Raw genomic sequence first — 72,089 nt, 5'->3', positions numbered from 1 at the left:
ATATATAAAACATGAAAGAAAGGCCGCACCGGAATACGTTGGAACGTTACAATACAATCTCTTTAGTAGATATTACTAAGAAATTGATAGCAAAAACACGAGTTACGAAGAACGGAAACGCTCGATAAATGTTCAAGCTTGCCAACTAATTGCCGTTATAATGAGGTTATATATTACTAGCTGTTTACCCGCGACTTCGTCCGTATTAACCAGTGGAACTATATTAGCTGGTGTTTCAATGCTATATGCATAAAAATAAAACAATAATTTATCTCTCATCGTTAAGACAGCGTTCATAAAATACGTTTTCAGACGATCATTTTTTCATGATACTTAATCCGATTTCTAAAAAGTCTTTTCATTTTTCGGGTTAATATATAGCCTATGACACTTTTATATTTATGTATTTCTTATTAACAAATAAATGGTTAAACTCATTCGAGTTTAACCATGTACAAAAGGTCGTCGGAATAGGTACATAACATTATTTAAATTTATCTACATATTATGTAAAAATATTAATTAAGTAAAAAAAAAACAAAAGCATAAACATTTAGGTGCTAAGACATTATTAACAACATTACAAGCTAAAGAATTTACGAATACCCTCAATATTATACAATAGAAGTATTGTAGCTTTTTATACAAAGTGATTATTTTATTGACTAACAATATAACGCTACAAGACGAGCAGGATGAAAAATATATATTTTATATCTTAGATATGAATTAAAACATTGATTGAGTTGGTAACAGAATTTTCAAAATCGGTTCTATAGATCATTAATGTTAATACATATAAAACCAGAGTTTGTTTGTTTCCTGTGAACTCCTGAACAAATGAACAGTTTTAAAGGAAATTACTTCATGGATTGCAGTTTCGTCTAACTTGAGAGAAACGATGTATAGTTTTTATCCGACTCAAAACCCATAATTATTTATGAATATTTCAATCAGATAAATTTTTGACGCACGGTTTGACAATTCTGCTGTGACATTACATTATAAGAATAGGGAAAAATAAAATAATTATTGTAATTATTGGCTAGTATAAATTAAGTTTGTATACACGGACTAGGAAAAAAATAAGGACTCCATGTCACCTAAAATAACAGTGTAGCACCAAAACAAGCCGATTAACGTGTAAATACATAGCCCTACGCACACACTTACACTACTACAGGCCGATAGGTGGCCATTATGAGAATAGTCATCGTCTGTGACAGATCAGTTTGGGTCTCAATAAAATATTTTTAAAATGCCATCATGCGTTGTGAAAATGTGTAAAAACGATACTATATAAGTATTTGTGGCCATAAATCAGGTAGACACCATTTATACTGATTTTGAAAAGGCCTTCGATCGTGTTGACCATTTAATCTTACTTATAAAGTTAGAATCTTTAGGCATACACGGTGACCTTCTTCGATGGTTCAGCTCATATATTTCCAATAGAAATCAAGCTGTGGTTTTGAATGGATTATGATCAGATTTTGTTGCGATACCTTCTGGGGTACCACAAGGCTCGTTGCTTGTACCTTTATTATATGTTGCGTACATCTACGACATGGCCGACTGCTTTCAAAATGCAAAGTATCTACTTTATGCTGACGATAAAAAAATCTACATAACAATAAAGACTGTTGAGGATTGTAGATTGCTGCAAGATGACCTGAATAGACTTGCAAATTATTACAGGGATAATAGAATTACTATTAACATTAAAAAATACAACCAAACCACATTTTCAAGAAAAGAGAATACAATTAAATATAACTATAACCTTAACAATTCTGCTATTCCCAGGACAAACACTGTTAAAGATCTAGGGGTACTCCTTGATACTAAACTGGCATACATACAACACATAAATGCTTCAGTCAACAAAGCGTATAAAAGTCTTGGTTTTGTTATCCGTACAAGTCAGCCTTTTTCAGATACTGCATGCATCAAACTATTATATAACGCATATGTTCGCAGTCACCTTGAATACTGTTCAATTTGGAACCCGCATTTTGTGGTACACCAGAAAAATGTTGAACGAATACAAGAAAAATTCATACATCACCTTGAATATCGCTCGCAGTATAAAGGCAAAGACTACTTAGGCTCGTGTAGGCATTTCAAACTATCAGCTCATAAAGATAGAAGGATAATATCAGATATATCCTTACTATACGATATCTGTCACGGCACCATAGATTGTCCTGATCTATTAAATACTATCCTCAAACTAAGAGCGCCAACACGCCGCACCCGCCATACGCCCATGTTTTTTGTACCACAGTCTCACACGAGATACTCTCAAAATCGACTAACGAGCCGCATTCCCAACATCTATAATATGTCCTTCACAGGCTGAGATATTTTCCATCTTACCAAAAATAAATTTATTTTGAATGTTAAAAATATATTGCTAAACAAAGATGACATCAGTCAAACCTAAATTATTAAAAAACACCGATAATAACAACACACTACACACCCAAACACACACATACACAGAAAACACGATATTATGCGTACATTTATTTTTTCTTCCTTGCTCGCTTCGCTATATTTGTTTTATCTCGAGTAGATTATTTATGAATTTAAGATTACTTTTTAGTATTTGCCTATATAATATAAAATCACTGTTGGCCAATGATCTGTACTTTATTACCTAGCTAATAAGAGATGTAATGTGCTGTAGACTTCATAAATAATAATAAAAAAAAATGATTATTTAAGTGAGAAAAAATTGTGTAACTAGTATCCCCCGTAAGCGCACACACACTAGTATAACGGTGCTTCACTTGCTAATATCACGGCGCCGGAATCTTTTTTTTTATTCGTCCGTGTTTGTATAAGTTAATAAATGAATTATTTTCAGCGTTACCCTCGCATATCTGTGTCTATATTGTGACCTACCAGGGATGGAAAATCATAAGATTTAGTACCGACACTTTCTATCGAGGAGATGATATTAGATGCAAGTTTGCTACGTAAATAGTAGGAACCTTTGTAAAATATTAATTTAAAAATGTATATGAATATATCACACATGTTACACACTGTTAGTTTTTTAAATTGAGTTCCCGGGACAGGGCTTGTCATGCCCGCTCAATGAGAAGAAGTGGTCAAGAAACCATTTGCAATTCTTTCAAATCAACATTTACGGCTTCTTTGTTTGACAAATTAATTTAATTGCAATGTTAGTGATCTGGATTCGCAATATATATTATTATATTAGGTACTGGTTAAATCTCAACATATTATTTCTCAAAGGTGTTTTTTGGATTATTACTTCTATAATTCTTGATCGAATTCAATGATTCAAACACCATTCAAATTATGTTCATCTTGCTGTGACGAAAAATAGACAAGTGAAAAAAAATGTTTAGGAATTACACATATGGACAATTTTATGATGTAATAAGAAGTAATTTTAGTCTCAAAGAAGAATAGCATAGTTTTATCGATAATACATACAATAGCAATGACCTTGCCCTTGATTGGGCTAAAGGGAGTGCGGGTTTTAATTCTGTAATACTTGTAGGTACAATAAGACGGTATTACTAGCCATTTTTATAGTTCTAGATCAACTGTATATACACTATAATTTTTTATTCCCTTTGAGTGTCGAAATAAACATTTTTGCGACATAAATGGCCGAACGTTTTTTAATGTTAACTTAGAAGTTTAATTATATCACAGCTTCAACAGACTGTAAATTTAATTATTCAAATTTTTTGAGTTTTCTTTAGTGTTAATTCCGCCAATATTTGTCTTTAAACAATTCGACATGTGTTTCGCCTCTACACGAGGCATCCTCAGGACATGTTGAGTCGCAAAAATCTGGCACGAGACTCATTGCAGAATTTGAGTCTCATCATTTGAATAATTATGGATTTCCGCAAAGTAACGCCTACTTCAATAAATTTTCTTGTAAACTTGATTATATCATTTTAATTTGAACTCGATAATTTCACACGTTCCCGAGATAAGGGGTCTTGACAGGCAGATGGACGGACAGCAAAGTGATCGTATAAGGATTCCGTTTTTTCCTGTTGAGGTACAGAACCCTTAAAAGAGCAGAAAGAGAGATTTATTGTTTATTGATGTTAATTTTGATACCGTGATTATATTTGTAGTTGCTAATAAAAACTCATCTAAAACTACACTAGAATTTTCACGCCATGGTGATCCGCTAATAGCAAGCTGTCCATACAGAGAGTTAATTGAAACTACGGATATTGATGCAGTCAGTAGCTGTTGTTAACAAGCCGTGCAGTTGAATCAGGGTTGTCAAATGGAAATTGCGCATAAAACGGGCGCATTAGAATAAACATATTATAAATTATAATCTTAATATACCTGTATACCTATGAGTGGGAGAACGCATAATGCCTTTATTTTATTTACGGTACCTGTAGATTGATGCATCTACTGTATTGTACAGTACATATGTACTACTTACTATGTGTATGCACTCTTAATATAACTCTTTTGTTTTTACTTATAATTTAGGTAAAATATTTTTGATTTCATTCGAACAGATCTAGCACCATTTCGGCAGTAACTGTGATCCTCATTCGCACGTGGCTAACTAACGAGGCACTGGCGTCCGAGTAGTAGCAGTATACCCTGAACCAGTGGCTGGTTAGAAGAGGCTAGAGCAACCTTGGACCTTCAATATCATCAGAACAGTCTGGTGCAGAAGCCAAGAAAGAAAGGAAAATCATTTATTCACTTCACTTCGAAACAGTTGAGATTTAATGAGACGAAAAATTAAAGTAAAGTATAAATGGGTAAACTCATTTTTATCATCATCATATCACCTTGAAGACGTCCACTGCTGGACAAAGACATCCCCCAAAGATCGTTACGATGATCGGTCCTGCGCTACCTTCATCCAATGTATTCCAGACCAGCGATCTTGACCAGATCATCGCTCTGGGGCTACCAACACTATTTCTTCCGGTACGTGGTTGCCATTTGCGAACTTTGCTGGCCCACCGGCCATCTGTCCGCTACTTCTGTTTCGCAATCATTTGGGATAATATGTCGGTGACTTTGGTTCTCCTACGGATGTCCTCATTTTTGATTCAATCTCTGAGAAACTTCAAGCATAGCCCTCTCGATTTCTCGACACTAACCTTTGCGAAAACGTGCTACTAATCCAGTCAAGTTTGGCACGGAGCTCTCCCACAATGAGACGGCATTCACGGTATTCCAGCTGTTGTGTTTTCCACCGCATTTTGTGTCGTCTCCTGCATGGGCTTAAGAATCCTTAGCGGTAATGGTAGGACGTCTCACATACCATTACGTCGTCTTCTTCATCTCGCCACATTTTCATATAAAAAATCAAAAACTTCAAATACTTATATTTATAATCTATACATTCAAAAGCTGGAGTTGTAAAAATTTCACAAACAAATGTTCGTCTTCCATATCGTTAATCGTAAAAACATCGTAACCATAGACTAATATTATGATTTTTTTACGATGTTAGAGAGAATGAATTATGCGCAAAACGTTTAAAAACTAAATATTATCGGTGCTATGTTGTGTCAAAAGTCAAAACATAGTTTAGGCTCTAAGACCATGCCAGACTGCATCATTTACACAAAATGTAAATATTCCAAAATTATGTAATGAATATAATATGACCATTTAAAATTGAATAAATAATACAAAACTTGCGGATAATAAAATGTAAAAAAGACCCTTCTCGTCGACTTCCTATTTCTCAGGCGGCCATTTGCATCACTTTCTACGCATAAACGATCAACAAAAATACTTAAATTACTTGGTAGTAAAAAAATCCTGTTGAATAGTAAATCTCATATCACTATTTTAATGATATTTATTATGTTTGTATATTATATGGCAAAAATATCGATACAACTTTAAACGATAATAGCAACAACAGCCTAGAAGGTGTCGTTGAGATTATCGTAATGACAAATAATCAAACGTCACTTGTTTGATTATTTGTCAAATTCGAATATTCGTGTCTGACATTTTTAATTAAGAGTAGGACTGATATATTATCAGTCCTACTCTACGAAAAATGTTTTGTTTGTTCAATCATCGTTTCGACATTGAATACGATGTAACTAAGAGGATTCGACACGACTAATGCCACGATATATCGATTTTAGGAGTAGGCCCCCAGATATCTAGGAAATGTCTTATCACAAGCCTGTGTGTGGCAACCCTGAGTTACATGTACATATAAGTAGATACGGTGAGACAGTGATAAGTATGATAACGTTCACTTAGCACCGCAATATCACGCTTCCCTGAGCTCCAATCATTACTGAAAAACTCAAATCATGCTTAATGGCACCTATTTGCTCTTTATATTACAAATATATGTTAATTTGTGTATGTAATGTGTACGTTACATTGCGGCTAAACGGCTAGACGGTAACTGAACTGCTCTATGTTAAACGGAGGTTACACGTTCAGTTTGGCATTAGCTCAGTCAATCAGTCTAGTGATATTGAGGCAACACTGATTTGATGGATGCATGGAGTGATGGTATTATATTCAGATTCTTAAAATTTATTATACTTTTTCTTATAATCGCTTATAAAATACTCGCAAAATACTTTTTTTTATTTACGGTGTGTGTGGATGATGCAGCTACTGTACTCAATAACTTTTATTTTGTATTATATTTACTTTTTTGACTTACTCGTGTAAGGCGTTGACTAATGACGTTTGAGTATGTTTGTTGTATCACTTTACATTAATTGTAATTGAAATGACTTGTAAAACGATGAAAATGTAAATCTTGATTTAAAAGAGTGGCAATGGGTTTCTTGCTACTTCTTCTAATTAGCTCAACTCTTTATGAAGTAGCGGTTAAAAATTATTTTTTTTGACAGCCGTGAAGTGTTTTTGAAGGGTTTAGATTTTGATATTTGTTTGATTTGATTTAAATGATGATTATTTAAATAAAGCATATTGACTGACAGACGGACTATATGTGTATTTAACAAACTGTTAATCTGTTGGCAGTCACTGCTAAGAAAGTGATGTAAAAGTGTGCTAGAACCATCACTTTAAAATAATCATATTAATTTAATACGCCTCTTAAAACCCAATCACAACATATAAATATATCTTTTTTTATGCCAATTAGGAAAGAAACAAGATGGACGTTCAGCTGATAGTAATTGATACGCCTTGCCTATTACAATACAGTGCCTTTCACGATTCTTGATAAACCCAAAATTTCTGAGCGGCAATACGATAGTGTTCGTCATCTTAAGACATAAGATGTTAATTCTCATTTGCTCAGTAATTTCACTAGCTACGGCGCCCTGCAGACCGAAACACAATAATGCTTACACATAACTGCTTCACGGCAGAAATAGACGACGTTACCCATAATCTAGCCGGCATCCTGTGCAAAGGCGCCTCTCACTGGTAAATATCTACTGGATAGCTGACGTGACATTGGTAACCCATGAATAATGTAGGACTAGAAGTAAAAGTTTAGGACGGGGGTGATCGCCGGGGCGCTCTTGTAGGTGGGCGCTGAGAGCTATATACAGCCTTCAATCCGCCAGTGGTGAATAAAAATAGCAAAAAAATGTGATAGTCGACCCACCACCATCATTACTAGAATCATGATTCAGTGTAACATTAAGGTTTTTTTTGTCGTTTTAAATATATTTGATTAGTTGGAATCTATATTTTTGCTGCTACGAAACAACAGGTAAGAGTTCTCTATGAAATTCCTTTTGATGGGCTTAAATTTGTCGAACACTTACCATAGTAATGTATATTTTTCTTTCACACCATCAAAAAGAATAGATTTCAACGAACAAAAATCCCATCGACTTTTTTTAAAAGGTTGACGGGAGAATTTTTGATTGAAAATTGGGTTCTATTTTTTTTTTTATGGGACAAACGAGCGTACGGGTCACCTGTTGTTAAGTGATCACCACCGCCCACAATCTCTTGCAACACCAGGGGAATCACAGGAGCGTTGCCGGCCTTTAAGGAAGGTGTACGCGCTTTTTTTGAAGGTATCCATGTCGTATCGTCCCTGAAACACCGCACAAGGAAGCTCATTCCACAGCTTTGTAGTACGTGGAAGAAAGCTCCTAGAAAACCGCACGGAGGACCGCCACACATCCAGATGGTGAGGATGATATCCTAACTTGTGGCGTGTCGTGCGAAGGTGGAATTCGGCAGCAGGAATCAGGTTAAACAGCTCTTTAGTAAATTAAAATTCTTTTTCTTTCTATTTCGATATTTGAATCAAAATAAGGTGAAAAAATAAATATTTCCAATCAAAAAAAAAATACAACGTATTTGAGATATTAAAAGCTAACTTTTCACCAAATTTCATGGAATAACAATATATTGTAAAAGATAAAAATAAAAAGCCAAAAACTTGATTATTTTAAGTTTTCACATAAATTTTAAGGTTATGTGAAAATATAAGTTGAAGATATTTTTATTACCTAAAACTTTACATAAAAACAATATTATGTGTAAACAATTTGTTATGTTTTAAAAGTGATAACCCTCATTTCTGGGATTAATACACAAATAAAATTTGAAAACAAAATATTGTGAGCGATGCGGGACTCGGACCCACGAACTCTCGCGTTCCGTGCCAGTGCTCCCAACTGAGCTAACCGTTCGAGTGACGTATCGTCATAAAATCTTGTATGCTTTATTTAACTCTCAGATTGTGGCTTTATCTACAGGATCGACTTTACAGTTGATTTAACCTACTCAACGCCAATATTTGCATATTAGGAAATTGACTTGAGATGTCGCTATTATAAATATAAACAATTTGTTATGTTTTTAAAGCATTTCAACCTTTTTTCTTTTCAAATTCTATTTGAATATTATGTGTAAAATTTAACAAAATTATAGTAAAAAATACATAAATGCCCAATTCATAATTTATATGCAAAAATTTCGCCAACGTTAACTCTTTTTTATACATTCAATTTAAGTATTTTAATAATAACAATATTTAATATATTATAGTACGTCTATAAAAAATATTGAACAATAAAATCTATCTTCTTTCAATATCTGAAATGGGAAAAAGTTATTTAAATAAAAATGTATGTTTTCGGAATAGCAATAAATATTAACTAGACTAGACTAATATAGACTCTACATTTAGTTTCTATTAAGTATTGACACAAACTTATATTTTTTATGAGTTTTATCCTTCGCTTGTATTTATTACTGTTATAGTAAGCACAGCAACATGTCAAAACTATGTCTGCATTTAGTGTGACAATGTTATAGCCAAAGTTGATGTAAATACTCCGTAATAAGAGGCAGGACTGCCTAAGTAAGAGTTTAAATATAGTTTAATATGAAACGTGCAGTCATACCAGATTATAACGTGGGCTTCCTACTAACTAAAAAAAACCGTGTGGTGTCGTGGGACACCGGATAGGAACGAAGTTCCTTATTATAAAAATATTAATTTTACTGATTTTCTAAAAAAAAATGGGCAGTTTCCACTAAATTCTACTGTCTAAAATAAAAAAAAGTGTGTAGGTGTGTCCTATATACTTATGTATGCACGCAAGAAGTTATACTTGTTTGGCGTAACAAAACAAATCCTTAAAATTATTTATTCGTCGTGCTATTCTACGTTTGTAGAAAGAACTATATTGTAAAAATCGTGAAATAAATTATTGAATATTGAGGAATACAGCTATATTGGCTTGAACCCATTGCCTGTCCTAATAATGGACGAAGAAACCAAAAAAAAATAATTAATGTCGCAAACGTCAGAAAATTTCTGAAAACTTTTATGTTTAAGTAGATGTGGTTGTGCGCACGCAACGTAGTCAAAGAAGTTTATCTTTAATAACATCAAAATGGTAAAGGTAATTGTAAAAGTCATTATGTTTTGTTTTCAACTATGATTTGATGATGACCTATTCAAATATGATTTAAATATTCGTTTATTCTTACCAATGCTCTAAATAAATAAAATCAACAATCAATATAATTTGTCAGAAATGTGTCAAATGTCAGTAATTGTTACTTGTCAATTATCTTATATATAAAGTAGTGTCGTTACAACTTCCAATAAAAATAAGTAAATACTTTTTAGGATCCCGTACTATTTATAGAACACACAGCAAGTATTCTATTAAAAATATTAAATGTCCCTACACTTTTATTGTGTTAGAATTTTATTATATTTATAGATATAGATTATTGATTTTATCAAATAACATTGGACACTCAAAGCTAAATAAAATTAAGTTATCTCACACCTAGTTTATAGATATACATATATATTTACAATCATTAACATAATAATATATTATAGGTATTTGACGTTTGAGCATCATTTTACATATTATAGATATTATATATTGTAATTGAAATGATTTGCAAATCGAAGATAATGTAAATCATGATATAAAAGAGTTGCAATGAGTTTCTTGCTACTTCTTCTAATTAGCTCAACACTTTGCGAAGTAGCGGTAGATTCAATAAGAAAAAATATTTTTTGACTTTCATAAGTGTCTTTTCCGTGACCTACATGAATAAAGTGATTTTGAAATTATTTGATTTGAAATTATTTGGCCCCAAACTAGGCATAGTCTGTAATAGTACCTACAAGACAACGATATATTTAATACAATCCATGACTCATAAACAAACATCCATATTCATCACACAAATATTTGCACCTACCGGGATTCGAACCCGGGACCATTAGCTCAGTAGGCAGGGTCACTAACCACTTGGCTATAATGCTCGCAAAATACCTTTATATAATATTTACAGTGTGTTTGGATTGATGTGTCTATCTATGTATCTACTCTGGGTAGGTAGGTACTCAATAACTCTTGTATTTTCATATTAATTCACATTTATTTTTCAACACACTTATCATATTTGCTGTTATAGTTAAGGTTTTATTTACCAGTGGGAGGCTCCTTTGCACAGGATGTCAGCCCGATTATGGGTACTATAACGGCGCGTATTTCTGCCGTGAAGCAGTAATGTGTAAGCATTATTGTGTTTTTGTCTGAAAGGCGCCGTAGCTAGTGAGATTACTGGGCAAATGACATAATAATACAATACCTCGAGACATAACATCTTATGTCTCGAGGTGACGAGCGCTATTGTATTGCCGTTCAGAATTTTTCTGTTTTTCAAGAATCCTGAGCGGCACTGCATTTTAATGGGCAGGGCGTAACAATTATCATTAACCGAACGTCTTGCTCGTCTCGTCCCTAAATTTCATAAAAAAAGGTTTAAAGTAAAATTTTACGGTAACAGTAACGCTGACCTTAACGTGCGGAATGTGTTGCACAATTGTATTTCTTGATATGGTTAAAGTTAAAAATTAATATATCAATTCAATATTTAATATTTATTTGAAAATTTTGACAGATCGCTATTTAGCTATTTTAAATAAACTATAGCTTTAACCGGTGAAGATTGGACCGTTACGGTTAACAGTTAAAGTTTGGACGTCGTCTAGAAATTGTCAAATAGTGTAACATAGAGTTGCAAGATAGCAATCGAATATAATGATTATTGCAGTACGATATATTTGGTAGGTCTGAGAATCGGTCGTCATCTATTTTTTATACCCCAAAAATTTTATATTACGAATTTTTATATTACTTTATATGGCAACACAACGTTGCTGGGTCAGCTATTATTGATATAAATGACGTTTGAGTTTGAACTTTAGTTCCTAATTTTATGACCTAATTATTTTGATTTTTTGGTTTGCTACGTATCTACTATCAATGGTACAAAGATTTAAAAGAGCGCAAAAAAGTGTATTAAGAGCATTAAGAGAGAGGTGTCGTTTCTTTAATTCCATATCACCATTTTTATTTAAAACTTTCAACAGGTCGCTATTTACCTATTTAACATTAACAATAGCTTTAACAGGTGAAGATTGGACGGTTACTGTTAAAAGTTAAAGTTATGAAGTCATCTAAAAATCGTCAAATTTTGAGGGCACGCTGGAGGTTAGGTTTAATTATTTTTATATGTTAACATTCACATATAAATAACTACTCGTATGCATACATGTTTAAGTATCGTATTAAATATAGTTGTCTTGCACACATAGTAGGTACATACTACAGGCTATGTCTAGTTTGGAGCAAGATAATTTGTGTTAAATTATGTCAATATTATTATTATTTTCCGAAGCTTAAGTTGTTATTCATCGGTTTAACATCAAATCCTAAAGCAATCGAATTAAAAAAAATGAATGACCTTTTTATATTTTACGGGAATAAAAATGATAAAATTACGAATTGCAAAATTTGATATATATATATATATTTTATAAGTATATCTATCATTATTATCATCAGCCGGAAGACGTCGACTGCTTGACAAAGGCCTCCCCCAAAGATTTTCACGTCGATCGGTCCTGTGAATTCCGGCAATCTTGAAGATCATATTTATTTATAAAGCTATAAGCATTAGTTTATAGTTATATAAATAAATATGATCTATGATATAGAGTGGCCGCCGCCCGGCTTCGCTGGAGAAGCTTTTGAGCTACCAGCATAGAGGTTTTTAATGTGGTAGTTAACTAGGTACTAGCTTAATACGAAAAAGTTATACTCGTCCCGAAAAAAATATTGATTTTATAGAACAGTCGACAAACAAAAATGAAAGTTTAATGAGCCTGTAACAAAATTCACCAAAACGTTACATATGAACGACTCACAAAACTAGCAGCACGTCCCTACCCTCTATTCAGCGAACGCAAGCCAATTACGTATGTATAGTGTCGCCAAGTTTCAGTAAAATGGCATCGTAAAGCGCGATATCCCGCTGCGAGAACACTTTATTTCCTATAAAAGCGTTTTATCCACGTATAAAAGCTTAAATCCGCGCGGAGCTTTCGGAGCGAGTGCAAAAAGAGCATTAGCGCAGCCCTACGAGAAACATGGACACAGAAACGGTGACACGCCCCCGAACAGCAGACTGCCGTTGGTTACGTTCGGGCTGCGCCCATTGGCCGGCGCCGCCTCCCGGCCAGAGCACCTAACTCGCTCAGTCGTCAACCAACCTCTGAACTGTACGCACGTGTCTACCCGACAGAATCCGATTGACATCGCGAGCGTTCGGAAACTTCAAACATTCGTGAACAAGTGACTCGAATTTGGATAATCTGTGTTGTTTTGAGCTTCTGTGTGGACGTCTGGATAAACATTGTGTTGTGATGTGCTGGAGTCGGTGAGGGCACCCTGGAGGTTATTGGTGAGACTGGCTGGTGGGCGGGACGCGCGCTGGATGCAGCAGGGTTTGGTCTAGGCGGAGCTGGTCCCGCCGGAGCCGTGGCGATGACCGTGCAGAGAGATGAGCGGGACGCCCGCGCGCCCCGGACCAGGTTCATGATCACTGACATCCTGGACGCGACACCCAGAGACCTCAGCGCGCATCGAGACTCCGATTCCGATAGATCCGCTACTGACTCACCAGGTGTGTAATATCTCACTTTGTACTCATTACTTCTATTTCCCGAGTCAAAGTCTAATCTTATTTGAGTTTTTTAATATCACCATTTTAGTGCGAATCGCGATCTCGAGAATTGATCTCCTACTGACTCAACAGGTTCATAATAACTCACGTTGTACTAAAAACTCTTATTTCCTGAGTCAAATTCGTAATTTATTGGAGTAATAATATCGTCATTTCAGCGGGAGCTGCAATCCCGATTTTAATTGATCCGCTATTGACTCACAACATGTTCATAAAAACTCACTTTGTACTTATAACTCATATTTCCCGAGTCATAGTCTTATTTGAGTTTTAATATTGTCATCTCAGCGTGAATCGCGATCCTGTTAATTGGTCCGCTAATGATATTCACCAGGTTTATAATTACTCACTTTGTACTAACGAGTCAAAGTCGTAACTAATTTAAGTTTTAGTATTATCGTCATCTCAGCGCGAACCTGACCCCGCTTTTAACTGATACTATTAAGTCAGAACTCAACAGGTTTATAATAACTTACTTTGTACTAGTAAGTGAAAAATGATCTTCATATACCTACTTCATTAAATAAGACTTATCATTTAAATGTAATATTTTGATTGATAGAGTCACACACCAGTTGTAGAGGAGTTTCCGGTGGTAGATATAGGTACTAAGATACACCATAAGGTCTACCCTTCCGATTCAATACTAAATCACTGCTTAACGGCTGTTTATAATTTATCTTTGAAGCGATACGTTTATCATGGCTTAACATAGCCATGATAAACGTCTACTACCTTTCTAGAACTCTTTGACAATAGCTTAGGTCCATTTTTTTTAAATAACTATTAACTATACGTTTATTTCTTGAATATTACAATATTATTAATAGTAGAAGTTTAAAATATGTTTTTAAATTATATTATTAGCAATGACAGTTAAGCTAGTATGAACTGTCAGTGACTTCTTCTCTATTACAAAGTCAAATCAAAATCAAATTCAAAGAAATAAAATAAAAGTAATGTCTAAATACAAAAGAAATTAAAATAAGAGTATATTATCTAAGAATGTGTGTGTATGATATGTGTATGTAAGGGTGTGATAATGTGCAGATATGGTTTTATATATTGTATGATATTTTATTACGAGTTAGTAAGTCTTTTGTGGGGCGATGTATATGCTTTTACAACAAGATCCCAGAAAATGTTCAAAACAAAAGTATTACGTTATTCAAAAGAATTGTTAAAAAACGTTTGTGTGGTAAAGGTTACTATAACATAAATGACTTTCTTAATGATACCACAAATTGGGAATGGAGCGACGGCCCTCAGGCTATTAAATAATACGATTAATTGTACAATGTTACTTTGTAAACATATTTTTGGATGAAAAAAGAGCCCGCTGAGTTTGTTGCGCCCGTTCTTCTCAGGCCTGAAGCATTCATTTTGGAATGGGTGGTGGGTTTTTTTACTTTCAATAAGTGATGTCACATCCTATTTTTGATAAAAATATTTGAATTTGAATATAAAAAATATGGTATAGAATTCTGTTTAAATTCCGTATCTATGATGGTTACCTATACAATCATTTGATTGAATAATAGGAATCACATTTGCCATTTTTGTGTGTTTTGAAGTATTTTTTGTTGATTATAATGAATAAAACATATTTAAATAAAATAATTACATTTTTGCTGCCTTAAAAAATAATGTTTTTCGGTTCAGTAGTTGCGGAGACTATTCAATGCCAACAAACAAACAATCAAATCTTTTCTCTTTATAATATTAGTATAGATACCCACATGTGTTTTTATACATTAAATAATATTTTATTTATTGGTTACGTTACGTGTATATAAATATAATAGAAATGGTGGGATGTGATAAAATTATAATGAAAACAAACAGCTTTATATGTTGAAATGTAATTAAATATCAACTGTTATATGCGGTATAACAATTGATATTATAGGCATATTTATTATTATTAATAAAATTGTGTGAAACATAAACTTGTTATGCCTACTACCCGGTTTATTTGAGCAAGTGTGTCTTTTGTTGGGCGATGTATAAGTTAATACAGCATGATTCCAGAAAATGTTCAAAAGAAATGTGTTACATAAATCAAAAGAATTATTACGTTTTTAACCGACTTCGAGAAGGAGGAGTTTCTCAATTCGATTGGTATATTTTTGTAGTAAAAATAACATTAATTACTTTCCCTTATATAATACCACAGATTGGAAATATTAATTTTATTGTATGAAATTATATTGTGACGAAATTTTATAAAAAAAAAGTAGAAGCCCTCTGAATTTCTTGCCAGTTAGTTTCAGATCTGAGGTATACATTTAAAATGAGTTGTAGTTTTTTAATTCAAAAAGTAATTTAACAATATGTTTGTTACCCGAAAAACCCAAACAAATAAAAATAAAGACATAATTGCCAAGCCTCCCCTAGTTTGGGAGAATTTGATAATTTATTAATTGAATATTATTATCCAAATGATCCAAAATCTGGCACGAGACTCAACTCTCTCTCAACTCAGATTTTGGCGACTCAACATGTCCTGAGGATGCTTTTGTGATGTTTTAAATAAATAAATAAAATAAATGCCTCGTGTACAGGCGAAACACGTGTCGAAAAGTTTAAAGAAAAATATTGGCGGAATTAACACTAAAGAAAACTCAAGTCATTGGGATAATTATGGATTTCTGCAAAGTAACGACTACTTCATTTACATTTAGTATTTTCTATATTTTACAGTAAGATGTTCCACGTTATTTCTTATATATAAGTGCAATTCGGCTTCACTTCTATATCTATTGCTTTTCGAAACTACAATACGCTCTCCTTTTTCTTCTTTCTCTTGAAAGAAATACACTCATTGCACAAATTTTATCATGTGTTTCTGTAATAGTTAAAAGGTCATTATTATGAATTAATTTAATTATAGTTTATTTATTTCTGCTTAAAGTGCAATGATTGTGAATTCGATAAAGGCTGGATGCATTGCAGTTTAAGAGCACTCTTTGCCCGGTTTACCCTTCCTTATAAATTTCTTCAGTATTCTTTTTTTATGGAAGAGGAGGACAAACGAGCGTAGGGTCACCTGATGTTAAGTCATCAGCTCCGACCACATTTTCTTGCAACAACAGAGGAATCACAGGAGCGTTGCTGGCCTTTTAGAAAAGTGTTCGCGCTTGAAGTTAATCATAAAAAAATTAGAGATAAATAAAAAAAACTCATATTCCTTCCAAACGCGATTTGAAGTAAACGTCAAAAATATCTCTAACTTGCACGTAAAGCCAGCGTAGAAAAGACATCAACGCTTTACTTGAAACCTACTTACGCATAACTTAACTAAAGTGTTTCTAAGTAGAAATTAGTGCGACGTAATCACATAATTGCAATACAACAATATCAGGTCATACTTTGACACTGTAACGATCCGCCGACAATACTGGGAATTGAGTCGAGAGTACACTTCGAGACACGCAACTTATTCTAACCGAGTTTGCTGTGAAGTAATAATTACTTGAACAATCAGATACTTGAAAACTTATCTACATATATCTACTTACACTGTGTTTGGAAAATTACTTTATTTAATATACAACTAGACTCACAATCACGCTCAAAAATTGTCTGAAGTAAAACTCTGCCTACGCGTCTATTAGGCAGAGTTTTCGTTAAGTTATGTTTCGAACGCGCTTTGAATACAAAGCCGCGCATTCGTAAATTGTTGCATTGGGCTGTCTAAGCTTAAGTTCAACATAATTTCAGGTAGCAAATTACTATAAAAACGAAATCTAAGATAATGCTAAGCTTATACTAAGCTACGTTTTACGTAAGTAAAGTCTGAGCAAAGTCTAAGTACGCTCTATAGGTAGATGACATATCTACCTAAAGAGTTATATAACCTCAGTCTATGTTTTAAATAGTTTGTAGAGTAATTACATGATATGCAATAATGAAGTCTTTCTTACAACTTTTACTCAAATTTATCTTAAGATGCATCTCTAGTCTTCTTTACAATTAACTTTATCGCGGAACATCATAGTATTTCTTTGATTAACGCGAGTAATTACACAATATTGAAATAAAATACTTTTCAAAGGATTAATACGCGGGTAATTGTAAATATATTTTTACATTAGCTTTTTGCGTAAACGTAACGTTTTTTTAGTTTTCAGGGAGAAGACGTGCTCTGAAAATGTCACGAAACGTCGAAAAAATTTAATTTTTTTATTTCCAATCTTTCAAAACAATGCTCCTTAATTATTATTTATCACTGTGACCAATGCATTAATTATTTTTTTGGTATTATTTTGCTGTATGTGTATGTTTATATTACAGTGGGAGGCTCCTTTGCACAGGATGCCGGCTAGAATATGGGTACCACAACGGTGCCTGTTTGCCTGCCGTGAAGCAGTAATGTGCAAGCATTATTGTATTTCGGTCTGAAGGGCGCCGTAGCTAGTGAAATTACTGGGCAAATGAGACGTAACATGTTATGTCTCAAGGTGACGAGCGCAATTGTAGTGCCGCTCAGAATTTTTGCGTTTTTCAAGAATCATGAACGGCACTTCATTATAATGGGTAGGTCGTATCAATTACCATCAGCTGAACGTAATGCTCGTCTCTTCCCTTATTTTAATAAAAAAACATGTTAATCGATAGCACCACCTACTGTTACCTTATCAACTTATACTATTTCATATTAGGCAGTACCTACAGGTTGCCTGGAAGAAATCGCATTTAAGCGACAAAGCCGCCTATTGCTTGATAAGCATTCTTGAGTGTTGTTATGTTTATTTATTATGCGGTGTGTAATAAAGGTAGTTTTTCTCATTTCATTTCATTCATTTAATTTAAACATGTCATAATATTAAGCCTTTTTCTGGCGTGAAACAGTAATGTGTAAACATTACTGTGTTTCGGGCTGAAGGGTGCCGTAGCTAGTGTAATTACTGGGAAAATGAGACTTAACATCTTACGTTCCTGCTCATCTCGTCCCTTATTTTCATAAAAGAAAAATGCATTGAACAAACTCTCTTCAGATTGTCTCTGTCAGATTTATTTTTGACCCCGTGAAGGTCGGTGTTGAGTCAGCCTCTGTGCAGGTGCGTGTCGATGAAACCTGACACCTCCACGGGTGCCTCTTACATCTCCAAGATCCGTTCTTAATTCGATCAAATACACTTATATGATTCTGTACGACTTGTCCCTTGTGGTATTTCTGCCAAAACAAAGCTTAATGAAATGATCTGATGAGGTTTTATGTTTAGGGCGCTCTTGTTGAAGATCAATTTGATATTTTTAATTATTTTACTTCACTTTTGAGCCTTTTATTCACACGATTTACATTATACACGTAAATTAACTTTTTTTTATGAAATTAAGGACGAGTCGAGCAGGACGTTCAGCTGATGGTAATTGATACTCCCTGCTAATTACAATACGTTGCCGCAAAAATGAGCGGAACTACAACTGCGCTCGTTACCTTGAGACATAAGTTATCAAGTCTCATTTGCCCAGTCAATTCACTAGTTACGGCGTCCTTCAGACCGAAACACAATAATGCTTACACATTACTGCTTTACGGCTGAAATAGGCGCCGTTGTGGTGCCCATAATCTAGCCGGCATCCTGTGCAAAGGAGACTCCCACTGATATTAACATGAACTCTTCATCTCTTGTCTGGCGCACCATAGTATCAGCTCGCACTATTTATACGCGTGCAACGCAGAGCTGTTCGAATTGTCAAGGATCCAGTGTTCTATGAACGTCTAGATCACTTGGCGTTGTGTTTTCGAATAATTTATTCCTGCCGCCGAATACCCCTTTGCGCACGACATGCTATAAATTAGGATATCATCAACACCAACTGGATGTCAGTTTCAAAGAAACTTTTTTTCACGTATTACAAAGCTGTAGAATGAACTTCCTTGTGCGGTTAAATAGTCGTATGTTTACATCTCTGATACTTTATACCGGTATACGTCTAGATAGAGCCTCTTGCTGCTAGAAAACACGTGACAACAGGCCAGATTTATTACTTTAGTGTGCATAAAGCTACGTCTTACACTCGCAATACGTCAGTCACTTTGTTTAGAGGCTAAAAGTTTGCCGCACGTATACTTTATCTAAAGTAATATAAAAAGAGTATAAAAACTTTATTTAACTGCAAATTAGATATCTTAAACAAAGATTAGATATAAACAATTCCCAAATTAAGTCGAAAGATTGATGTGGAGTTTCAATCGCATTATTCCCTCGTCGATATAATAGACAAGTTGATAAGACCGACGCGTTAAATAAATTAAATAATAAAACGCATAATGGCCGCAATAAATACAACCCGTTCGTAACACTTCCAACTCGAGATAAGTAAACCCTTATAAAAATGACAAAATTAATCCCAAATGAAAGGACTCTCAACGAGCAGGGAAAAAAGAAACTGACGTCATAATCAGCTTTTTGTCAAATGTCAAGCTAAGTTTGCTTTTTAAAATTTAAATGGCTCGACAGCCAACGTGTACCCAATATCCGTGGGTGCCTAGTACCTACGCTATGTTGTACAGGCGTCTACACATTACAATACGATAAAACAATTTTTTTTACAATGCAAATATTGCAACAATGTGCTTTTAACAGAAAGTCAATGAATGTTCAAGAAAAGCTTAATTTTTAAGATAGAGTGTCTTGCTGTTTGACAACCGATAAAAACATTCAAGGATTAATACTTTAGTGTGCGTGACACTTGCGATTTGTATGGCACTTTGTGTTACTCAGCATGCATTGCTCAAAATAGAGGTTAGCTCTAATCTCAATTTTTTTCGATAGTCTTTCTAGACGTATAAATAATCTAAATTTTAAAGTTTTATTCTTAATCAATGTAAATTGTGTTATTAATCCGTCTTATATCACGCACTCTTCTCCTCAAGAATCTATATTATCGAATAGCGAAACTATATTAAACATAATCGGCCTTACAAATAATCTAGGTATAAATGTATACCTGAGAATAAACCAAGAATACGCAACATGTTGACTATGTCACTGACAATACTGTAAATACAATAATAATTCTGAAGTTTTTCGAATATCAAGCAAATCATAAGAAGAGAATAGGCGTAAAGCTATCATAGCTGATCAAACATGCTAAAGTTTATTTTCGATTGGTATTTATGGTATATCACATATTAATTACTAAAAGCAATAAAAAACAAACATAGCTATAATGTTGACATCTTAGATTAAGGATTAGTTTCCGCTGCGCTCCAACTAGTTACCAGACTACCTAAGAATATTTTTTTTCGCTATTCTCTAGGTATCTGTTCAAAAGATAAAGCAATCAGTTGTGTTATGCATGTTCATCATGTTAATCAATCACCGCAAACCTAACAAAAGACGCTTCATCACAAAACCTTACAATTTTTTTCCTCTAGGGAACATAATAATGTTATAGTTATTATAATGTTGCCCCACTTGCATTACAATCTAGCCTTAACTTAGAGTAATAAGTAATTCTACTTTAACTTAAACTGCTAGATAGATTAAACTAAGAATGTGTCCATTAACACATTTCATAATGTCTCTATTAAGGGGAAGGCACTCTGTTCATGTGTCTTTTATAATATCACTATTTTTATATTGTTTTACACTAATTCACTAGCACTACACTAACTCAAATGATTTTATTCGCAAAACCTTACAATAGTAAAGGTTATTCAATACGAAATCTACATCAGCCTCTTAGTTATTAACGATCATACAATACGGCTTATCTAATGAACTTACTTCCCAATTACTGCTCAAACATCCGTTTGTGGCAATTAAACTTGTTCGCGCAACTGTAAATACGAGCCTCGTTGCATTGTAATTTAAAAAAGCCCATTAACAGAGAACGTGAAAAATAATACCATTTATAACAATTAGCATTTATACAGACAATACTCATAATTTAACTAAGCAAGCAATCACGTTAACATTTTGTTTTAGATCATTTATACGTCTGTAGATATGGCAAGAGTGAAAAAGTCGAAAAAATAGAGGTTGACAGTTAACCTCTATTTTGACAAATGCACGCATACTAACACAAAGTGTCATACAAATTGTACACACTAAAATAATAATTCTGGCCTGTTTTCATCAGTTGTCTAGCATCAAGAGGCTTGATTTAGACGTTATATATCATCTAAGCATTTTGTAATTTTTTAATAAAATTTCGATCGTAATTCATAATCTGAATATTGTTATTCAATATTTAATGAATTCATGATTAAATTTAATTGTTATCCATCGTTAAATGTTTGTCTAATAAAATAAAATCATATATATTTAAAACTAATTGCACTGTTGTGATCGCCTGTACAAAGCCATTGGGTTCGTTACTTGAAACGTCAAACCTAACCTCAAATGCGCACCATTGCTTCGCTAAGCTGCTTAGCGTGTTTCGATTAGTCTCCATACGTAGCGATCGATATGAAACTCTACGCTCAATAGATTAAAAGCTATAATCCCATGTGCAAGAATCGTAACGTGACTTTTGGCATCATGAGTAAGGTGACAATTCTTTCATCGCCGAGTAGATAATATCAAAACTTTTTAGTTTGACAATAAATAGATTACGAATTTATAAATAGGCCCAGTATGAATACTACCGTAATACAGCTTCCAGTTGCGGCTTTATGTCAAATCTGACATACGTTGTGAGCTGTGAAATCGACTTCGTATTAATATAATTCTTTGGGTCGTCTTGTGAGTTTTTCTTCGAGAAGATTACAGTTTGTTTATTTGTATATATTGATATTTCGTGCGTGTATTATTATGAACAACAATGCGCATTGACAGCATTCTTTAAAAAAGTTTTAAATTTAATTTGGGTGCAATTTTTAACAATTTAATTACGATGGGGTAACGGACCAAAGTTTAATAAGGCAAAGAACTTAGATTAAGGATTGGTCTCCGCTGTGCTCCAATTAGATACCGCACTATTTTAAAACAACAGTTTTTTTGTTACGGCAACTATTAGATGCTTATGTGCGTGGCATCTTGACACTCAATGGCATCTTTCATATTTTGTAACATGCGCTTCGTGTTATTTTGCATTGAAATTAATAAAATAAAAAATACTTACTGATGATATGTGATCCCAGTGTCTTTCTTATTTCTTGTAGTATTATATTTACAAAGTTTTACTACGCAACCCGGCATTCTAGTTTCAATTATAACCAAAGTTTAACAGAACATGTGGCACGTCAACGTCACACATTGTTCGAGACTGGCTCGAGTACGCACACTTGGGCGCAGTATTAGTTGCCGCACGTCGATAAGTTTAGGGGCACAGAAAAGTCAACGATAGTTACGATTTTTATCTCAAGTTAAAGATAGACTGAATATTGGTAACGGCCGTAACAGCAAGAGACTCTATCTAGACGTATAAATTATCTAATTATTACATGGTCTGAGTGCGGTCGCTCCATTCCCGGTCAATGGTATGATTAAGAAAGTTATTTTTTATTAACGTTTTTTTAAAAATTCTTTTAAATTTCGTAACACATTTGTTTTGTAAATTTTCTGGGATCATATTGTAAAATCTACATCGCCCAACAAAACACTTACTAACTACTCAACCAAGTAGTAGGCATAATAATTTTATGTTTGTTCCTGGTATGAACATTATGAATATTACAGTTTGTAAGCAAATTCAATAATGTACCTATGAGTATACATTATCAATAATTTATTGAGATGCAACAGTTAAAATGTTTATTTCTTTAAATTTTTCTCTTAATTATTATTTAGGACCTAGGTTATAAATATCGAGAATACTTATACCATAAGTGACTATTCAATTCTTGCCATAAATACTGAAACAAAGAAATAAACAAATCTATTGCAAATAACATTTATTACTTCTACAGAGTGTGTTAGTTGAATCCATAAATATAATAGTAGGTACAATGTATTGGCGCCAAAATGAGAAAACTCAATGAACAATCATATAAAAATGACAGATTCCAAATTCAAATGTAATATTTTGTTTATTTTTAATTGTAAAAGTATTTATGGCCTAAATAAGTATGAGTGCAATTAAAATATATTGTAACAAAGTTTATAAAGTTAGCTCTATATAAAGGTTACGGCCCCTTTATTTTAAGTGTCTCTACAATTATCAGATAGTAATAGTTTATAAATGCCAGCGGATGTGTGTGAAGGCACCGTGTAATGTCTCAGTATGTCCACTTCAACGAACATAGACGCAAATCGCAGTTTTTCATACGATTTCACATTATATACGCAATGCCGACCACATTTCACACTTCGGTGGATGTAAGGATCTATAATCTATCGCTACCCTTATTTATTTTTTCTTACCTACACAATCTAGTCACAACCTTCTATTATTGTCACATCACATTGCAACTTTAATTCATTTATTTAAAACAGAACACTGCTTAACTATATTTACAATACAGGGTGGCCCATCCAAACCGGTCAGTATGGGGATTTCAGAGTATTTAAGAGAGAATATCTTCTAAGTAACCACGATATCGATTTTAGAGAAAACAAAAACTGCATTCATAGATTTAAAAAAAATCAAACATGATTCGGGAATCGAACACGGTCATTTTGGAAAAAACATATTTTTTATTGCCCTATTGATAGTGTAGGTTGTAAGGAGTGATTGTTACTATGAAACCTTGTGTCTAAAATTAAAAGAAATTGCTTTATTTGATATTATTTCATGTAAGTTGTCGGTTTTACTCGTTAAAATTGTATAGTGACCAAGACCACAAAAGTGACCAAGAATACTGGCAGCATTTCCGCGTGTAATTTTTTTACGACAATAAGAGATGAGTTGAGAAGGACGTTGATGGTAATTAATACGCCCTGCCCATTACAATGTAATACCGCTCAGGATTCTAGCAAAACCCAAAAATTGTGTACAGCACTACACTCACCTTGAGACATAAGATGTTAAGTCTCATTTGCCCAATAATTTCAGTAGCTACGGCACCCTTCAGACCGAAACACAATATTGCTTACACATTACTGCTTCACGGCAGAAAAAGACGCTGTTGTGGTACCCATAATCTAGCCGGCATCCTGTGCAAAGAAGCCTCTTACTGACCAATGCCTTTAGTTGCCTCTTACGACACCCTTGGGCCTGGGACTTTCCTATGATTTTTATGCCTCGAAAAAGCACAGGGCAAAATATATAAATAGCTAGGCTGATCTCTTGGCCGTAATAGCTGTCAGCCTTAGATCATTTATACGTCTAGAGAGACAATGACAGCTGGGAAACCTTGAAAAAAAAGATAGGCTTTAGAACTAACCTCTATTTTGAGCGTGCATTGCAGTACACTAACACAAAGTGTCATACAAATCGCGAGTGTAAGACGTAGCTTGTCACGCACACTAACGTATCCTAAAACCTGTAAACCTGGCCTGTTTATATCGGTTGTATAAGAGCAAGAGACTCTATCTAGACGTATAAATTATTTAAGCTGTCAACTTGGGTTTCCAGTAGCCCTATTGAGGCACGTAGAATTTGTACAATCTCCGCGCCTCTGGGCCTCACGGACCAAATGTCTCGCCACCGACTCACTGAGACCGACATATTTTCGACTATGACTGTCATCGGCAGTCGAAGACAACGTATTTTGTATGCAATTTTTTAGACAATACACTTTAATTCAATCTTATCTGGAACTTGATATCTTATTCACTTATGTATTATATTATTAAGTTCTTTTTTTTAACGTTCGAGAAAATCCTTGATATCATTCATTTTAAACCTTAACATCCTTGAAATGATTATGTTATTATCTTTGTAATTAAACTTAACTAAGCGGATAAACACATGTTTTTATTGTAATTTTATGCACAAATTATATTTATAAACAAATTTCGTAGGACCTTACTACGTCGAATTTTGAAAATTTTCAAGCGGGAAGTTAAAAAAAAAACAAATTCTGTGTAGTTTTATGGCCAAATCTTATTTATATAAATAAAATAATAGAGGTTTTCATTTGCGAGCGCATCACGGAAAAAAAACTGGATATTTTTCAATGAAGTCTTCTAAATTTTATTCCTTACACACTTGGCCCTTATCTGAATTAAGTATTGCGATATCTTCATTTAATATAAAGTTATAAAGGTTTTTTTAAAGCAATACTCGTTTGTCCTGCTTTACGATAAAAAAAAAGAAATAGTACGTGCTCAGTTACATGTGTGTACGCGTTTGAAGTCGCGGGTATGATGAGCTTGTCTTAGATAAATGAAATAAAAATTTTATTTTCTTCCTATTGGTTTATTTTATATATTTTTTATTAAGTAATTACGTATAAATATCAAAATTCTTAATTGTCATCGCTTAAGGCCGCTATTCCAAGAAATCACCAAAATAGTGTATAATTGAAACTATCTTGACTGTTTATAAGGAGCTTTTATTTTTACAAAAAATAATTATATATCTACAGAGTGTGAGATGAAAATTCATTTTTTCTTTACATTTCCATCTGTAATAGACACTGCGAAAGAAAATAACCAAAGTACTCCTCTATCTATCACAGTTGGAGCCATGTTAATCATTCAATCTTGATAAAAATTGTATGAAAAATTATTTACTGTTTACCAATACTATTTAACATGACATAGTTTTGTTATTTTTGTAAAGAGAATTGTATTATGTCTGTAATAAATTAAAAATGCTTCTTATTTTGAATTAAAACTATGGCGATATTGTGCGATAGAGGTAACCTAGCTCCGCGCGATTGCTTAAGGCCGTTGGCTCGCTCCCTAGCCTTAAGCTACCTCTCTATGTCTCTAATTACGAACTCTATTAATATTCCGGTAAGAACTGGCTAACAATGCAAATTTATGTGAAACTAAAAATGGTTTTGAACACTTTTTGTGTTATAAATTTTAATGAGCATCTGTCTAGATGTAGGTGTTATGTAATATTACTTATTTTAAGTTATTCACACCATGTTCAGACTTAAAATCAGTGCTAGTTTTAAATTACCTGCTCATAAATGTTAACAAATATAATATTTAATTTTAGTGATCATACATTTAATAATTTATTCAGATACATTTTTACGTTTACGAGTTTTTGATTCAACTTGTACATATACATGTATTTTATATATTCGTGTACAGTATTTTTATTGATATATATATATACTAAATACTAATATATATATATATATATATTTTAGTGCTGTATATTTAAAATAAAATACTTTTACGTGTACCTAATTGTACGTAACTTGGACATGAGAAGAAGCCACAGTATCAATGCAAGTCGCGTCCCATACCCCTTCTTCGTGTCCAAACCACAAGGGTCATTCCATCAGGACGCTTGCCAACATGACTGGCAATACCATTTGGCTCTAGACACGTGTCTCATTTGAATTGTATATCTTAATTTGTTTTTGGAAGTGGAGGACACTTGATTAACATCAACTCACGGCGGCGGTGTTCACTTAACAGTGATCACCGCCGCCCACCTTTCTTGCAACACCAGAGGAATCACAGGAGCGTTGCCGGCGTTTAAGGAAGGTATACACGATTTTTTTATGTGTGCGACTTAAAAATTGGTTGATTAATAGTAATATAATGCCAGTGCAACACAAGAGGTACCACAGGAGCGTTGTTGGCGTTTAAGGAAGATGCACGCGCTTTATGTGTGCGATGACTTAAAAATTAGTTGGTTAAAAGTAACATAATGCCTGTTGATAATAACTAAAGGTTATTTTTTTTTAAATTTGCTTCAGCTATGTCAAATGAAGTTTAAGTCGAAATACGAGTAAGTATATAAAAAAAAAAACATATTTTACTTATATACTTAATGCGCAAATTATGTATATTAAGATATTGTTATACTTAGTTTTCATGTGCACTTAAGCAAAAGCCCGCTACATTTTTTGTATACAGACAACTGACAAGACAAAAACAGAATACATTTTTCACTTTATGCTATTTGTATTTCTATTCAAAGTCAAAGTCAAATAAACTTTATTCATAAGGCTTAAACTAAGTGCTTTTGAATCATCAGTATAGTGAATTAAATTCTTAATTTAAAATTTTTAATTAAATTACTGAATCTACTAATAGGTTTGGAAAAAGTAGAGCTCGTAAGAAGAACATACAAGGAATTCAACTCTTATATCAAATAGCGTTTTAAAATGGCTGTAATAAACATAACAAATTATTTTATAAGGTGTTGCGTCCACTATATCAATCGTGTTTAAATAATATCAAATATTTCATAAAAAGTAGTAAAGAGTAACTGTAGAAATGTAACATATCGTATATTAGATGCATTTATCTTTAGAGCTTGAATTGTTTGAGTAAGGATGCTTCGTGAACATGATGGTCGTGATTACTGTCATAATTAGTAATCGTGTTTTTTTTAATTTGTGGACAAAATTTATTGTTTTTGTTTTTCTATAATGTGGTATTAAAAAATACATACAACTTCAAATTTTCGGCCTTCTACGATCTACGACTATATTTGTATCGCGAATTTATATTCTTCTGTTCCATCCACAAAATAATCCACAAAAAGAGAATCGGTTGCATTCTTTTTATACCCCAAAAATTTTTATTATTGATTTACTTTAATTTACTTTATATGGCAATACAACGTTTGCTGGGTCAGCTAGTAATAATATATCAATTCAACACGCGTTTCAACTAAAAAACTCCAGTTTCCTTTTCGAATTCGGCGAGAGAACATCTCCTGAGGATGCCTCGTGTAGGGCGAAGCACGAGTTTGCTTAAAGAACACGCTGCATGTTATGGTATAAGTATTATACCGATCGGTTCAGTACTGCTCAAAGTATAACCGAAGGAAAAAAACCGACTCTGCATTTATAAGTATAGATGTGACTTGTAATCAAATTGACTGTGCGGAAATCCATAATTATCCAAATGATTTAAGTTTTCTTTAGTGTTGATTCCGCCAATATTTGTCTTTAAGCAATTCGACACGTGTTTTTCCTCTACTCAAGGCATCCTCAGGACATGTTGAGTCGCCAAAATCTGGCACGAGACTGAATCAAATGAGTCAGAAAACTCAAATCATTTGGATCAAATATTAGTATAAATATCATAATTACATTGAATTTAATACACCAACTTAACCTTAGCATAAGACAATGTGATCCACATTGCTATTTGATATCTAACATGCAAATGAATTAAAATAGCAACAGTAAAACACAGTGTTACACAGTCCAGTGCTCACGTATGCTCGCGTACCAACTCTTGCGTTTGCATCAATTAACTCTATAATTAATAAAACGTAATAGGTATAAAACAATTATAACCACTGCCGGCTCATTTTATAACCATTTAATTAGACACAACGAAACAAATACTATTATTTTTGCATGTTTAATTATAAAAATATAATTAATTAGAACTAGATTCATTTTTGTTTGTATAAGTAATTAGATTTGCTAATTTTGTATCTTTCGTTAACCGCGAACACTGTTATAACCGTGTTTGATATTTTTAACGTTGAAATGAAATGAAATTTATTTATTGCGTCGAATACAGTATGCATTTTACATCTTAAATTTATTGTTGTTTCTTCTATTCTAATTTAAATTAGCATGCAAAAAGTTTACTTAAAATTAAAATAAATTCTAAAGACTATAATTTTTTTGTCAATTAACCATTTAAACAGGAGTCTAGTAAATCGTTTCTGTGGTTAGTTTCTTATTTGTAGAGGTAAATGAATAAAATAATTTTATAAACATTGCGTAGCTACTATTTAGGTATAATGTTGTTCGTCTTAATGATTTTGTGTTGAAGTCACGTTGAATGAAATATTATACAGTTATTAAGTATATTATTATTATTAATAATACAGCCTTGTTATTGAAGAGTTGCAATTACAATGAAGGTTCTTGTTGCTTATAAATGATAATTAAATATAAAGCAATTTAAAAGTCAGTCAGTGATTATAGTGATGAAGAAAATGTTATGGACACATTAATCACGGGGAGTGTTCCGAATATTTTCAATTTCAAAATATTATAAGCCAATAAATTAAGTTATATACAAAGCCTGTGTAGGTAGATCCTAGTCGCACATTGTAATTATTTTAGGTGTTGACTATTGTTTTGTAGTAACCTAGGGCTACTAAAAACAAACAGACAACTACCTAAATGTATGTAAGAAGCATCATCTTCAGCCCTTGAAGCCGAGACGTAACTCTGCTGATGTCTGATTATCCACAAACTCTTGGCTAAGTAAGACTATCACAACCTCATGAAACCGTTGCGTCGTCATTTACCCTACCAAAAATGTCGATAATTATCGACAAAATTAAGCTAAGTGATAAAGATTTGAAAATTTTAGTGAAGGTTCTCTTTTGTCGTATAAAAGGGGACTTGCGAGTAATCACTAACATTATGTGTTCCTGTCACTGTTCAGGCATTATCTATAAATAAATTTATATGTTTTATTAACAAAATATGGTCTTTGTCATAAATCGTACTACTCCACACCTGAATACCTAAGTCATCGGACTGCCTGGGACTAGATTATGATTATTTTATAACAATAACAGTACAATATTGTAAATTTTATTGAAAAAAAGCGCAAAAAAGAATGCTAGGAGAGTTTCTTGCGCCACTTCTCTCTCAGAGTGCCATTTGTTTTCAAAGCGGTGGTAATGTTAGAAGTGACATCAAAAATAATTCTAAAGGAATTAATTGTGAGAAAATAAATGCCTTTTATTCACTCACGTGATGAGAAGTAAAAAATCAACTGCCCATGGATATTTGCTATATCAGATATCCATGGATATCTGATATAGCAAATCTTTAAGCAAAGTTCCTAAGTCCCCAGTTCGGGAACACTGCAACTGGTAATTGATTCTACAAAGTAGTTGTGCTAGCCACTAAGTTTCATGGAAACCTTGCGGTTGTAGAACGACAGACATCAACATGATGCAGGTGAAATATATTTATTTACTCTTTATTCTCTAGTTTGACAGTAGCAGTCAAAAGTAAACAGTAAACAAATTATTTAGTTTAATTTATTTATATTTACAATCTCAGCTGTCTGCACTAACTGTCCCTAAGCTAACTCTCGTCGCGCTCTATTCAAAAGAAGTATTCTGAGGTATTTGCTTTAAATATTGTAGATGTCAAGATAAAATTATGAGTGCGTTAAAATCTATTACGATTCGTATATGTTACAAATAAACTCTAAAACCTTCGCACTTCTAGATTTGGCAAGGCAAACCTCACTTTAAGCAAGAAGTGTTACCAAAAGTCTTTAACTCATACGGTTCCTTCCTTATAATTTTCCTTTGAATTGACAATCAATTCCATAGAGTTACAATTTATTAGCGTATAGACAAACAAATCGTACAAGAGAAAAAAAATATCTGTAACGGAGATACAGTAAAATAGAAAAGGAAACCGAATCTATAATGATTGTAACCTAGTTTGATTTACAAGTCGTAAACAGTCAGTTACGCTTGGAATTTGCTTCTTTTTGTATATTTAGCCACTAGCTAATGCACAATTGACAAATAAAAACTGGTAACGCATTATAGGTAACATTCTAATTCTATGGTCAAACCACAACCTTCAACATGTCGGTCATGATGAGAAACAAATACGTTAGTTAAGGACCGAAACAAAAACGAATCTTCCGTCAGACTTGTACTTTGACTAGTCAAATCTAGAAACGACAAAGCTTCAAATTTTAACTATAACATGCAATGATTGCCTCTAGATTATAAATGTAAATAATCCTACTTTCATATCGGTGCTACTACATTTAACTAGCGAGAGGTACTTAAGCTCTGACCCTAATCACAACAGATTAACTCTAGTACACATCTAAGTGTTTATTGATCAATTAAATATTCTTTAGAGCAATCAACCGCTTCTAAGTAACTTAATATTCAATTAAAAGCTTAACTTATCTATAAGATACGATATGTGGGATGAAGTTCTGTAGCGGAGGTGGAAGTGACAGACGCGCGGAGAACTAATCATGTTACATCGATTACAAACACGTTTGTTACTTAAATTAGTGATTCTGTAATTAATTAGCTTTAATTATATATTAATGTATACTATGCTTTGAAGGTAACGTGGTATACCTACAGAAGAATTTTAATTTAAATCTAAACGTTATAAATAATATATCTAATATGTAAATTCTGCAACGATTAACCTAGTGAAATTAGCACTTAAGATATTTGTTTATAACATTTAGATAATTATGGATTTCCGAAAAAAAAACGTGTAATTAAACAAATGTAAGTAGTTCAAAATTTACTTCGTTTAAAAAAAATGTGTTTCAGTTATTTATAGTTTTTTGTCGTGAAGCGTCGATGGTTCGATCCTCGTCCGCCACGTGTCGATTTGTTTTCGGTTTTTGAATTCACATGTACGTTTATTCGACGCTTTATAAGTTCGCAACGCTCCTGTGATTCCTCTGGTGTTACAAGAGAGTGTGGGCTGCGGTGATCACCTACCATCAGGTGACGCGTATGCTCCTCTTCCAAATAGTGAGAGAATTCGATAGACAACGGTGTTGACTTGACATGTTTCGCAATCAGAGTACTTTTAATAACAGATTTTGATTGAGGCTTTGAATCATTTTTGAATGGGAAGGATATAAATTATTATTTCGATTGATAGCCAAGAAACAAACTTGCTTTTACATTAAGGTAAATATAACGCAATAAAAAATATTGTTCGTTTCTCGTATTATTTTTTATTTGGCATCTATACATATATAAATAAAATTGGAGTGTCTGTAATATTAAAATAACCGTTTTATACTACAGGCATATGAATATATATACGGTACCTACTTACACCTAAATAACATTTTTTACAATTTTGTCTTTTTTCTGTCTGTCTGTTTGCTCCGGCTAATCTCTAAAATGGTTGGACCGATTTTGACGAAACGTTTATTTAAAAAAAAATATTTTAGAAAAATAAAGTAATGTTGCAATGTCCAAGAAACGGTCTTACTCTTAAAAATAATTTATATGGCAAAACAACGTTTGCCGGGTCAGCTAGTTCACTATCAAATGACGAATTTGAAACGCATGATTATAATTAATTATATTAAATGTTATAAAAAAAGGATACTGCATGAAGACTCACAAAACTTGACGGATTTAACATTCACTCTATTTCTTTTTTTATTTCCGCCTGAATCAATATTTTTTCTTATTTTAAATCTATATTATTTAATGGAGAGCCGTTTTTTTTGGTTGCTTCTGCGAATGTTAATGAAGCAATCGGATTATTACTTATACCATAACATGTAACATGCCTCGGAGAAGATTTTAGATTTTGACTTACATAAACCTATATATTCGCAATACAAATAATTGAGTCAATGACATTTCAATGGTTATGACAATTAATACAATGAGCGGGGTACTTAATTTATATGGCAAAACAACATTTGCCGGATCAGCACTTGATTGTAATAAAGCTGTTGATACGAAGCACAAATCGGATTTTAATATTAGTTTTCAAGCCCAAATAAATTATAGTTATAACTCACAAATGAATGTAACCCTTCCCCTGTTTGCACTGGAAATATTTAAATATTGTGTTGCCAAATACTGAATGTGACACTCGGTAATCGATCCGCGTCGGTTTTCACAAACAAAATGCGTCGCGCAATTCACTGCGGACTGTATGCTATACTGGCAACCCAGCGAGTACAAGCGATGTATCTTGCTAAATAAGTTATTATTGTTTTTAAATAAAACTGTTTAACTATGCTATTATTAATTGAAATATCGTTATAACAGTTTTTTACTAAATCTAATGTTATTTATGGAGTACACATACCATTAAAACATTTTATTAATATTTGCCTATTAAATGTTTTTTATGAGTAAATGATAAAGTATCACGAGTAAGACTTTAGAAAAAAATTTCAAATTTACAACAAAATATGTGGATACGCCCCCAACTCATCTACCGTTAAAACCAACAGTCCATATGTTCTATTCAATGCTTCCTGTGTCATGAAACAAGCATTAATAAGTGGAAAAAATATGACGTTTATTAATATAAAATGACGAACCATATAGCCCAGTTAGTAACCGTGCCTACAGAGCTAGAGGTAGAGGTCTCGCGTTCGAATTCTGGTAGGTGCAAGATTTTTAAGATCAATATGGATGTTTATTTTTGAAATTCCACCCGTATCAGTTTTATAAGGAATTTCTTGCCTCACACAGCCACTTTGTGGAATCAATTGCCGGCTGCACTATTCCCAGACCGATACAACTTAGGGACACTGCAGACCTCTCCCAAAGATATCCACGTCGATTCGTCCTGTGCTATCCTCATTCAACCTTTTCCGGCAATGTAGACCAAATTATCGGTTCATCTAATAAGGGTCCTGCGTCTTCCAGTACGTGGTCACCATCTGCCTTTCAAGCTATGTGCCCTGCCCACTGACACTTCAGTTTCACAATCATCATCATAATCATAATAAATTCCAATTATTAGGGAAATCATCCCCTCCATCTGGATGTATGCCGTTCCTCCACGGGGCGGTTTTCAAGGAACTTTCTATCACGTCCAACCAAGCTATGGAATGAGCTTCCTAGTGCGGTGTTTCCGGGACGATATGACATGGGTACCTCCAAAGAGTACGTATTCCGTCCTTAAAGACGGTAACGCTCGTTTGAGTCCTCTGGGGTTGCAAGACAATGTGGGCGACGGCGATCACTTAACACCAGGTGACCCGTACGATCGTTTGTCCGCTTTTTCCATAAAAACATCATGTGCACTTAGCAGAATTGTCAAAAATAAGATTTGCTTGCAAAATCTATCTTGCAATAAATTAAGCAAATCTTGTTTTTAACAGCGCTGATGCGGTCAATTGCCGTGGGGTGTTTTACCCCTGCTGTTTCAACTTTCAAGCTAGCCTGATAAGGTTAATGGCAGTATGACGTTTTGTTCACGTAGCCACGATAACCACTAATGATAATAATTTTCACGGTCGAACGGACCCGGTCGGCAGTTGGGCCTTATTATAATAAATTAACAGCACTGGCCCTTAATGGCCGGCGTTCATAATTACACGCGACCTTACAAACTAGGGACATTGAAAAATAACATTAACTCGAAGTTGTTAACGTTGGTACGTCTTGTCGATAGAAAAGGTAGAAACAAGAACTGAATTATAACGGGTTCACACGGAGGGGTTTTGGTTGAGCATGTTCGAAGAAGCCCCTATCCACATATTTTTTATGACAATAAGGGACGAGATGAGAAGGACGTTCAGCTGATGGTAATTGATACGGCCTGCCCATTACAATTTAGAATGCAGTGCCGCTCAGGATTCGTGAAAAAGCCAAAAATTCTGAGCGGCACTTTTTGATTGCGCTGGTCACGTTGAGACATAAGATGTTAAGTATCATTGGCCCAGTAATTTCACTGGCTACGGCGTCCTTCAGACCGAAACACAGTAATGCTTATACATTACTGCTTCACGGCAGAAATAGGCGCCGTTGTGTTCCCCATAATCTAGCCGGCAATAATCTCATTAACAAATGAATGTGAAAGGGCCTTAGATTTTTGTTTTTTATGTACATATTGAAGTCATTACTTTTCTCAGAAAAAGAAAATCAGAGGCTGTAAGTGTTTAGAAATAAGCGGCAATAATCCGCCATCTTGAAAAACCAAAACACGGTCACAAATTAAGCTTTTACAAAGTATTCGATGGCTAATGGCTCATGCGATGATCGTGCACCTGTCGGTGTGTATGTTTAACGAAACGGGGAACATGAAAGTTTTCGCTCGATTTACGAACGTAATTATTTTGACATAAATTGTCTGAATTGCGTTGTTTCTCATTATACAAAATGGTTGGGCAATTTCAGTGCTTTCATTACACCGATAATATTATCAGTAAAACTACTAAAATGTAGCATGCTTGTTATTTTACACTTATAATAAACATTTAGATATTATTCATATATTAAAGTATGTCATAGTTAGATCATATTTTATAACTTTTTATTGTTAATAATTGTTAGTTACATTGGCGCAACGCCATGTAACTAACACTGAGCTTGGTCCATTTTGTAACTCATCCTCGCACAGAAAATATTTTTTCTTTTTCTTAAGTAATTAATTGTATTAATTAGGTAGTTTTTATTCCGTTTAAGGCTTTTTTATTTATTCTGTTTTGTTATTTAATTGTGTGTTGGTGGTTTATTATCAATTTCATTTTATTCAATTTTTATAAATGACAGTCATTCTCACACAGAAAACATTTTTTCTTTCTTTTTTAAATAATTAATTGGATTATTTAAGTAGTTTATTCTGTGTAAGGCTTAATTATCTATTCTATTTTGATATTCAATTGTGTTGTGGTGGTTTATTATCAATTTCCTTTTATTCTTTTTATAAATAGAAAAGCGAATAGAATTTAGAATTAGAATTGTGCTTAAAAATCCTTATGCCTATTTTTATAAACAGATAAATGAAAAGAATTTAGAATTTGAATGTGCCTTAAACTCTGACAAGAATTAAGAGAAAGAGGCTATCAGTAGAAATGAGCTGGGCTGGACCTTAGCTTTCACTTAAACTTCTTCGAGTCTTCTCGTTGCAGATAACCCAATCCCTTGAGTGTTGCAATCCCTGAAGGTCTTCGATCAGTGGGTCCCGCTGTCAGGATTAAAATTGTTGTAATTGTATTATAGCTTATTTTAATCCATTATAAAAGCATTTTATTCAAGCAATTAATTATTAATGGTTTGTTACAAGTAACAAATATTTTGTATTTATTTCCGTGTTTATTATAATAAGTGTAGGTATATTATAATAAGTGTTATAAAAAGGTTTTAATAAATTGTTCAATTATAAAAACGTCGTAATACTGATTCTAATTAAGAATTTTTTTGAAATATTTCGTCAATTATAAGTTATTATTAAACAAACATAACAATTAATAAATCTTTTCAATCTATAGCAACAACGAAATCTTTCAATAACTGAACCATAAACGGTATAAAATTGATATTTTAATACACACAACAGTCGTGTGGTAATAAGTAGGTACCAGCACTCTGGGTGGTAGACCACAACCTCTTATACTTCGTTGCGCTAATTCCCCACGCGCATATATAATCCTTTGTAACGTTTTACTCCAAGTGACACTTTTTTTTTAGTATTATCTCATTGCTTACGTTTTACGAGTTTTTAATGGCGACGACAAATACGGTATGTTATTCAACGCAAGGTGAAACACGTCTAATTGATTATGTAGATCTTGATAATTTATTATAATCAATACGTAAAGTTTGCTTTTTGTTCGGAATTGAACCGGTGCTGGTTATAAAATATTAAGTGTTTAATTCAACAAATCGTTAAACCAACAGCAATTAGCAGGGAATCATGTACTTAACTACTTACCTATGGCCTTGCTTTTAAGGGTTCTGCACCTCAAAAGTAAAAAACAAAATCACTTTGTTTTCTGTCCATCCGCCTGTATGTCTGTGAATACTTTTTATCTCGGGCACGCGTGGAGGTATCAAGTTCAAATTAAAACGATATATTTAAATCTACAGTCTCTTAAAGCTGTGAAAATAAAAGTTCTAAGTTGAGTTAAAAAAAGATACGGTTGATTATAACGCAAAAAACGTTTGAATCCGCACTCAAAATATATAGGGTATTTTCCGTTGACATTGAAATATGAAATTTGGTAAGTAATCCGTCTTATACTACAAGTCTGAAAAATATACATTTATGTCGATAGGTTATTGAAATATAAGTAAGTAAATAGATAGGTTATTCAAAACGGCCGTCAAACACTATGCTGAGCTTGTACTCAGCTGAGTTTTACTTAAGTTAAGCTTGAGCAAAGTCAAAGTACGCTCTATAGATCTTAGCCTAACACAACTAAGTACCGAGCCAGCTTCTTTTAGCAATGAATTACGCGCCGCTCAGTGTTTTTACTTATTATCAATAATATAGTGCTATTTTTTTAACTTGCACCGGATGCCGGCTAGATTATGGGTAGGTACCACAACGGCGCCTTATCTGCCGTGAAACAATAATGTGTAAGCATTATTGTGTTTCGATCCAAAGGGCGCCGTAGCTAGTGAAATTACTGGGCAAATGAGATTTACATCTTGTGTCTCAAGGAGACGAGCGCAATTGTAGTGCCGCTCAGAATTTTAGAGTTGTTCAAGAATCCTGAGTGGATCTGCACTGTAATGGGCAGGGCGTATCATTTACCATCAGCTGAACCTCCTGCTCAAGTCGTGTGTCATTGTCATAAAAAAAAGCAACGCGGAAATGCTGCCAGTATTCTTGGTCACTTTTGTGGTATTGTAATATATGGTTAAGAATTGATCTGTTATAAATTAATGAATTAAAGTTGCAAAATGATGTGACAATAATACATGATTAAGTAGGTAAGAAAGAATAAATAAGGGTAGCGATAGATTATAGATCCTATTCATTTCTATTCTATGGTAAATTAAATAAATGAATATCATTTGAACATTGTGGTAATAAATACGAAAGGTACTTCGGTAAACGTTGAAGACAAGAGTCGTAAAAGGAAGTGCGGGACTGTCCGACCACAAGAAGCCTTGCAACACGGCTTCGCTTCGGCCCCGGAGCCTCCGAGAGCTTAAGTTACAAAGCTTCGGCTTACATGTTTAACTATGCTTAAGAAGTCGCATTCCTTATAATCACTCCTTTGTTTCAAATATACTTATATAATATCTGCGTTTAAGTCACTTTGCTGTTTGTAAATAATATCTTTTTCTATAATACTGATTACACTGATACTGATTATACTAATGATTACATTAAAATAAAACTATCATTACGGTGAAGCGTGCCAAGAATACTGGCAGCATTTCCGCGTTGGATAGCTAGGCTGATCCGTTGACCGAAATAGCTGCCAGCGCTTGGGATTGCAGTAGCACTATTGAGGCGCGAAGATAGTATGTACATTCTACACGCCTCTGCACCCCACGGGCCAAGTGTCTTGTTTCGTCTTCGGCAGTCGAAGCAGCAGCCTCAGCACCAACTGACGTAACTTGGATATGAGAAGGAACCAGAGTGTCGACTCAAATCGCGTCCCACACCAGCGCGATTCCCCGTGCCCAAGCCATCAGGGTCATTCCATCAGGACGCTTGCCATCGCGGTGTTAACCCACCATTCGGCTCTAACAGCTGGTATATTAAGAGCGGCAAATGCCCTGCGGATGACTTCTTTAATGGTGAGCGTGACGACTGATACGGCCTGACGATATTAGGCAGGATAGCCCATGACGCGCAAGGGCATCTACATGAACGCCACATCTACATATATTGATGGTGGTTCATTCAGTTTTAATAATGCATAGGGAATACTTATACATAATTTATACGTCTACACAGAGTCTCTTGCTGCTAGACAACCGATGAAAACAGGCCACATTTATTACTTTAGTGTGCGTGACAAGCTACGTCTTACACTCGCGATTTGTATGTCACTTTGTCACCTCAATTTTTTTTCGATGTTTTCACAGCTGTCACAGTCTATCTAGTATAAATGATCTAAGGCATAATACTACGCTCTACCGATGTCCTTTCGGTATTTTTTCATAGTCGGATATTTGTTTTTCAATATATAGATAACACCATAGATTTAGAATAATAAATAGACTACCTGACAGCCCGTTAATGTTACTGCGTTGTACTCCTTGAAAAAGTATTTTTTTAAAGAAGTTTTATTTACTTTTAAAAAACACATAATAATTACGAGTACCTTAGACACCTCAATCCACAAACACAAAATAAATACTGAATGGACTTAGGCGAGCCAATATTCAATAATCAAATCTTTTTGTGTCAATAATTTCCGCTGGTTTCCTTCAAGAAATCTTTACTTGTCCCATCGCGGTTGTCTGACATGAATTAGATAACAGCATTAATATGACATTATGCAATTAACGATTGCGGCGTCAGTCCTTCAAATAATTTATATTCATACCAAAAATTATACTAAACTTAATAGCACCATTTTGTTTCGGCTGACTTTTTGTGGATTTCTATGAATTTAATCTCAACACAATCTAATGCCTCCTTTACACTATCGGCGACATGTGAGCACGATTGTGTGGAGCGTTTACTCGCTTGTACTCGCGGATCGTCGTTTTTAATCGTTGTACTGATCGTGGCAATCGGTAACATGTTAGATCTTCGGGCCACATCAAAACGAGTTCTACGTACGCCCTCACAATCGCCGGTATATGTACTATGTTGTATTATGAAGAATGCTCAAGCACCACAGTCTTTACTTTTATCTTTCACAACTTCTCGTTGATCAAAATTAGCAAAAAAAATCTTTATATATATCGCGGACAATAATGTGAATGTTTGTACGAACGATGATCGTGACAATTACTTCGTTGATGACAGACGATAAACGAGTAATCAACATCGCCAATAGTGTAAAGGACGCATTAGGATATAGTTACCGTAACATGAACCCATGTTGTTATAAAACCAGCGCATATACCTAGCCTTTAAAAAGTTCATTAACACATCATCGCTTTTCGATAGCATTACAATCTCAAGCGATTGCCAATTCCGCGGTGACTGGGAAGGCTAAATCAAATGTTATATTCTCACAGTCTGCCCAAATATTGAGCATCGTTCTCGTCTCTGGTCTGCTGCGCTCCAGTATCAGATCGAACCATTTGACGCAGATAACATTGAGGATCCAGTTCTCCGTGAACTGGCTCAAACACTTGGCACGCGCTGCGTAGAGACTTCTCATCATTGTGCATCTTTTTTATGTGATCGCATGTCTCGCATTTATCACAGGGAGAGTTTCAAAGAGCTGTTTGACCTGACTCCTGTACCCCTATTGCAACATATGGATGTTTGTTGCTCCACAATGCGGTATCAAGGAACTTCTTGCCACGTACAACTAAACTTTGGAATTCTTCCTTGAACGGCATACCCAATACGTAAAGGGCATACACCTACCTAAAAGTCTGGCAATTCTTCTGTGAATCTTCTGGTTTTGAAAGAGTGTGGCTGGCACTGATCACTTTAGGTGACGCGTATGCTCCTCTTCCATACAAAAGATACTTAACTTTTGAAGCGCATCGCACAAACATTTTTCGTTGGTAGTAGATTAGGCTGATCCGTTACGGTCTGAGATGAAAAGCTGGACTGTCACGCTCTGAGTTGAAAGGCTGGAACGGATGAACTACCGAGTGAGCCCGAGCGAGAAAGACACAAACAGTTGATTTTCGCTGCTGCTCTTCAATTAATATGTGATACTTATCATTATTTTTTCCTTGTTTAAGGTGTAAAAGACGATTCCGATGACGTATCAAGTAAAAGTTGCGGGGATTCATCAGGATTGGCGAAAAAGCAGAGAAAAGCGAGAACAGCGTTCACAGACCATCAGCTTCAAACATTAGAGAAGTCTTTCGAGAGGCAGAAATACCTTAGCGTACAAGATAGGATGGAACTGGCTGCAAAATTAGGATTAACGGACACACAAGTGAAGACGTGGTACCAGAATAGAAGGTGAGTTACTGAATTAGTCTGATCTACCCTTAAATATTTTTTGAGGTTTTACTTCTTTTGACGCGAGTTAATTTTTACGATTCGCGCGCACAGCGTCACGCAAATTCAACACCCTGATGTTGGTTGGTAAACTAGACCTTTCGCATCATACTTTAAGTACCATAAGCCTCTGTCCTCTTGTAACCCATGTCTACTGAACCACAAATTGCGTGCATGCATAAGTACTTACATACTTTTTGTAAATTTTATGCATGATGTGGGACTCGAATCTGCCCCTCTTGGCGAAGAGTTGGTAAGAGCCCCAGCGCTCTTAGCAATTCTTTTCAAATAATACTAAACTAATCGTTCGAGAGACGCATGATTCGTAAAATGAGGCGTTGTAGAGGAGACAGTGTTATTTTACATGAATTACTTATATTCATGCCATTTTTGACCTAGTTGAAAGAATGAGATTTTATTTATTTTATATTTAAGCGCATCCTAGCGGTAACCATGTGAAATTGTTTTTGTACAAAATCTAATTATAATTTTGTTGCTAATAAGTAAGGATGACGAAATTATTGAAGAATTATCAGAACATTATTGAAGAAACATTTTACCAGCGTGTTACAAGTTCCTTATGTCTTATGACATAATCGTGCTACAAGCCGTCCAGATTACAAGAACAATGTATGTTATACCAGTCAAACACATCAACGAAAATAATGATTATGTGTGTCTTTTACCGCTTTTATCACGGGGAGTGTTCCGAAGAGCTGTTCACCTGATTCCTGTCACCGAATTCGACCTTCGCACGACACGCCACAAATTAGGATATGAATGAGTGGCGTTCGTCCACAGATTTGGAGATTTGCGGATTTATAGGATTTTTTCCACGTACAACCAAGCTGTGGAATGAGCTTCCTTGTGCGGTGTTTCCAAGACGATACGACATTGGTACGATCAAATAAGCACGCCCACGTTTCAACTCTTGTGTGATTTTTCCGTGTTGCAAGAGAATGTGGCGGTGATCACTTAACATCACTTCATTTTCCATAAAAAAGTCAAAATTATATACTACGAACAACGTAGGTGAATTATATCTAAACACAGGATTAATTTCTACTCGATGTTTTCTTCTGAATTATTTTAATGCAACATAAAATAAATTCACTTAAAGCAGGCAGTTACAAAATGGCAAACTTGACCATGTCGTCATTTAGGTGTTAATTAATCACCACTTAAATTTACGACTTCAACGCATGTACCATTCACTTCAAAGTTGTTTTTCAATTATTTAAAAATCTGCTCATGGTCCAGTCACACTCTCATACGAGGTGTTAACATAATTTACTGGTAAAATGTAGCTACATCTAGCTAGGGTTGCTGACTGTAGTGTAAAACAGAGTATTGTACACAATTTCATGTGGCTGTACTTTATAAGTTATATAACTTAAAGACCACGCTGAATTACTATTTTTATATACACTGACTTATTTCAGCCTATACTTTTCCTTTGATAACCAATGCCACCTCGGACATCAGAATTAGTGAACAGTTATTTACTTAAAATATTTTAATAGATATACAATAAGTAGATACTATTTTTTTAATCTGTACTCTTTATTTACTTTCTCTGAAATTAGACATACTCTATTTATTCCAAAAATGGTGGCAACCCTAGAGATACCGTAGCGCATCGAGTGTATTTTATTTTCATATATATGTTCATAATATATTATAATCATATTCTATAGAATTTATAAAACCTGCCTTTTCTGTACCAACCACAAATATTAAAAAAAACATTAATATAAATTTGTGCTTTATGGAATGTGTTGAAAATTATGAATGGACAAAGAGGATGTATATACTTGATGGCGGTTTAAGCCTGAACTGTGAGTTAGTTTCACGGATGTGTTTAGCAAGCTCCTCGTGAACTTTAGATCCGTATTCTGATATATCTGTTCGTAATCCGTGCTATTTTGTAAGAGCAGATAATTCACAAGAATGTTGCCGACCTTTTTTGATACATCATCATCATTACCCGGAAGACGTCCACTTCTGCTGGACCTACTTCTGAAGGCCTCCCCCAAAGATCACCACGACGATCGGTCCTGCGCTGGCCTCGGTCGGTCCATTTTGTGGGGGGCCCACCAACACTGCGTCTTCCGGTACGTGGTCGCGATCTCGCAGGGAAACTCCGAGCATAGCCCACTCCACTGCCCTCTGAGCGACCATGAGCTTTCTCATAAGGCAATAATATAATATTTTTTAATACATATGAATTCGAAAAACACAATTGGTACGTGGCGGGCGAGTATTGAATCGGGAGCTCTATACTGAGAGCCAACGGTTCTATCTCTTACACCACCGACGGTTTACTCGCAGACTTCACAGCCTGAGTAATGTTTCGAGTGCACGAAACAATACATTAAGTACAATCGAATTCAAATTCAAATAGCACACGATATTTGATTGTAATTTATCTTGATATCGGGAGATAGACTTGCGTCTGGTCGCAACTCGCGCGGATCAATGCTGAGTCACGGTACAGTCGCGACGTCATACCATTTTAAATAATAAATTTTATAGATGTAAATATACCCATTTATTACATATCCTTTCAAAATTTCTATTTCAGTTTTTGTTGGCATATATTTTGCTTAATTAAATTTGAAAATATAATTGTATTTTCTTACGATTTTTTGATATTGATTCAAGATTGGGTAAAGGCCTCCTCTACCTATATTCATCCGCAACTATCTGTCAAGAGCTTTCAGCATCCATTGTAGGCTTACCTACTACCTTGTTAACTCATTTTATTTTCCTTATGTTGGCAACATAACACAAATAAAATTTGAAAACAATATTTATGAACTATGCAGGACAGGAAGCTCGCGACGTCTCAAGTTCCGTGCGAGCGTTCTTCCACTGAGCCAACTGTTCGTGTGACATAAAGTTCATAAACCTTGATATGTCTTCGTTCAACTCTCAGGTTGTAGCTTCATCTACAGGATCTGGATCTACTTTACAGTTGATAACCTGCGCAGCCCCATATTTGCATGTTAGGAAATTGACTTGAGATGCCGCTCTTTCAAACAATTAGTTTTTTTTTCTAAAAAGAAGACATATCAAGATTTCGCGCTAGCACGGAACGCGAAAGGTCAAGTCCCGCATCGTTCATAAAGTTTGTTTTCAAATTTAATTTGTGTAATTTATCCGAGAAATGAGGGTTATAACTTAAAAAAAATAGCAAACCTTTCCAAAATGTAATTTCGAGGACCAACGAAATTACATTTTCATACATCTTTAACAAAAAAATACCATTTAAAAAACCTACTTATCACAGCGACAGATACAAAAAATTTAATCTTAATTACATTATGTGATAAAATAACAACACCCAAAGTAAAAATAATTTTTTTTAAATTTTATTTTGTTGTTGACTGTACCTGCTTCGGCTATTCCAAAAACAAATGTTTGTAATTAGGCCTTTGCCTTCCGCCGACCGCACCTTTACAAGTCTATAAAAACTAACCGAAAAAATCGACTACCTCACATTTGAAAATGAAGCTAATAGGTACATTTGTTTTTATTATGCGATTCGACTCTATAACAAGTCTCTTCTTATAAACTCAAGTAAATTATTTGAGCAGCAGCTAAATCATTTGGCATATTCTGAATAGTTTTTGAATATTTCTGAACCCTACAATATACTAGCGTATAGACAAATAAAACGTGCGAGAGAGAAGAACGTCTTCAACAGAGATACAGAATGATAGAAAAAAAAGCGAATCTTTTGTAACTGTAACCGATTTTGATTGACGAGTCGTTAACAATCAATTAGAAATATAACCTGGTTATCACAACCAACCAGATACTAATGGTACAAATATAAGTTTACTATATATATTATAGGCTTCTTTGTACAGGAAGCCGGCTAGATTATGAGTACCACAACAGCGCCTATTTCTGCCGTGAAACAATAACATGTAAACATTATCGTGTTTCGGTCTGAAGGGCGCCGTAGCTAGTGATATTACTGGGCAAATGAGACATAACATCTTATGTCTCAAGGTGACGAGCGCAATTCTAGTGCCGCTCAGAATTTTTGAGGTTTTTCAAGAATCCTGAGCGGCACTGCATTGTAATGGGCAGGGCATATCAATTACCATCAGCTGAACGTCCCGCTCGTCTCGTCCCTTATTTTCATAAAAAACATAAATTTAGTATTTTCTTCAATTAACGCGAGTGTTACACATTTAAATAAAATACTTCTTAATGGATTAAAACGCTTGTAATTATCTGTATGTACTTTTTACATAATATGGTTATTGTGTAAAAGTTATTTTTTTTTATAATTTATTTATTTAACCCGACGTTGCGTGACCTTAGCAGGAGAACGTTTCATGGGGACCTTTTTTGGGGACACGCGTTTTAATCCTTTAAAGCAAATAGGTACTTTATTTCATTTCTTTACACTCATTGCACATAACTTACTTAATTTATTATTCACTGTATTACTTAATTGTTTTTTTGAAGCAAAACTTCTTTAGGCGTGACTTGGGGGTAACTCCGAATATTTTTCTGACGGAAGTAACGTTAGTACTTCCGGCAGAAAAAAGTCAATTGAAACAATTTTTAACCATTATAATTTAATGGTTTAAAAAATTGTTTCAAATGACTTTTTTCTGCTGAATAAATGTTATCAGTCTGACGTTTGCGACATTCGTTAATTTTTCAGGCAAAAGGTCCGAGCCCATAGAGCCATATATTCGTTAATATTCAATAACAACGTTATATTGATATGTGTAATATTAATAATTTAATTATTTTTATTCAATTATTTATTAATAACACGGCTTTAATTAATGTAAGTATATATTTAATGGTATAAATTAAATCTTCTTGTCTTTCAACTTTTTAAGAATATTTGTTATATACTGGATGTCCTAGAATAGGTGGAACAACATTGTTTATGAGCTTATATATATTTATCTGATAATTATTCCTAAAGTTAATTATAATTAAGTTTTACTTTAATCGCGCGTAAAGATTGCACACTTTTTTTTCACTTTAATAATATTAAATAACGGTTTTGCAACAGGATCAAAAATCTACTGAACCTGTTTTTTGAGCTTTATATGACTAATAACTTCTTTTTCTTTATTTTTAACTTATACAAGTAAGTCTAAAAGTTGGAATAATGTTGGTGTAACAAAAGTGTTTCATTATATTTTACACATTGTATGTAAAGACATACAATGTGTAAAATATAATGTAAAATGCTGAAACTGTAAATATATATTTAAAAGAGTGGCAATGAGTTTCTTGCCGCTTCTTCTCATTAAAGCTCAACATTTTCGAAATCTTTGACATTCCTAAGAGTCATTTTGACCTTAGTGAATTAATTATGTTTCTTTCTTTTCTTTGCTGTTCGCTACCATTTAATATCTGATGTTAATGTTTGACATAAAATATTTAAAAGTCTATTAAGGTTGTATTCGGCTACCTACACAGGCGCCTCACAAGATGTTCCCCGCCCAGTCTAGAGCTTTTTCTATATTAACAACTTTTTGCCTCCGTTTTTGTTGGTTTTCGATAATTTCGGTTAAACTAATGTTTGGGCTTCGATTTTTCGGTTCGTGAAAGAGTGTGAAATTTAAGTTAATTGAAGGTAGTATAAGCTTTTGTGTGCGGCCATTTGAAGTCAAACCGACAAAGAAACTTTTGCATTAACGAATATTGTCACTAAACGCATATTATGGCCAATAGTTAGTTACAAAACTTTATAGTTTGAGATCTTCTCGGTTCTAACATAATTAATTCCAACAATATTGCAATAAAATCTAATGTAAGATGGTATATCCATTGACAAAATTGATTCTTAATATAATTATTAATAAAGATTGATATAAAGGTGTTGTGTTGTGATGCTGATTTTTATTATTATAATGATGTCATGACATCCACACTCTAAAGAATTCACACTACACAACATTCCAATGATTTGATTTCAATAAATTGCTAATAATTCAAGACACAGTTGCAAATATATCGGTGTTAGTGAGTCATACATCTTTGTGCCATTTGGTATCGAAACACGTCTTGGCCCGTGGCGCCCAGAGAATGTACTATCTTCGTGTCTCAATAAGGCTACTGGTAACCCAAGTGCTGGCAGCTATTTCGATCAACGGATTAGCCTAGCTCTAGTTATCATCCAACGCGGCAATGCTGCCAGTATTCTTGGTACACTTCCCCGTTTTAATTTAATGTAATCTTAGTATTGTAAATATAGTTAAAATATTTGTTTTATTTAAAAATAACTATAACAATCTATTGCAGCGGCTATTTAACTCATAAAATGGTCATGTTTTCGTAATTTCAGCATTAAATTAATAGTTTTAATACAGATCTGTAATATTTTTGCTTCTCTCAATACCTATAGTCGGTTGAGAAATAGGCAGAACCGTTAACCAACCGTTACCAATGTGTTTTCGGTTTTCTTATTCGTAAGTTCGGAATAATAAGGAAAAGTTTATAAGGTCGGAAACGATCTTGTGATTCCTCTGTTGTTACAACAGAGTATGGGCCGCGGTTATCACCTACCATCAGGTGACCCTTATTTATACTCGTCTGAAATCCTTAAAAAATATGCCAAAACAATTTGTTATATTTTTAAAGTGATAACCCTCACCTCTTGGATTAATACAGAATATTTTTATTAATAACCCTCACTTCTAGAATTAATACACAAATTGTGTATTAAATCTAGAAGAAGAAGAAGAACAAATTGTGTATTAATTCTAGAAGTGAGGGTTATCACTTTAAAAATATAACAAATTGTTTAGATTTGCAAGAGCGACATCTCAAGTCAATTTCCTTATATGCAAATATTGGGGTTGAGCAGGTTATCAAGTGTAAAGTAGATCCTGTCAATGAAGCCACAACCTGAGAGATGAACAAAGCATACAAGATTTTATGACGATACGTCACTCGATCGGTTAGCTCAGTTGGAAGAGCACTCACGGAACGCGAGAGGTCATGGGTTTGAGTCTCGCATCGTTCATAAAATTTTGTTTCCAAATTTTATTTATATAAAATATGTCATGTCACGCAACTTTTCTTTACTCTATAAAGAAAGTTTGTAGCAAATTTAAACCTGGATTGAATTATTAAGTGTTATAGCAGATATTTCTGTAGCTATAAAGACAGAAAAATGTTAGTATATTCCTATATACAGTTATTATAAGTAATTAAAATACAAGCATATAGACCGCAAACCATTAATTTTGGATTGGATTATGCTAGTAGGAAAATATAACGGTTTAAACAGTTTTATCCTTTCTTTAAACAAGTATGTTATAACAATGTTATAAGCGATTGATGAAAGGGTTATTACAAAATCGAGTATTCTTTTAATGATAATAAATATTTGGACAAGCCAATGATGATCTACACATCTACATTTTATATTTTTGTAATGTTGAAAATTAAGTATGATGTGCAAAAGAATTTTCTTGAAATCTTCTTGAAGTAAAGAGTTTTAAATTTGAATAAAAAACTTACAGTATGTATTTTTTTTATAAAATTGTAAGCAAGTAATTTCCTTATATTTATAAGTGTATGCAATATATTTTATAAATCAAATCTTATAACTATATTTACAATACTATGACTACATTAAATTAAAACTATCATAACGGGGAAGTGTACCAAGAATACTGGCAGCATGTCCCGCTTTTTATTTCGTTTAGTATTAGTATTTACATCCTATCATATCCTATTTACATGGTAAATATAAATAATAAATATATTAATTTACATTTTGAGAGACATGCAAACAATGGGTAAATCAAATCGAAGACATATTTTAAACAAAACCCAGCACTCAGATGCGTGTTATTGCTACAAACGCTTATCATAGACTGTGTGATTTAACTACAGCTGACCACAACGCGTGCTTCAAACAATCAAGGTGCAACTTCTGTAGTTCGTATTACACATTACCTCAATCTAATCTAAATCTTAAAATAACCGCATTGTACGCCTTCAGAAAGAGTTAATTGAAACAAAAATCTCATTTATGTATAATCCAACAGCCGGGCGGCCAATCAAAGTGATACAAATGAAATATCAATAAAAACGAAGATTAAACGCTTAATTCAAAGGATAAGATGTTTCTACGTGTGAAACAGTCGGCGGCGATTGACCACAACCAATATATGCAAGTCATGGCCGCTGTGGCGCCGAAGACTGTAGACTATTTATTAGTCAGCTTCCGCCGGCCCAAATTGATACTTTTAACAATACATTTTGTTTACTTAATTGTTTTTAAATATACTTAGGGTTGCGCAAAAAGACCGCTCTTGGGTCGGATGATTTTATTGGATGTAATGCTGATGCTACTAAAAGGTATAAGCATACCTATGGATATTACATTACGCATACGGAAAATGTATTTAATAGCTTTTCTACTCATGTACTTTTTCTGTAATTTATACAGCCACGATCACTAATATAAATACTTGCCTCTTTGAAAAGTCTATACTCTTTGGTGAAAAAAAGCATTGTTTACCGTACTATGATGTCGCCAAAAAAGCACAGGTTTTTGGTGCCATAGACTACTAAGTGTAGGTGGGTTCATAGAAATATTAAGTATAAGTATCCGTACATACATAACAACATGTAAATGCCATGTTTACATCATTAGAACAAACATTAATTTAATGTCAGCTTTAGAAAAAAAACTTGCTAATATAATTTACCAATATACTAGTCGGTATATTTTGTAATTTTCACGTTTCCTGCGTTGGCTGTATAGGCGTATCTTTGCCATTCCATGAAGTAAAAAATAAAACCTCTGACCAGAGATTAGTATACAATACATTTCCCGCCTATTTAAGCAGTCTCGAAAACTTATATTTTTTTTTTGTTTCACCTAGTAGGTACCTTGTCGTTCAAAAAATATGACACGTTGTATAGCTAGGTCAAAAAACGCTCGTGGCGTCATTCATTGCCATGTGAGCCGCAGGCGAATACAACCACACCACTCACGTTTTTTGACCCTTCTCATACAACTGTTGCATAAAATATTTGAATGCTTATAATGTTCTTTTATTAAAGCCAACATTACCATACTATTACAAATATATCATGTTATCGGAGTATTATAAAAGTTACACAAAACATTTGCTATTATTTTTCCATACAAACATTATCAAGTGTTTTCTCTTCGACTTTTAAAACCTAGATCAGTAATTTTCTGTCAGAAGCTTTTTTATATTTTTGTTTTTATAAGTGCTTGATTATGATTACTTCAAGTGTTTATAACAGCTTAATCCTATAGGCCACAAACAGAAGATTAGTGTACAAATCCTGCGACAATAATTAGTGGAAAAGTTATAACAGTCTTAAAATATCACTACTATAATAATATCACGAAAATTTACTTCAAAAAACTGTGTAATGTAAGTTAAAATTAAGTAGAGATAGAGCTTTGTAATAATTATTAGTCTTAAATAAATAATATTATATAATAGTTTATATAAACTCACAAGCACTCTTTGGTATCCGAAACTTTCCTAATATTAGGTGAATAAAATAAAAGTAAAAAATAATGGTTAAATTTAAAAAATTAATACAATTCCTGCCTTATCGACGATAGATGAAAATTATATAAATTAACAAAAATCTTATTTTGCAAATTGAAAAATGGAATAATTTTATCAAATTAATGTATTGTCATCGGTCCCCGATAAATTTACGAAGTTTGAACTAAATCTGGCCGTTTAAAGTGGGTCAATATCGTGCCCAAATGAGTCGGTTACAAACAAACATGCATACAGGTGAAGCTAATAAGAAGCGTGTAAAAAACAGTTGTTTCTTCTTAATGAATCATACGGAACTATGCACAAATTAACAAAATCGAGCAAAATTTCACGACATATCACCAATTGGAAAAAAAGGGTCGAAATATTGCCAAAATCGTCCTTAGTTTATGGATACTCTGTTGAGAGTTCAACCAGTGTGTGTTGCCTTACTTAGTGTGACACTGAGTTTCGGTACGCAGACGTGGTCTTTATGGGCCTGATGAGAAAGCTCATGGTCGCTCAGAGGGCAATGGAGAGGGCTATGCTCAGAGTTTCCCTGCAAGATCGAATCAGAAATTAGGACATCAGTAGGAGATCCATAGGGAAAGACAGTCCAGATGTTGCGAAACTGAAGTGGTAGTGAGCAGAGCACATAGCTTAACGGATAGATGGCCGTTGGGGCAGTAAAGTCCTCGAATGGCGACCACGTACCGGAAGACGCAGTGTTGGTATGCCCCCCACAAGTTGGATCGATGATCTGGTCAAGATCGCCGGAATAGTTTGGATGAGAGCAGCGCAGTACCGATCATGAAGTGGACATTTACCAGCGGAAATGATGATGATGATGATGAAAATCAATACAGTATTTACAAACAAAATGATGTATGTGTATGAATAATGGATGACTTTACTACAACCAAACTTGTTTCGTTTTATTTTGGTTACAAAAATGTTGATTCATATTTGCTTTTAGGATAATTAACCACTACCTTACGACGTCTGATAGTAATCAGTGAATAAGTTTTTATATTTATCAAGAATTTACTGAACAAAGTAAGCATTCAATTCTTTAACGGGCTAAAATTACATTTCCGCTTTAGCTATAATTTGTTTCCTTAATAACTATAAAAATAACGATATAAATACTTCAATTAAGACATCTGACATTGACAGATGTTTAAAGGTAATTGTTTACATTGTAGGAAACTTCAAAGGAGAATGTCTTCCTATCTTCTTCGAATCCTCAGATTGGCATGCATGGCTATGCATGCTATGCATATGCTGTATTATTTTTTTATCACGGGGAGTGTTCCGAAGAGCTCTCTGCCCTGATTCCTGCCCCCAAAAATCCACATTCACACGACACGCCACAACTTATGATATCATTCTCACCATCTGGATGAGTGGAGTTCCAACCAGGCTGTACAATGAGCTTCTTTGTGCGGTGTTTCCAGGACGATACGACATATTACCTAAAAAAATCGCGTACACTTTTCTTAAAGGCCGGCGCTCCTGTGATTCCTCTGGTGTTGCAAGAGAATGTGGACGGCGTTGATCACTTAATATCAAGTGACCCGTACGCTCGTTTGTCCTCCTTTTCCACAAAGTCAGAGTCAAATTAACTTTACTCAATTAGGCTTAAATTAAGCGCTTTTGAATCGTCAATCGTCGCCATATTATTATGTTCGGAAATATTAGAGCTCGTGAGAAGAACATACAAGACACTCAACGGCCACTCTTTTCAATCAGATAGAGTATTTTACAATGGCTGTAATATTCAAAACAAATTAGTTTAATGCTGTATCCAATATATGGATTGTGTTAGGTAAAAGCGTTTTAAATACCAAATATTTAATAAAAAGTAATAAAGAATAAACTTTTAAATATAAATTATCGTATATTGGATGTATCAACCTTCAGAGATTGAATTTATTGATTGTGTAAGGATGCTTCGTGAACATGATGGTCGTGGTAACTGTCATAATTAGTAATCGTATCCAACAAATACACTGATTTTTTAATTATTAAAAAAAAGAATCCTGAGCGGTACTGCATTGTAAATGGGCAGTGCGTATCACTTTCAACCAGAAATTTTCGTCACATTTTCTCATAAAAAACCATTTGATATATCTCAAGACTGAATAACTATTCTATAAAGAATAACCACACAAATGCATCAAAAACCTCCCAAGAACCTTAAAACAAACCTAGACTATATTTTAACTGTTTTGCATCTGCTAATTACGTATAGCACAAAAACGTTTCCAGGAAAATTGTATGTATGATTGAAGGTACAACAACAATAATTATGTCAGACAATTACATTTTTTATGCGTGTCCATATAAGGTCCGAACTCATTTGTAGATATTACGGCGAGAACTTAATAAGAAAATCACTGCTGTATTCGGAATCATATGAGATATAAACTTTATTACCACACCAAATTACGATCAAATAGGTACTTGTCTAAATGATACATTATTGCGCAAGGTTAAATGGATTTTACAAAGAATTTTGAAGGTACCCGTGTCGTATCGTCCTTGAAACACCGCACAAGGAACTCATTCCACAGCATGGTTGTACGTGGAAGAAAGTTCATTAAAAACCGCTCTGTGGAACGCCACACATCCAGATGGTGGGGATGATAATGTAATTTGCGGCGTGCAAAGGTGGAATTCGGCGGCAGGAATCAGGTCAAACCGACAGTACCTATACATTCATTCATGTATTTTTTTATGTCAAAATAATATTCAATACAATATACATTTTCAATAAATTATAATCATACATTGCGATGGCAAGCGTCCTGATGGAATGATGCTGGTAGCTTGAGCACGGGGAAGGGTGCTGGTGTGGGACGTGACTTGCGTCGACACTCTGGCTCCTTCTCATGTCCAAGTTACGTCAGTTGGTGCTGGGGCTGCTGCTTGGGCAGCGGAAGACAGCAAGCGTTGCAAATATGTCGTTCTCAGTGAGTCATACATCTTTGTGCCGTTTGGTGTCGAGACACTTGGCATGTGGGGCCCAGAGGCGCGCCTCAATAAAGCTACTGGAAACCCAAGCGCAAGCAGCTAATTCGGTCAACGTATCAGCCTAGCTATCCAACGCGGAAATGCTGCCAGTATTCTTGGCACGCTTTCACGTAATGATAGTTTTAATTTTATTATAGTATTGTAAATACAGTTAGAATATTTTTATTGCTAAATAATAAATATGGTACTGTATAATAAAAAATAATATTTATATTAGTAAACATTTACAATTACCTCGTTGGTTAATAACAAGAATATATTATCGTATATCTGCATCCGTGTGACCACATATTCCTAATGACATAATATGTAGGTTCAGTTGCTACCGAGAAACAGAGTAATCGCTTATAGCGAACCCTGCCAAATTATATGGCAGAGACACGGGCATCCGAGCAAGGACGCATGGGTCACTCGGCTTATCATTCACAAACTAATCATTATATTGCGAATGCCATTCCAGATTTGGCCGACTTTAAATAGAGTACTTTGCATTCGTTCTGTATAATTTGACCGTTTTAACTTCGCCCTCTGAATCAGAGATTCGGGTATGCTAATGTTATTGCGACATTGTGTAAGCCTTTGATCATTTATACATCTAGATAGATTGTGACAGCTGTTAAAACGTCGAAAAAAGTTGAGGTTAACAGCACGCAAATACGCAAATATTTTATAAATATATATAGTTAGACACCTTTGGATGGGTGAAATCTCTTGAGTTCGCGTCACCGAAATGCTTATAGCAGTATATCTGTATCTTAGTGAAATTTCATCTTAATAATTTATAGTGATAACTTATTCAGAACCTATTTTTTTAGGTTACTTAGAAATACCTATATATTCTCAATACAAATACTTCAGTCAATGACATATCATTACATATGACAATTCATATTTTATTATACTTATTATTCAATTATACTTATTTTATATGACGAAACAACTTTATATTGCGCTACTGAGCGTAATATCCTTTGGCTCTAACTACGATTTCGATTTGATCTGAATTCATATATTTTTTTATGAAAATAAGGGACAACACGAACAGGACGTTCAGCTGATGGTAATTGATACGCCCTGCCCATAACAGCATTGTAATGGGCAGGTGTGCCGCTCAGTATTCTTAAAGAACCTAAAAAATTCTGAGAGGCACTACAATTGCACTCGTTAGCTTGAGACATTAGATTTTAAGTCTCATTTACCGAGTAATTTCACTAGCTACGGCGCTTTTCAGACCGAAACACAATAATAATGTTTATACATTATTGTTTGACGGCAGAAATAGGCTCCGTTGTGCTACATATAATTTTGCATCCTGTGCAAAGGAGCCTCCCACTAGTAAGTCACATGTACCTATTTTAACCTACTTAAAAAAAGGAGGAGGTTCTCAATTCGACGGTATGTTCTTTTTTTTATGTTTGTTACCTCTAAACGACTGGGTAAACCGATTTTGATAATTATTTTGTATCTGAAAGCTGGCTTGACACTTTATAAGATCCGCACCCCTCTTGTGATTCGTCTCATTATATGAGGGTGATGGTGCGGTGATCCTAAACCATCAGGTAACTCGAAAAAATTGCAAATACATATTACGAATAAAAACTTAAAAAGGTGCATCTATAAATTCAATAAATACAAGCAGATACTTAAATTTACAAGTTTATGCGTAATACAAATAAAGCTCAAATTGTTATGAGTCAAACACTAAAGAGGTTTTAAGTGTATCGCAAACTATTTGGAGATCGATGAGTTTTGTCTGCAATACAAGCCGAATTCGCGTCACGTTTAAAAACTCAAATCGAAACAAACAACTTCTCTCTAAGAGGTCTTAAGCGGCGCCGTTTTAGCGGACGATTTTCGCCTTTATCGTCAACTATTTAGGCGTGCTTTGGGGCGAAGTTGGAGAGACAACAATTGAATCAGTTCACGCAGCATCAAATCACTAAACCACTGGGCGGAGCGATCGCAGACTCCGCCGGGGCTGAGATAAAGAGAGATGGTAAATGGCGCTCTTATCGCTCGCGTCTTAAGTTAGAAAGGGACAAGTAGTGTCTGTTAAGACGTTTATTGGTGTGTGCTAAGAAGTCTTGGGTCGATTTAAGTGTTCCCCGAGAGCTTTTGTTCGTAGCCCGAGGCGGTATAAAAAGAATAGTGTCGTGGGCAGATTGCCTCTCACTTGACAATTAAATAAGTGCTCTTGGGTGTTGGTTCGTTGAAATAAGCAGTCATAATAATATATAATGGATTAGAGTTTTGTCTATCGATCAAAATGTCAGCTACCGTTTGTCCATTCGAATTGCGTTTATCGGAAACAATATCAATGAATTAGGCTACTTTGTTTTGAATTTTTTTTATTTGCGATCTGAGCATCAAATAAATTTGCTATGCGGAATTGGCAGGTACTTAGTAGTTAGAATATGTTTTTTATTTCCTAGCATAACGGAAATATGCCTCTTTAGGTCATCATGATCAGCCGGAAAACGTCCACTGCTGGACAAAGGCCTCCCCCAAACATATCCACGACGATTGGTCCTGCGCTGCCCTCATCCAATGTGCTCCGGCGATCCTGACCAGATCGTCGGGCTATCTCGATGACTTTGGTTCTCCTACGGATCTTATTTCTGATTCGATCTCACAAGGAAACTCCGAGCATAGCCCTCTCCATTGCGCTATGAGTGACCATGAGCTTTCTCATCAGGCCCATATACAGAATATTATTTAATTTCTTTGCAACATTTATTCTTTACTGTTACTTACTTACATGCTTACTTACATGGCCTTTTTAATTTTAATAAAATTTAACAACAGTTTTGCGTTTAGATCAAAAAAGGGTTGACGTCTGACCCAGAAACTAGTGAAAACCGTATCTTCGGGTACAGGGATTCCTTGACAAATTAAGATCTTAACAATAACTAAACATATACAAGAATGAAATGTGTGTGTATATTTGAATTATTTGTCATAAAACAAAGGAACACATATCACATCATAAGTGCTGACCATTATGATGTAATAATGAGTTCTTTTTAACCGATTTCAAAAATGGAGGAGGTTCTCAATTTGTCATATATATTTGGCTGAATGAGTCGTATTGCGAATCTATAGGTATTTCTATGTCAAAAAAATATAGGTTCTGGACAAGGAATCCAATATTAAAACCTAAACACACTGGATCTTATGGTAAATATATTATAGTATTATTCCGAAACGGCTCTCCATTAATTAGTAGGTATAGATTTTGTACAGAAACAAAAAAAATCGTTACGAAATACAATAAATCATTTTAAAAAAGAACACGATAACCCTCCTCCAAATTTACATTTAATAAAATTAAATGATCCATTTAGAGATAATAATTAACTAGATAACCAGTGAAGCATCTTATAACAACCGCATCCCCACGAGTCGGTACAAAGGGAGCATCCCCAATAATAAAATAATAATAATAGTAGACATTATAATAGTCATCGAAATAACTGCCGCGAATTAATGAAAACTTCACTCAATGACAATAAAGGACCACTTTGGAACTAATCGACGGCCGTGGACGAAATTTAATTTAAGCCATGCTAGGGGAACTTGGTACTTATTGTTGGCGAAAAAATTCAAGTGTTTTGTTGAATTAGATTTAGACAATCGAGTGAATTTTTTTCAGCCATGTTTATTTTGACGCAATTCGAATTGCAGATAGAAATTACTGATGTTATAAGCATAGACTTTTTTTATGGTAAAGGAAGACAAACGATAGTACAGGTTACCTGGTTTTAAGTGATCACCGCCGCCCAATTTCTCTTGCAACACCAGAGGAATCATAGCAGCATTGCTGGCTTTTAAAGAAGCCCTTTTTAAAGTGAAACTTTTATTACATCGTCTCAAACTTTTACGTGTGTGTTTTGCATGTCGCGTGACGGTCGGGCGGTGCCTATAGCTCGCAGCAGCTGACCGTGTAGTGTATAGAGTATTAATCATTTGTGCCAGTGCTCCACGCTATTTTGTTTGTTTTTATTACTTATTTCAAATTATCATTCTAATTTTCCAGGTATAAAATTAAGATTGATAAAGCGATTTTTAAGTATACCCTTAATCGAATATTATTCCAAAAATGTTTAATTAAATGTCTATAATGCGAAAAAAAGTTTCATTTTTACCGTGGTTTCATAAACCAAACAATCATTTTTTTGATGGAACCCATATCGTATCGTCCCGAAAACACCGTACAAGGAAGCTCTTTCCACAGCTTGGTTGTACGTGGATAAAGTTCCTTGAAAACTGCACCGTGGAGGAACGTCACACATTCAGATGGTGGGGATGATATCCTAATTTGTAGCATGTCGTGCGAAGGTGGGATTTGGCGGCAGGAATCAGGTCAAACAGTTCATCGGAACACTCACCGTGATAAATTCGGTAGAAGACACAGTATAAAGCGACCTCTCTACGTAACGCCAGGTTAACTAGCCGTTCACAGAGCACTGTCCCCGACAATTTCTGTACAGTTTCATTTCGAGAGCAGAGGTTTGTACTGACTTCTTCATACATTTCAACGATTCTATAGAATCGTTGTCTATAGACAATGTTAATGCAAATATGCAAACTTTTAGTAAACAGAGTACTTTCAAATAGAGAAGGCAATAAATAAACGTAATGATAGCATCAGAAATGCACGAATCATTGAATTAAACGCTTCATTCGTTTTCCGAGCAATAAAAATTGATGAATCGTACTTGCTTTTATTTATCTTCTTAATATTTAAACTTCGCCAATATAGCTCCTTGAGAACTGAGACATTTGAAAAAATCTCTACGGTCTTGTTATAAGAATCCACCCTTTCCGAGTGAGTCATATAAATCAAATTAGAGCACTTTACAACGCTCGGCTGAACTTACGAGTGTATAAGACGTTTTGTCATCTTTATTATTTTATTTATTTATTTTTTATTGCTGGCATCATTGTGGTGTCTCTATTGTGTTTTCGAGTGGTCTGTGACAAATTTGATAACGTTTGGGGTCACGTCTGTGATGTATGCGCTTTGGGGTTCGCGATCATTTTAGACCCGATTTGAGTTCGTGTAGTGTAAATCCTTTCTGTCGTTTACAATTGTTGAAATTATAAAGTATTATTTGTTATAATTTAAACGAACCGTGAAGTTTTAATATGATTCCTAATAGATGATTTGATAAATTGTGTGGATTTCTAATAGACCGGAAATTTTTAAAACTTAATGCGTTATTTAGGTTTTTTTATGATTAAAGAAAAAACACAAAACTCTTTTATATCAAGCTTTTCCAAAAGATATTCAATTTTGTATACTTTTAAAAATATGTAATGTTGTTTGGTGGTAAGTGGTAATTAGTCCAAATAAAGAAATGTAAAATTCGAAACTGAGCACTGAGTACAAAAGTACTGAAGTTAATAGTGTGTAGTCCGGTCTTTACACACAATCTTACAATGTAAGATTGTGTGTAAGCTTAGATTAAGGATTGATCTCCGCTGCGCTCCAACTAGATACCGCATAATTTTTGAATTGAATACATTTGAATAATCTCGCATGAGATTAGGGGCGGGGGGGAGTTGAAAAAAATCTGACGATATCACACCAAGGGGGTAGGGGTGGTCGAAAAATTCTTAAAAATGCTTCATGTAATTAAAGGACGCCACCTTACTAGAAGACTCATTTGCCCAGTAATTTCACTAGCTACGGCGCCCTTCAGACCGAAACACAGTAATGCTTAGGTACCTACACATTACTGCTTCACGGCAGAAAAAGTCGCCCATAGTCTAGCCGGCATCCTGGGCAAAGGAGCCTCCCACTGGTATGAAAATTACAGATGTTAACTTATTAATGATGTTGCAGGACAAAATGGAAACGGCAAACAGCAGTCGGGCTCGAGTTACTAGCGGAAGCGGGCAATTACGCGGCGTTTCAGCGGTTGTACGGCGGGTACTGGGCGGGGGTACCGGCGTACCCCGCGCAACCCGCGCCCTCCGCTGACTTGTACTACAGACAAGCGGCGGCGACCGCGGCCGCAGCGGCCTCCGCTACAGCCAACACTCTACAAAAACCTTTGCCTTACCGGTAAGATAAAAAGTGTGTGTGTGTGTACTTATGTATGCACGCAAGATGTTAAACTTCTTTGGCCTAACGAAGCATTAATATTAAAATTATTTATTCCTCGTGCTAATCTACGTTTTTAGAAAGAACAATTTTGTAAAAATCTTGCAAAGATGTCTTTGACAATTAATAATTAAATAATGAATACGGCTGTATGGGCTTGAACCCTTTGCCTCTCCTAATAATGGACGAAGAAACCAAAAAATAAAAAAAACGAATGGCGTAAACCAACTTCACCCTGTTACTTTTGTGTTGCAGTGATGTGCGTGCATCTTAAAATTTCTTTCTCATCATTTTTTCATAACGCACTTAAAGAAGTGTAACTTCAAAAATTGGCAGTTGTAGAGACTATCGATAGAAGTGAATACTTAGAACTTTTAGTATTAAAATTTTAAATTTCATTATCTCTAAAAACAATAAAATTATTAATTTTAATTTATTTTAAGTAATATATTAATCAAACAAAAACAATAATAGTTTCAACTTTTCACTAAATCCATCCAATTTCACTTAAAATATATACACAGTACTAATATAATACGTCAACTGTATAGCTACAGATATACTGCTATAAGCATTTCGGTGACGCCAAGTCATGAGATTTCACCCATCCACGAAGTGTCTTACTATATATATTTATTTTTTCATTATTTAATAATCGCATGAGCCATTAATGTCGGTGACGCAAACCCATAAGGTTTTTCCCCTACCAAAATTTATCCAACGCGTCTAAAGAAGTTTTCACTCCAGAAAGATAAAGATAAAGATAAAGATACTCAAACCAACAAACCATTAACAACAATTATATTAAAACAAAGTAAAAGTTATCAATATAAGTAAGTATGTATTAGGTTTTTTTTTATCAAACTTACAAAACCTCTTATAGAACCTGCTTGTCATATATCGGTACATAATATATTATGCTATAGCCACAGAGTAATAAAACTAATCAGAAACAAAATGCCTTTTTTAATACAGGTGCGAAAGAAATCGCTTTCCCTTTTAATAATTTATTTTCTTTCATAATTAAAGCATGCCATTTTGATCGCTAATCCCCTATAGATATGATTTAAACTCCTACGCATTACTGTCAATTTTCATAATTTATCTATTAATTACTGTTATGTTTGATAAGCAGTGAAAGTTGTTCAAAACTATAAAATAAAATGTATTAATAACACTAATTAAGATCAAATTTAAACATAATTTTTCTTATGATTAAGTTTGTGAGAGTAATTGAAGTTATTAGAGTGAATTTTTACGATGCGCGTGCACACCGTCACCCAAATTCGACACCCTGACGTAAGCTGGTCAACCAGATAATTCGAATTCAATTCAATATATATAATCTACATATAAAATTCTCGTGTCCCGGTGTTTCTTACCAAACTCCTCCGAAACGGCTAAACCAATTTGTTTGATAATTTGTGTGTATATCGGGTAGGTCTGAGAATCGGCCAACATCTATTTTTCATACCCATAAATGTTAAGTGTGGAGCCACCCCTAAATATATTATTTTAATTTTTTGACATTTTATTTACTTTTATTTATTATGATTCAGCATTAAAAATACGCACAACTTCAAATTTTCACCCGTATAAGATCAACACCTATTTTTGTATCGCGATTTTTATATTTTTCTTTTCCAGTCGCAATGGCAATCGAATATAATGATTTTATATGGCAATACAACGTTTGCTGGGTCATCTAGTATATATATATTATATTGGTTTGGCAACTGTGGTGTCCCTGGTTGCAGAATCGTGTGGGAGAAGTCTGATTGTCACTTAAATGTATTGAATGAAAAATGAAATGAAACAACAATGTACTTTTACCAATTAGTCAATACCTTACTTTTTCTTCATGTGACAGGAAGTAACATAGACAACAAAACTTGTCGCGTACTCTAAGGTAACCTTAGAGTACCTTTAACTTAGGTAATACTTTTATGTTGTGATTACAACAGCCTAAAAGGTACATTTTTTATTATTATTTTAGTTAAATCGACGTTCAGGACCAAGAAAATCTTATCTGTGTGCTTATTATTTTATGTGTCATTATTAATGTACCAATTTCTTTGACAGGTTGTATCCCGGAGCGCCTCTAGGGGGCGTCCCACCTCTGGGACTTGGTCTTCCCGGTCCCTCGGCACACCTCGGGTCTCTCGGAGCGCCAGGGTTAGGTGCTCTCAGCTACTACGCACAAGCCCGACGAACTCCCTCCCCTGACGTAGACCCTGGCAGCCCAGCCCCACCCCCCCGATCTCCAAGAGAACCTTCACTCGAAAGACGCACAGACGATGAAGAAGACGATGAGCCCATACATGTATAATAATGGACCCAGTGTTTTGTTGAAAACCTTAAAGTGACTATCGCGCCGGACCAGTGAAGACATATTTGTGAGTTGTGATCAAGTTTTGTAATTCAGTGCTGTCGTGACAAACTTCATTTGCACCCGAATACATTTCTGGAGCACTGGTTTCGAAGCAGTTGAATTGTGGCGTGGGTATTGCTTGCGCGTCATTTTGTGATATTTATAGCTCAGTTTTGACTTAGATGATAAAACCATGTATTATATAAATAAAATAATAAATTCGGTGTCTTTATATAGATCATAATGATACAAATTAACTGTTTTTTTTTTATTTCATTTTACAAATACTTTTATTTAATTATCAATTTACTAATGAACATTAACTCAATGTTATCTTAACGAACTAAAAATACTTCTACCTCTGTCTTTGCTCTAAATTATGTTACTTCTTTTTCAATTGTAAATTGTTATTATTTAATAAGAGATTAACTGGATTCAAAGTTACAGTAGGACTTGTGTACAGTAATATAATTATAATAATCTTACTGTATGTATTGTTAGTATTAAATACAAAATAAAATGATTAATTTAGATATTATGTATCTTGTAACTAAAGCGGCAATGTACTTAAGCAATCCAAGATGAGGCATTTTATGTCGAATAGATTTGTGGTGTTTTATAATTAAAATGTTGTCAATTCCATTTTGTTTTTACTTATTCTGTGTTTATTTACTAGACGTTGTTCTTTTAATAATTAAAAAAAACTCTTCCGGTTGGAATTGCCTGAAATTACTGGGCAAATGAGACTTAATATCTTATACCTCAAGGTGACGAACGCAATTGTAGTGCCGATCAGAATTTTTACGTTTTTCAAGAATTGTAATGGGCAGGGCGAATCTCGGCTCAGGATTCTTGAAAAACCCAAAGTTGGCAAAGTTGCAAGTAATAAAAAGATCTACAACTTTTGTTTTTACAATTTTTGTGAAGAATTCAAGAAACCAAAATTTTGGTTTTTATTTTTATCTTTTTCAAAGTTAATTTTATTTTTCTCAATATTTGGTGAAAATTTACCTATTTATGTCCCCAAATACACTATAATATATTACAATTGAAATATTTATTTTTTCACCTTATTTTAACTGAAATATCGAAAAAGAACCCTTATTTTCCATCGAATATTCACCCGTCAAAATATCAGCGGTTTTCAAAAAAATTATCTGTTTTCTGTTCGTCAAAATCTCTACTTACCGATAGTGTAAAAAAATATGAATTACAATGGTAAATGTTCGGAAAATTTAAGCCCATCAAAAGGCGTTTCATAGAGAATACATACATGTTATTTCGTAGCAGCAATAATGTGGATTACAATTAATCAAATCTATTTATAAATGTAAAAAGGATAATAATTTAGTGTGATGCTATCCATTTTTCCCTATTATTTATTCAATGTAGCACTCAGCCATACTCTATTTCTTCCAGAAAAAGTTGGCAGCCGTAGATGGTACGGATCGCTACACTTAGCCAGTTTTTGTCAGGTTATTGAGAATTGTGTTCACGTGTTCCTTGACATCCTGCGGTAAATACCGTCATATTTAACATGAAGCCATACGTAGCGTATTTGGCAAATTTGTAGGCTTCGTTAACCTTGAGCCTTTATTTGTACATATTAGTAAAACAAGAAGGTATTTTTTGGTGGTTTACTAATAATAATAATATTGACACACTTTTTACATAAATTATCTTTCCCCAAACTAGGCATAGCCTGTACTATGGGTATAAGAAAAGGATACATTTAATACAATATACTTACTGAAACATACATAAATACATATAAGATAAACATCCACGACTCGGAAACAAACATACATATTCATCATATAAATGATTGCACCTACCGGGATTTCAAACCGGGACCTGTTGCTTAGTAGTCAGGGTGTAACCATTCGGCTGTATGGGTCGTCAAATAGTGACGAAATTTAAAAAACAGGAAAAAGAAGAAGCCCTCGGGGTCTTGTGGCCGATATTCTCAGATTGGAGGAATAATAAGAAGTCCTAAATGCTATTCGAAGACTTACCTTTTTATTCAAAAATATTCTTATATTTCCGAATTGGCGGCTGATTTTGACGTTCAATAAGTGATTTTAAATCCTATTAAAAAAAATGAATTTGAATCGCTTCATTTAAGCGAGCGTTATCAAGTTTGGACTCTTTTTCCATAAAAATATGAAATCTTATTCAATAAATAATACCTTTTAGTTAATTTACGACCAGTAATAAAGAATTTGTAATATAAAGAATAATATTGAAAGCCTTAGATTTAGATGTATTCAGATAGTAGATAAACATACAGTATGTATTTTACATCTATGAATTAAATGTAGCCACATACTTGTTATAACATTTGCTGACGATACACAAAACATGAAAAAAATCGGTGCACTAGTTAGGTCAAAAAGTAGACTTTTAATTTTAAGCGAATATTAACATGCTGTACATTGTACAATCGGGTCACGAGGTCACTGGGTCAACACTCAATGATTCAATGAACTTGAATCTGCACATCAAAATGCGATATTGCCATCCCGCGTGCTTCAAGTTCAAAGACGCTGGCCGTTTGTCGGATAGAACACAAGCGATGTTGCCTGTTCGCTTCTCGCGGTGTATTCAAACGTGTCGGACCGTCCTAAAGTGAAAGAACGCGGACGGGCTTAGGGTATGGCGCAACCTATCGATAAATAGCTTCTTTTAAAGGAAATAATACCTGATTCAAAAAGCTATTTAACTTTAAATACTTAGCGCACAGTGTTTCTAGAAATATCGTAAAAAACCTTAAAACACGACGCTTACTAAATTACTTAAACTTAAATACTTAGTGTATTTAATGAAATGAAATGAAAATGAATTTCTTTAATATTTTTTTTGTTTAAGTAGTAAACAGATAATAATTATAAACAAAGGAGAAATAAACAATAACGTTTTTTAATGTCTTACATGTTATGTAATACAAAGCAATCTAATTTTTAAAAACCGTATCAACTTACCCGTTGCTACTCAGGTTTTATTAAACGGACAAATCAGCGTACATTCTCTTACAACACCAAAGGAATCACAGGAGCATTGCTGGGCTTTTAGAAAGGTGTACAGGCTGATTTTAAAGATGAAAGGGAACGCCTGACATCCTGATGGTGGAGATGATATCGGCGAGTCGTGCAAAAGTGGAATTCGGCGGCAGGAATCAGGTCAAGCAGTTGTTCCGAAAATCCCAGCAACGCCAAATGATCTAGCCGTTCACAGAGCACTGGATCCCCGACAATTCGAGCAGCTATGCGTTGCAAGCGGGCAATAGGTTCTAGCTGATACTGGGGTGCGTCCGACCAGAGAAGACAATAATACAGGCAGTATCTCGTGTTCCTGCGCTTTTTCAGAGCGCTAGAATCTAGGTCAGCTTGAAGTATTACCGTGATCTATTAATGACCCCTAGCTTCATTGAAGCCAATTTGGCTTCCTTGACACCTTCCAGGTGACCTGTAGACATGACCGGGCGTGGTCTTCATAATCTACTCGCAGCCAGAGGGTACACCCTACCCTTGAAAATGCCGAAACGTTGACAGCAGATATCCTCTCCAATAAACACACCTTCCCATATTATTATTCTTTCATTATTCTTTGCGAGCGAGGAACTTAATCCGAACGAGTCTGGTCCGATCGTACTGTAGTCATAGGACCACAGCATGACTCTTGTCACATCAAAAAACCCTTTTAGTCACCCACAACTCACAAAACAGAAGTTTCGTAAGTTAAATCGTAAAAAAATACTTGCTGTTCATTAAATTTATATTTTGTCAAAATTATAATAACATTCGAATAACACAAAAATAGTTGTATCCTATTAAGTCCTATCCTTGGGTAGGTATTTTATAATGGATGCGAAATAATAATCTGGTAAAAAAGTATCGATAAACTATAACTGTGAGGTATTGCCTATAAAAGACTTATTTTTTTCGTTATTTGAATGTTCACCACATCACTCATCAGTGACCAGTGTATCGCGAGTCTTCTGGGCGAATAGATTATGAGTTTGCCTTTCGAAGGAATCAAGCTGAAATGGACACTGTCTACTACTGTATGTGTGTAAATGTGTATTGTTATTGCTTTTACGGTGAATTTGACATTTTTTTTTTTTTGACGTGAACTTTTGCGAATACGAGTGAGTTTTTTTTAATATAAAACAAGATGCACAATATTCAATTTACAGTTCAGTTCAGTTATAACGGAATAAAAAAGTGTTCGTAAGAATGAACATAAAGAATTTTTATTTCGTCGCAAATAATCAAACAAATCAAAGGTGAAGCCGATGATCCAGAGGTCAATGTACGTCGTCTAAACAGTACTGCTAATTCTTAGTATATTTATTTTGTTTGAAAATTTCACTTTTCCAATTTAAAGTTTTTAATTAATTTTGCGATAGTTCTGTGGACTAGTATTACTTATATTTTTATTTATTTCATAGGTATGCAGACCATACTGTATATAGATATTTATATTTACATACTATCTTTAACTAAGTACATATCACTATCTGTTTGTTTATTGACAAAGGCCTCTTCCAACTTCTTCCACTCTTTTCTATCTTCAGCTATCCTAGACCATGTCTTGACTGCTATCGTCCTTAGTTCGTCTGACCATCTCCTTTATTTTCCACCCCGTTTTCTTTTAAGTTTCTGGAATACCAATCTGTGATATATTTGCTCTATATATTATATTTACAGTAATAAATAATTAAAAAGTATTCAATATTTTTTTATGAGAATAAGGGGCGAGACAAGCTGGACGTTCAGGTGATGGTAATTGATACGCCCTGCCCATTACAATGCAATACTACTTAGGATTCTTGCAAAACCCAAGAATTCTCAGCGGCTCTACAATTGCGCTCGTCACCTTGAGTCCTCGTTTGCCCAGTAATTTCACTAGCTACGGCGCCCTTCAAGCTGAAACATAATAATGCTTACACATTACTGGTTCACGGCAGAAACAGTTGCCGTTGTGGTCCCCACAATCTAGCCGGCATCCGTGCAAAGGAGCCTCTCACTGGAGAAAAAGAGACTTTCTTTGATTAACGCGAGAGGATTACAACGCCTGTAATTGTAACTGTGTTTTTACATTAGATATTTGCGTGATAGTTACATTTTTATTTAAGCTAACCAGACGTTTCGAGAACTTTCCAGGTTTTATTTAAAAAGTATTCAATAAAGCAAATAGTTATCACAGAGCGTCGTGTACAAAACATATCACACACAATTTACCATAGCTATTAGCTCAGTACGATTCGTGGCGTGACTTCACGGAGTTAGAACGTACATTGCTACCGTTCGGCATTTGTTACAATTATTAACTGCTTAAGTGGAAGGCATTTTGCAATCTCTTTATGTAATTATTCAAATATCTAAGTGAGGTTAAGTTTCGTATGGCAATTTATTTAATAACATCAAATGTGCAACAATCATTAGAGTAGGTATTTCTATTTTTGTTTACGAAAGTTTAACTTAAGTATTGCGCGTCTCTAGCGAGCAAATCGTCTGTCATAATTAACAAGATTCAATAAGTTAATGCGCTACGCCTGCTATGCGATTAACTACCATGTAATCTTATACAAATCTTTGAGACGTTGTACGTAGCTAAGGCCAATGTAACGGTCTAAGAGAAGGGTTGAAAGGCACACAACCTTAATAAGGTAGGCAAATATTGCAGTTTAGTTAAAAAAAATCCGATAAAATCATATGTACAATAAACAATTAGACTCACAATCACGCTAAAATTGTCTGAAGCAATTTCGCAGAGTTTTCGTTCAGTTGTGTTTTGACCGCGCTTTGAATGCAACGCCACGCAATGACAAAATTTACAGAGAAACACTGTCCAAATAACAGTATATTCAAACTTAAAAAGGTTGGAGTGTGGTATTTAAGGTAAGTGCCCCTTTAAAGTAACTAAATTGACGATTTTAATCATTTTGCTGATTATTATGATTAAAGTGACAAATAATCAATGAAAGAATCTGGTTTGGAAAAAGGGTCTGGGTAAAAAAGTATTTATTTTTCTGGCAAATCTATAGCGACACCAAACAACATAAACTACAGAAATATTAACAAAAAAGTCAAAACGTTATAATGAAAACATCAAAAACAAAGCAGTGATAGAGCGAAAATATCTCGACATGTACCTAACGGTAAACTGCAAACCGTACTGACGCAATAGGACGAGCGCGAGAGGGTGCAAGAGGAACAGGAGGGGACTTCATGTTCCAGCAAGATCCATGTGGCCGTGTAATACAAAAAATCATTCATTTGAACTTATCATATGAACAGATTTCACCGTCTAGGCAAGTGACATTTAACAATATTTATTTACTTATTCAAGCAAACTTTTCAGCATTTGTATTTTTCAAATTAATACTATAAACTATATACATACCTTTTACAAAGTTTGACAGGTTAAATTATAATGAAATAATAACGCTAATAATTATATTCTATAGATTGTTTCTATTATGGTAATTATATAAAAAAAGAAGAAGAAGTCCTGAATAATGTGTACTTGTGATACATAATTATTAAATAGATATGAGTGTATGAATAATAGTGTTCCGAATATGTGAAAGTGAGTAGTGTGTAGTGTTAAGACTAATGGGCGTCTTTCTTAGCTTGAGAGATGTGCTCGATCACTGAGTTAATAATTTAATTACATAATATTAATAATATTAATAGACTACGTACATACGAACAGAAATCTTATATATATATAAATATATTGCTGTTGAAGCAGGTGTTGCTAAATACGTACACGATATTTCGATACTTTAATGATTAATAAAAATATGGGATCGAGTTTCAACCACAGGCGATACATGAGTAAATTATACGACGTTGCTATCGAAATATTTAAGCGTTATACAGCGTGATGTTATATTATCGACATTAAATGAAAACAGGGGTATCTAAACTTAATCAAATATTTGAAGCTTTGAAATTACACAGTCTTGCACAAATTATCTTGCCCGAAACTAGGCATAGCCTGTAGGTACTATGGGTGCAAGACAACGATATGAAAACAAATAAACATCCATGACTCGGAAACAAACATTCAAATTCATCATAAAAAATACTGTTTAATACTTGACTGACCACCGATCAACTTAACATGCTTAACAATTATTTGTATCAAGTACTTTTACTTTTATTTGTACAATGCCTACAGTGTCAGTGCCTACGCTAGCGCGCGGCTTTTAGATTTCTTACAGGATGTTCCGAAATGATATCATGGAAAATCGATTTATTTAGGTGAATTATGTATTATTTTGAATATTTTTCTTAATAAATATTACGGTTACCCGTATGTACCTATATTTAATGTCGCCAATTTAGCGCCACGCTATATATGTTACTTATGCGGATATATAAACAGCCAAGTACTCTCCAGTACAAGAACATTGTTGCAAAACGATCATAATAATTGGTTACAATCCCTTTGGGCGTTCAAACTCTTGGGGCAACATAACGGTGAAGATGTTTTGAAAAAATTACATAGTTTGCACAATATACTTACAATATACTAGCGTATAGAGTATAGACGGACTATTAATGAGTTAAATAGTCAAAGGCTAATTAGTTCTAATTTATATTCATTTTATTGTTCTATTCTATCGACGCTAAGTAATTTTGAAAAGCTTATTTTAGAACAATCGCTTAGCCATTTTTATCGTAATAATTTAATGAGCTCCAAACAAATTAGGTTTCTCAAGGGGTCCCTCAACAACAGATGCTGGTGTTGAACTTATTCAGCAAATTTTTGAAGCCTGGGTAAATTCTCAGGAAGCCGTTGGTGGTTGGTATCTTTTGTGACTTATCCAAGGCATTCGACTGTATTCAACATGAAATTTTAATCAGGAAACTACATTGGGCAACAGAGTTGAGATGGTTATGCTACACAGTAAGAGGTCATCAGCTGGGTCTCCCGTTACCAAGAGTGTTCCAAAGGGTTCGATTCTTGGGCCATTACTATTCCTTGTACACATAAATGATTTACCAAACTTTGTACAAAATAAACATGAGCTAGTATTGTTTGCAGATGATACTTCTTTACTTTTACAATACTAATTACATTTTACAATAATTTCTTTAAAATACACAGATAAAAACTGCTTTTGATGTCGTCAACAATGCTATCTCTAAAGTAGTGGAATGGTTCACAACCAATAATCTCTTAGTGAAAAAAAAAAACCAAATGTGTAAAATTTTCCTTGCCTAATGTTAGACACTAATATTGTTGTAAAAGATTATGAGTTGAACCCTTTGGACACAACCGTATTTTTGTTGTTTTTTAATAAGAAGCGAACAATTTTGATTCGAATCTATTTAAACTTCTTATAAACCTCATTGTTTTGTATTTCGTTTTTTTTTTTTGGAGAGGAGGAAATACTGTTACGTATTAAGGCCTCGGAACGGGGCGTAATATGTCGGACTCGAGTGTCTGCGTAAGCGGACACCCCACACAACTGAAACCTCCTCTATGCTGTTAGCCCTGGCTTTTACAGCGAAGTAGGACGTGGGCCGTGGAGGCCGCAATGACTACGCAACAACAGTCGCGGGGCGTCTCCTAAGGAGACTCAAACCTCGGACCGGCTGTGTGCTTGTGGGAAGGAGAGAGAATGAAAATGAAGATGAAGGATGAAAAGATGAGAAGAACACACTCGCCGGCGAGTGTGGTGATGTTTTGTTTAATGTATGTAAGTGTGTATGTATGTGTTTATGAGTGTATGTATGTATGTAAGTAGAGTATTTGTTTGTGTGCATGTATGTTTGTGTTTGGGTCTGTTTGTGGAATGTGTTTGTGATTGTGTAAGTGGTGTATGTCAGTCCGTCAGTCAGTCCGTGAGTGAGTGTTAGTGGAGTGAAACGCTTACAGGACGAGGACTAACGTCTCGTCGGGTATCAAAAGAATGAGTGGTGTATCTAGGGTGCGGGCCGCTGGCCATCGTCACAGTGACGAGTGCCAGTGGTTTGCGGTGGTTGACCGCGCCTACGCCTGCGAAGGCGGTGTGTGCGTGTCTGTGTCGGTGTTTGTGTGAGTGCCGCGTTCGCGATGGTGATGTCGTCATCAGAGTCTACCGTGACGTGCCTGGGAGGTCTTATTGGGTTGAGACTATGGTGAAGGGGGGTGTACCCACATGCCTTCCTAACCAAGATGTTGGGATGGTTAGGCGCCTTGTCAAAGAAGCGTCGCTTGTATTTCGTTGTGCTAAGATTGCGATCATTTCAAATACGTCTTACGAATATTCAATCAGGTCACGTTCTTGATGCGAGTTTAACATTTTATAACCATCGCAAGAAAAGTGCGCAACGCCGCTAAAGAACTTTTCACTTCAAATATACAAAGGCATAAAGAAAACAACGCAATCAGGAGTCTTTTCATAGAAATCATTTCAGCATAACTGTACGTAGCTTTGTTACAAAGTTGTTTGGTCACGGAACAGTGGTCATCAAGTACCCTAATAAAAGTTGCTCTGCAATCATATCGCTCCAACTTTCGGGGGTTTCCTTTGATTTCTTTGGAAGCATTTTTAGCATAAAACCTATTTAAAAAGCAATCAGTCAGCGACCGCTGATTACCCGCCAAGCACGCTAGCGCTGTGTTCACAAAACGGAGCAATTAACATCTCCCCCGCCTTTCCTCCGGCTCCCCTCTCGTGTTGCCCACGCTGATCTAATCGCAAAACGACCGTTTTCTGGAATCGCCTTTACAAACTATTGCGTGTTTTATCGTTGTAAGGCTTCTACATTAAGCTTTGTCGACAAAAAATGTAGGAAATTTATTAACAAACAAAAAGCAGTTGACCAGAGCTATTCCAGTGTCGCGCGTTTATTTTACTTCTTGATAGTTTTGTGACTTTCATGGAAATACAGGGGGTATAACAACTACATTGTCAAAGTGGGGTGTTGCAATTGAACCACGATTCTGAAT

The 72,089-nt window shown here is 34.5% G+C and overlaps 1 protein-coding gene across 1 annotated transcript; it reads left to right on the top strand.

The window, feature by feature from the left end:
* Nucleotides 1-13,055: 13,055 nt before the first annotated feature.
* On the top strand, nucleotides 13,056-62,764 carry LOC126965730 (homeobox protein B-H1-like). The gene is made up of 4 exons (XM_050809486.1): nucleotides 13,056-13,467; nucleotides 40,822-41,047; nucleotides 59,504-59,725; nucleotides 61,847-62,764. The coding sequence occupies exons 1-4, from the start codon at nucleotides 13,329-13,331 to the stop codon at nucleotides 62,091-62,093; spliced, it is 834 nt and encodes a 277-aa protein (XP_050665443.1). The 5' UTR covers nucleotides 13,056-13,328; the 3' UTR covers nucleotides 62,094-62,764.
* The last annotated feature ends 9,325 nt before the right edge of the window (nucleotides 62,765-72,089 follow it).

The sequence above is a fragment of the Leptidea sinapis genome, chromosome 8, assembly GCF_905404315.1.
Source record: "Leptidea sinapis chromosome 8, ilLepSina1.1, whole genome shotgun sequence".
Classification (NCBI taxonomy): domain Eukaryota; kingdom Metazoa; phylum Arthropoda; class Insecta; order Lepidoptera; family Pieridae; genus Leptidea; species Leptidea sinapis.
Note: the sequence above shows the minus strand (reverse complement) of the source record. Positions and strands in the feature narration are given on the sequence as shown.

Bases quoted from the DNA above. Each gene is read 5' to 3' on its own strand.
- LOC126965730 (XM_050809486.1), top strand. From the start codon at position 13,329: ATGACCGTGCAGAGAGATGAGCGGGACGCCCGCGCGCCCCGGACCAGG. The intron at 13,468-40,821 runs GTGTGTAATATC...TCCTTGTTTAAG, and splicing joins ATCCGCTACTGACTCACCAG to GTGTAAAAGACGATTCCGAT. The intron at 41,048-59,503 runs GTGAGTTACTGA...ATGATGTTGCAG, and splicing joins ACGTGGTACCAGAATAGAAG to GACAAAATGGAAACGGCAAA.